This window comes from Culex quinquefasciatus, chromosome 3 (genome assembly GCF_015732765.1).
Source record: "Culex quinquefasciatus strain JHB chromosome 3, VPISU_Cqui_1.0_pri_paternal, whole genome shotgun sequence".
Lineage (NCBI taxonomy): Eukaryota > Metazoa > Arthropoda > Insecta > Diptera > Culicidae > Culex > Culex quinquefasciatus.
This window is the reverse complement of record NC_051863.1, coordinates 30,937,881-30,995,712: the sequence shown is the minus strand read 5'-3', so window position 1 is coordinate 30,995,712 and position 57,832 is coordinate 30,937,881. Positions and strand designations below refer to the sequence as shown.

Sequence of the window (57,832 nt, the reverse complement as noted above, 5' to 3'; positions counted from 1 at the left end):
GTAACCAGTTCCGGAGTGACGAAGTTGGGTCAGAGGTTATCGGTATGACCTCAGATGGTCATAATTTTCAATTTCATGAAGTTTGATATGTCGCATGATATGCTTCCCTGCATTCTCCGGAAGTGTCCCCCAGTGGTCACCGGTAACCGGTTCCGGCGTGACCAGGTTGAGACAGAGGATATCGGCATGACCTCAGATGGTCATAATTTTCAATTTCATGAAGTTTGATATGCAACATGACGGGTTTCTATCGATACCATTATTGGAACCGTTTTGGTGGTACCCTGGAACCGGTTCCGGATTGGCCACAGTTGGCCGGAACGATCCCAAACAGTCAGGGGTAGTATGTAGTGTACGTATGTAATGATTTACAAAAATCCGGTTGAAAAATTGACTAATGTGTTGATTTTATAACAAAAGCTGAAAAAATCATGTTTTTCGGATGTTCCGGGTTAACGGAACCGGTGTCCACTTTTGACAAATAATCTGTACAAGAGCTTAAAGTTGAGGTTATTACCCGTCAAATGCAACTGGAAGCAACCCGCTATGTGTTATCGTTCCGGAGATACAGGTCCTCAAAGTCGGGGCCTCAAAAAGGACTTTTTTCGGTTGTAGCAGGTTCCCGGTGGCCATAGTGCCCAAAACCGGTTCTGCTAGTCGGAATCGCAAACTAGACATTCTAACCTTTCATTTGCGGTCAAGACATCCAAAATCGGTCAAGGTTCCGAATTTTGGCAACCCAAAACATTTCTGGGTCATATAGACCCGAGTACCATAAGTGTGACTTTTTTTCTGGGGGGTACTTCCGGTGGCCACCGGAAGTCCATTTTTGGCTCAAATGTGTGTCTTGGTAAGATACACAAAGTCATAAAATTTCAGCTCGTAAGTGCCAAAGGTCAAAAGTTACGATAACTTTTATCATGCTCTTGGGTCATATAGACCCGAAGACCATGCCCGGGTTAACCGCGGTGGATTTTCTTGAAATAATTCGAACTGTCGAAAATCCACCAAAGCATCTACCGGTGGATATTTTTCTACCACAGATTTTTGTGCGATCAATGTGGTAGATGCTTTGGTGGATTTTTGACAGTTCGAATTGTTTCAAGAAAATCCACCGCGGTTAACCGAATCAAATTAACAAAAGCCCTCGGTATTTGAATAATGTTTAGACCTAATTCCAAGGATACCGTAAACCGAAGGGACATTAATAGGGTTTAGATTATTTTAATAAGGCCATTTCAAATTTAATTTCAGGCCAATGTGGCCCGAGGTTGACTTTTTGTAACCCGCGGACCCATTTGATAAGTGTTAAGCGGTTTTATAATTATTAAAATGAAGGTGTAATCTAATCGTTTTATTTTTTGCTTAGTTAATAAAAAACTACTGATTTTTGGAGCGGCCGTATCTGACTGGTTAAGGTGTTCGCTTTGTAAGCGAATGGTTCTGGGTTCGATGCCCATCTGCTCCCAACGAGAAAGATTAGAACACATAAATTAGAAATGATAAATATGAACGAAAAATCAAAGTCGCTCGAGGTGGGGTTCGAACCCCCGTCCTTTGTATTGGTAAGCAAAAATGCTAACCACTAGGCCATGACGACTTTGGTGAGCTTGGACTGGAATTAGGAATACTGTTACAGAGAGCGAGTTGTGGCGCTATACCACGGCAAATGGTGTCCAGAGCATTCGTGGAAATACAATGTCCCATCCCAGAGGGTCCCGTAGTACCAAACCTTCTTAGCATGGTGCTCCCAACGAATACAACCAAATCTCGGAGCGTATGGTGGTGTGTCCCAACGCTTCTTCCTCCCCTGTCGATTCAGAATTGTGTTGTTGTTCGAACACTCAGTGCTCAAACTCAACCCAATTACAACCCAAGTCATCTCTGCGATACGGGTTTAAGCAGTAGGCCTGGCCACTTTAACACTTGTGATGTTTCAATGCATTCTAATGATATGCAATGGCGCACTACAAATGTTAATAAATGACAAGAAGAGTGCTAGGCGTCATCTAACCTAAGGCACTCTCCAGGATCCCTTCGAAAGATTGGCTGCGCTAGGGTCTGATTAGATTAGATTAGATTTAGATTTTTTTTTCAAAAAAAAAAATCCAAAAATCAGTCTTGAAATATGAAATTTCGCAAGATAGTCCTTAAATTGATTTGTAACATTTTTATGTAATCAACATTATAAATTCCCATGTGGACAGTGTTTCTTGAAAATTTGGCTTAACGAAGCACACCGACAAGTGCTTTTGCACCAAGAATTATATTACAGACTTTTAAGTATCTTCCAAAGTACGGGAACTATTGATATATATTTTTTACTTTTAAGTAGTACAGAATTATTTACAACAAAGTTTGACTGTTTTTATAACCACACTTTTGCAGGATTGGATTTGTAAGTTTGACAATTTCGTATTAAGAAGACATCAGCTTCATTGGTTGCTGTGTACCCTTAAAACGGCAAAATAAAATTATTTAAATACGGTTTTCTATTGTTTCTTTAAAACAAAACAAAAACACAATTAAATGATTCTCAATTATATAGAATCATTTCAAAAATATTACTCTTAAAACTCCGACAAAAGATTAGTGAGATTGGGTCATAAAAAATGCTGGAATTTGTATGACCCAAGTCACCCCTGATGACGGTATTCAAATATCAGCAATGTTTACGTTGACATCGATTGTTGTCAAAGCATCGGGGTCCATTTTCAGTTTGACACCCTCTTTACACTGCGCTCACACACACTACCGAACGTTTATAGAGTTATCTAAGCCCGATCTCACGCACACTAGCACGCCATTTGTTTTGCTGGAGGGTACAAAATTTAACCTCAATCTTTTTCGTGTACGTACACGCAATACATGCGCACGTAGATAACTCTATAGAGTTATCTACGTGCGCATGTATTGCGTGTACGTACACGAAAAAGATTGAGGTTAAATTTTGTACCAGCCAGCAAAACAAATGGCGTGCTAGTGTGCGTGAGAGCGTGCTTAGATAACTCTATTGGGATAGTGAGAGTGAACTCCGTGTAAAAAGTGACATTTCGTTACTTTTTAGTTTGACTTTGTCAAACCAACGGGGTATAAACTAAACAGTGTCAAAAGATAGGTGACGAACCAACGGAGGGTCAGTTTATATTTCGGAATGCGCTCTTCTGAACAACCTTTTCTTGATAGAGTGAAATATTACGATACTGTCTAAAATTTATTCGGACTAGATGAAAAAAAAAAACATAATTTTCATTATTTTTTATTTAATACAATAATGTTATGAAACATGCTCAAATTCAATACTTATCCCTCTCATCGCACTCCTCACTGCTCAACTCGCGCTCGTACGCCTTCTGCAGTGAGCTGACCGGGTACAGATCACCCGTACCATTCTCGTAATACGGCGGAGGCGGAGCGGACGGGTTCTCCCGCTCCAACCCAGCGGCCAACTTGTCGATTCCGGTGGATCGGGCAAATTCGATTGCCTCTTCCGTCTTCAATCCGCCCGATCCGATCACCACGGGAATCACCAGTTCGATTTTTTTCGTTGAAAGTTTCGGTCTCACCAAAATGTCCAGTTCGTAGCTTATTTTGATGATTTTGCTGTTTCTATCCTCCGTTGGAGTGATGGGACCCAGGGAAAAGTGCTTCTCGAATGTTTCGTTGGCTAGTCTGGCGACCGGCAGGGTCTTCTGGATCTCCAGCGTTTCGTACTTGATCATCTTGCTTTCGGCGTACAGCTGCGTCTCTTCAACGACCTGAACCTGACTCATGAACGTGATTACCTTTTGAAACTTGACAACGATTTCCGAAACATCTTCCTTGCTCAGATTGTTAACTGCAAGGACAACCTTGATTGTATCTCCTGGTACGTAACCCGATCTTGGAATTGTTGCCGTAACCATCAGTGGAGCCGATCGACAAATCCAGCAGTAGAATCTTAGCTGGTCCTCGACTTTGATCGGTCTTGCTAGCGCGGCATTGCCTTCATCAAACTCAACCTTCGCCAGCACGGTGAACGGCATTTGGAAGTTCTGATCGTGCTTCCAGGGTCGCTCCAGGGTAACCTTCACAACGTACCGTACGTGGCCGTACTTTCCTTCCATAGATGTTGGAACATTTTGTGGGATGTTCAGTTGGAACGTGTAATTGCTTGTTCCGATTGGTAAGTCAATTGGATTTCCCGTTTCAGATCCCACAAGGTATGACTTTTGCGCAATGAAATCTTCACGTCCTTTAAACTGAGCTTTGGTTTTCTTGTTGTTTGGACCGTGCGGTACCTTGCTGGTCCAGAACGTTTCAGCAAATCCCGTGATGAGTAGACATACCCCTGTGAAAAAACCAAAGGGAAGTAAAAATACAAACGACGATGCCATTCAGCAAAGAATACCTCGCACTTTCTTCAGCTGAGTCAACGTCAAGGTAACTGAACCAGACACTGCGTCACCAGCTTTGAAGATACCGTTCGGATTGTTGTCGAACAGGATATCGCAGTTCACTCGTTTGGAGGACTTTTCTTTAGGCATGATTGTTGCGCCCACTTGTTCGACCTATTCCGACGTTGAAAAATGACTAAACTCTAAATATTTCTATCGAAATTTATCAAAACACTGGGCAGAAGTGCTTATCGGGAAAGTGGTCCTAGGATTAGACAAAGCTACCAGATATCAATCCGATATGAAATGAACACTGATACTGTTCAACGTGCTAATTGTATGATTCACCGAGGGGGAAGAACCAAAAGCCTCCAAATGAACTGCAATACATTTAAATCATTCATTTGTGCTGGGTTTGAACAAAATCACTGATAGTTCATTACACCTTTATCAACGAAAAAAAAAACGCGCAGCAAGATTTGATAATGCAGCTTTATCGAATGATAACAGTGAACAAAATTAGCGCCGAAGGAATCCACTCGAATGGAACGTGCAGTATTTGGTTAGATTTGGTTTGGAAGAGAGGTAGACGCACAACAGCAGGATGCCCGGAAAGGACAAAAAGAACGATTCCAAGCATATCAAGTGTGACATTCAGTTCGATGGAAATCCAACTGGAGTGTACAAACCGGGCGAGACAGTTTCCGGGACGGTGGAGCTCTCACTGGAGAAAAATAAGAAATTTAGGGGTGAGTTATCGCTTCTTCAATATTAAGTTCTGGAAGTTTATCAAAAAAATCAACCAGCTTGGAATATGGGATTAGTAGCCAAATGTAACATTTCGAAATAGATGTCGAAGTAGTACAGCATCCCGTAAGTTCTTATCAGATCGAACTAAAGAGAATAAAATCCCTCATCAATCAAATTATGTGACTCAAGGGGTATCAAACTCAGTCAATAATGTTTAATAAAGGTATGACTCAATGCTTAGATATGCATAAATAATTGGCTAAACTCTTACAACTTCTCTCCCAAAGGTATCTGTCTCTGCATAAATGGGTTCGCCGCAACCTACTGGAGCGTCAAGCTGAAAAACGAGCTGGAAAAGAAGCGCAAGACCCACTTCAAGGGCCGCGAAGACTACTTCAGCACAATAAACTACCTAGTGGGTTCGGACGTGGGAAATCCGCTGGAAGTGGTCGCCGGCACATACCGCTACCCATTTTCGTGCGTTATCCCAGCGAACGCACCGGCTTCTATGGAGGGCCGATACGGGCACATCCGGTACTTGGTGAAGCTTTCCCTGGAGCGTCCCTGGAAGCACGACATCGTGTACGAACGTGAAATGACCGTCAGGGGTATCTACGACCTGATCCCCCTCTTTGACACTTTGTCAATGCCTAGCCAAGCGGAAGCGATGACTTCGTTCTACTTTGGCTTCACTGAACCACTGGTAGTGTCCGCAAGTATCTCCAAAACGGGTTTCGCTCCGGGAGATATAATCGAGCTGACAGTGCACGTCAACAACCAGAGCAGCGTTGACGTGAGGACGATCGTCATGAAGCTACAACGGGTAGATACCTTTATGAGTCAGATACCACGTGTTGATCAGTACATCGAACGCACCGTTCTGGAGGAAAGAACAACGAGCAAAATATCCAAACGGAGTGACATTAGTTTCGAGGAAAACATCCTAGTAGGTGCCGGTATTCCAAGTGATGTCGAGCGCTGCCGGATCATCCTAACTAGGTACGAGGTAGAAATTGTTGTCCATCCGATACGTTCCCGGAAGCGACTAGTGCTGAATCTTCCGATTGTGCTCGGAACGACCAGCATAGCGAATATGGAGGCCCACGTGGAAAGGGTGGTGGACAAGCAACGGGAAGCCCTGGAAGGGTTTTCATCTCCCCAAGGACCGTCGGCTCCGCAGTCCGAGGATGGACCCAGGTCGGTAGAGGAGCGTAGAATGATTTTTGCCGCACGCACTTTAAATTCCATGTCATGCGAGGAATCACTCGACCTAGAAAATGAGAAGAACTGTGGGGCGGCACCGTACTAGTTGTGTCTTCCACCTTAATGGTACTAATCGAATACTGAAATTTTATTAAAGCTCCAAAAATTAATAATATAGTACAATAAAAGTGTTAATCTTAGAAAATAATAAAGTTTTTTATAAGTAAATGTACCCTCTAGAGCCCAAAACATTATTTTTGATTTTTTTTTATTTTCCCGTGTTTAGCAGGTTATTTTGAGCAGCTTTTGTTCCACGAGAAACATTACTTCTCATTTTTATGGGTATCTTGTTTTATCTGCATTTATCATGTTTAGTTTTTGTTTGTTTTTTTATGATATTTGGCTTATTCTACCACCTCCTATCATTAAAGTCATACGGGGCAAAAGTACGCACGGGGCAAAGTACGCACCGGTCTTTTTAATACTTAATTTTTCCTTCAAAAGCTCATACTCGTGTTTTCAACTAGTAAAAATAAAGTAAAAAATGAAGTTCATGTAAGTTATTGAGAAAAGTTAATTATTGGCTATTTTGATCTAATAATGCAAGTATTTACATATTTAAATATTAATTACAAAATAAGGTTTGAATATCAGGTTCACTAAATCATTGAAACCATTTAACTATAGTGTTTAGCCTATTACCTAATGACCTTGCAAACCATCTTATTTTTAAATTCCTCTTCCTCTATAGTACCAAAGCTATTTTCGCAAGTTTTTTTGGGCTTTTTGAAGGAACTATTGAAACAATCGGATCAGTTTAGGTCTTGTTAACTTTGCAAAACATTTCTACAGGACCTAGTACAAAAAGTGAGACTCTAACTGTTTTCTATTCAGAGTTATGACAATTTCCGTAAAAAAGTCGAAGTTAAAAATGTTCGCGTGTAGTGGATCCTTAACCTTTAAAATTAAACTTTAGTTACATAAGTACTACTTTGCTCAAGAAACTCAATGGTCACCATCAAATTATTTTTATTTGGGGTACAAAGCGAACTTGACAACAGAAAAAATGCTTTTTCAAAAACATTGGCATTGACACATTAGACAAGTAAAAATTCCGCCTAAACGAAGAAACGTTATACATAAAAAAAGAAATAAGATGCTTGTACAACAAATATTGTTCAGAGTACTGCCCACCATTGAAAAAACGGCTAATATCCACTTTTGGCAAAAACGAAATATTAGCACCAGGTGGTAGAGGATGTTCCAACGCATCTTCTGGAACTCGAATTTCACTGAAATAGTGTTTAGACTTGGCTGCCGATGCGAAAAACCAAACGGCTAATATGCCACTCTTATGGGAAATTGCCTTGACAGAGATTTTGTGACAAACACTAAAACGCGTTTTTCTCGGAATACTTGATTTGGCATAATAGCCGAATTTTCAATTATGGGCAGAGTAGCCTCCAAAACAAATATTCATTTTTATTTATATTGGATAGTGGGGAGGTTTGATGCCTAACCTGAACTTCGACAGCGTGTTAGTAAAAGAAAAGTTTTGGAAAGTTGTACGGAATCGACTAAAACTCACTGTGTAATACAAAAAATTCGGATTGCGCCTCTTTTAAACATTTAAAGAAAACAGTTAAAATTTGTTAGAAATATTTTTTTACGTGAAAAAGATCTTTTTGTTGGTTGGTGTTTTTTCTACGCAATAGACTAGTTCTCTCAGCTTTCGGTCATTCGATTTTTTTTTTGTATTTTTTTGATCCGGCTGAAACTTTTTTGGTGCCTTCGGTATGCCCAAAGAAGCCATTTTGCATCATTAGCTTGTCCATATAATTTTCCATACAAATTTGGCAGCTGTCCATACAAAAATGATGTATGAAATTTCAAAAATCTGTATCTTTTGAAGGAATTTTTTGATCAATTTGGTGTCTTTGGTAAAGTTGTAGGTATGGATATGGACTACACTGAAAAAAAAAATGATACACGGTAATTTTTTTTTTTGGTGATTTTTTATTTAACTTTTTGTCACAAAAACTTTAATTGCAAAAAAACACTTTTTTTATTTTTTTTATTTTTTGATATTTTTTAGAAGACATCAAATGCCAACTTTTCAGAAATTTCCAGGTTGTGCAAAAAATCTTTGACCGAGTTATGATTTTTTTTAATCAATACTGATTTTTTTCAAAAAATCGAAATATTGGTCGCAAAAATTTTTCAACTTCATTTATTGATGTAAAATCAAATTTGCAATCAAAAAGTACTTTAGTGAAATTTTGATAAAGTGCACCATTTTCAACTTATAGCCATTTTAAGGTGACTTTTTTGGAAAAAGTCGCAGTTTTTCATTTTTTTAAATTAGTGCACATGTTTGCCTACTTTTGAAAAAAATATTTTTGAAAGCCTGAGAAAATTCTCTATATTTTTCTTTTTTGAACATTGTTGGCAAAGGTTTAAAAACAGGAAAATTGACGTTTTCTAAGTCTCACTCAAACAACCCACCATTTTCTAATGTCGATATCTCAACAACTAATGGTTCGATTTACAATGTTAAAACATGAAACATTCGTGAAATTTTCCGATATTTTCGAGAAAAAAATTTAGTGACAACAAGTTAAACAAAAAATCACCAAATTTTTTTACCGTGTATCATTTTTTTCCAGTGTAGTCCATATCCATACCTACAACTTTGCCGAAGACACCAAATCGATCAAAAAATTCTTTCAAAGGATACAGATTTTTGAATTTTCACATATCATTTTTGTATGGACAGCTGCCAAATTTGTATGGAAAATTATATGGACAAACTAATGATGCAAAATGGTTTCTTTGGGCATACCGAAGGCACCAAAAAATGTTTAGGTCGGATTAAAAAATACAAAAATTGAAATTAAAAAAAAAAGACAAATTTCGTAGAGAATTGCTCAATAACGTTAATCACTTCGATGCATTTGTATGATCAATATGAAATTGTTTAGAATCCGCATCCGAAAATTATCATTAGAATAAATCTTTGTACTTAATTTATAATTTTCTGAAAAAAAATAATAATAAAAAATAAACACAGTAAACTCATCTATCTGGAAAAGTCACCCGTTTCGCAACCCTATTAAACCCAAGTCATTGTCCTCAATGGTGTTGAAACCAAACATTCACCCTACTAGTGTGCCGACTAAACGCAACCTTTAAAATTTGATTTCTTATCAAAAGCTTTTGTTGTGTTTGTCTAAAATATTGGCGCATATCACAGACATTTGGACATTTTAACTTTTGCCAATGTTATGTTTATTGGCTCTCAGATCGATTCAGATCGATTTCATCAATGACATCAAGAAAAAATTGAGACATGTCATGAGACGGCCAAAAATATTAAAAAGTGCCAAAAATATTGGGCAGGCCTGTTTTAGAGGGTATACATGTTCCACAAAGTTGTAATAATAGTAATTGTAAGTTCCACAAAGCAGACTTTAACGATTAAAAGAAATGTTTTGAAACAATTTGAAGGTCACCCGGTCACCAAGTACACGGAGAAAAAAGAGTTCTCAAAATTGTGAACAAGCGTTCACGAAATTCGGAACCACGAACAAAGTGTTCAAATTTCATGGTACGTTTTTCAATATCGTACCATGCAATTTGCACACTTTGTTCGTGGTTCCGAATTTCATGAACGCTTGTTCACAATTTTGAGAACTCTTTTTTCTCCGTGTATGTACAACGAAACAAAAAAGAAACGCAAAAAAACTTTTTCAAAACTTGTTTTGTAAAATCGCGATACCTCTTGAATGTTACAAGCAAACCTATTATGTTTATGCATCTTTTTTGTAATTGTCTGCTCTATTTCCTTGTAGAACATTGTTTAGCAGAACACAGAACAACATATCACGGACATTTGGCGCTGTTTCAACTTAAAAATTTAAAGAAGCAAAAGAACATTAGAAAATGATTAACTAAATTTTCAGTTTACAATTTCTAGCAACATTTTAAATTTTTAAAGATTGCATATAAATCTAAATTTTATTTTAATTCGCCAAGTCACAACTCAATGTTCCTCTTGGTGTTAGAGGTAATATGGTTATGAGTGCTTAGACAAAAATTGATTTTTCAATTCGCGTCCCTTTGTCTGGGGAGATATCGCCAACTGAAGTACCAAAAGCTTCCTCAAACCAAGGCAATCAGTTGAGTATCTCAATTCATCAGAAGCGGTACAGTGTTCAGCGATGGCTGCAAACTGTTTCAGCTACATCCCCTCAGTGGAGGAGTATTTCGCCGGTAAGCTCTTCAACTCTGCAATAACTTGAACAACCTTATTAATGCAAATCTTTCACATGATTCAGCCTACTCGACTGCGCTCATAGTGCTACTCGCAGTTTTGGCGGTATTTCTAGTCTTGGTGACGGTACTCTACGTGCAAATAGTGAAACACCTTGTTCGGCAGTACGAGCCGCGCTGCCAAAAGGCGCTTATCATCTCCAATGGAATCTACCTGGTATGTGTCATGGAACTGACGAAGGAGGTCGTAAAATGATATTACAATTAATTAATATCGGCCCAAACCTTTGCCCAGGTGATAGTGGCGCTTTGCATTGTGGCGCTTGCGGTGCCAGTGGCGTCGGAAAAAATGGAACTCGTATCGGTGATACTGTTCTCCTGGAGCGTGCTGGCGTTGTACATGTGAGCAACTATGGAATACTTTCTATACCTAAAACGAAGGTTGTGAAGGACTTGATTTACAGGTATATCGTTTTGGTAGCAGGTGGACATGATAATGTGGGCAACTATTACGAATCAAACAACTCTAGTCTTGGTCAAGGGGGACGAATCAAACGAATTCTCTTCAAATTATTGTGAGTGCGTCGGACCGACATTGTTGGTGTTATTCTAGCCAATTGATTTCATTCACACGATCTGTTTTTAGCGGAAAGTACAAAAGGGTGCGAATCTACATAATACAGTTTCCCATTGTAACAACGATATTGAACATCATTCAAATTGTGTATTATTTTACAGATGTTGTGAGTACTCACTAGCTATGTTACTTAGATAGTATTGTTGACTCTATTTTTATTACCAGGACCGCTACTACCGAACCGTTTATGCCTTCCTGCCGTTTTCCCTCACATCCATCCTTTTGTATTTAATATCATTCTCTTTACTCGTAAGTTTCCTTGGACCATCTTTTCCGGATCAACAGATTAAGGTATCTCGTTCAAAACGCTCACAAACGCATCTAAAAATACTCACATCACTTTTCCATTAAATGCCACACAGAAAAAGTTTCAATTTCTGCGACTAGCTGTCCTGGTGATAAAAATCCAAACAACAATCCTGGAAGCCATCTTCCGCCAGCTGTACTTTGAGTGTGACACCTTCGCCGGAGAAGCCTGGTCTCTGTACAATCGTAAGTCGCACGCACCCACCCACATTGGAGGATTATGTTGCCGTGTAATGCGTCATCCGCTACTTTATTTGCAGTCATCAAACAACCCCTGATAGTGGTGCAAATCTCACTGCTTGCGTTGGCCACTTGGAATATCTACCGGAAGGAGACGAAGGATGACGGTGGCGTCTAAGGTTTCATGAGCTTCACTGCAAGGACTCCCTGATGACTTACACTGGTGTACAAGTTTTAAATAGGATAAAATAATGCCCCAAACTTCTCAAATTCTTTGAAAACCAGCTTAATATCAGTAGAAAAAAAGTATCGGGGACGCATTCACAAAACCTTCATAAGCCTGTAAATATGTTCCGCGAAATAAATTGCCCCAAAATCAGTAATTTCAAAATGTTGAAAAAAGAATCATCAATACTGGCGCTGGCTACGATCAGTGGTAGAGTCTGGGAAGTGGATGTGAAGACTAATGTTTTATAAATTTTATCACAAAATTCATTACCAAAACAAACAAAAATCAAATATTTTAGCATCAATTGTGTATGGAAACTTGCAAAATTTGTATGAAGAATTTTACAAAGGCACCTTGAAAAAAATAAGACGCCTAGCTAAGAGCGAAGTTTGATTTTGAAATGATATTTAAGTGAATAAAATTTAAAAAAAAATGCTTCAAATAAATCTCTAACGGCTGTTTTATTTGCCAAAATATAGAATACACGGATAACAAATCCGGTAATTCTATGTTGTCGATTTGGAAAACATATACAGCGAAATTCAATGTTTAAAAATGTTGGCGATTGTCCACGCTCCATACTAAAAAGTTGTTTTGTTTGGACAACTGTCCACGAGTTTGTGGGCGGTTCTGAGATTGCTAAAAAAAATTACAAACGTGGGTTTATTAATGATTCCAGCAAAACTTAAAATCCCAGTCACGGTTTTGTGGTTCAGTGACTGGAGATGAAAAATTGTGTAAGCCACTGTCTGTTCAGAGATTTTACGTCAAACCAGCAGGATCCACAGAGTAATTCTCTACGAAATCGTCCGATATCGATCTATTTTTATTTTTTTATATTTTGATTTAGCTCAAACTTTTTGGGAGTTTTACCTATCACCAAAAAACCATTTGGTGTCATTGGGTCAGCCATAAAAATCTCCATACAATTTTGGCAGCTATTTATACAGAAATGGTACTTAAATATTCGAAAATCTGTAACATTTCAAGATTTTTTTTATTACCAGGTCTTTGAACAAATTCCAGACTTTTAATGAAAAGAAATACACGGATTACACGTCTAGATCAAATGAAAACTTGATTTGAAAATATGTTTCGATGTTTTTTCACAGGGATGTGGAGTCGGAGTCGGAGTCGGAGCCGGAGTCGGTGAAGTCGTGTCTTTTTGGGGACCTGGAGTCGGAGTCGGAGTCGTCAAAACTCGCACAACTGGAGTCGGAGTCGGAGCCAGAGTCGGCTAAATTTTATTAGCTGGAGTCGGAGTTCGGAAAATTTCTAATAACCCGGAGTTGGAGTCGGACTCGGAGTTATCTTAAATTTAACAAAAAAAATGTTTATTTTTTTCAGTATTTGCTTTAAAACAGCTTAATTTACAAAACTTCTTATATTTTTAATTGTTTTTGTAGTCGCATGCGCTACGTTGCCATTTTTCATTTGGGTAATTCTCTACCAACTCACACGAAATCGGGAAAAGTTGCCCCGACCCCTCTTCGATTTGCGTGAAACTTTGTCCTAAGGGGTAACTTTTGTCCCTGATCACGAATCCGAGGTACGTTTTTTGATATCTCGTGACGGAGGGGCGGTACGACCCCTTCCATTTTTGAACATGCGAAAAAAGAGGTGTTTTCAATAACTTGCAGCCTGAAACGGTGATGAGATAGAAATTTGGTATCAAAGGGACTTTTATGTAAATTAGTATGTAAATTAAACGCCCGATTTGATGGCGTACTCAGAATTCCAAAACGTATTTTTCATCGAAAAAAACACTAAAAAAGTTTTAAAAATTCCCCGGTTTTCCGTTACTCGACTGTAAAAAATTTTGGAACATGTCATTTTATGGGAAATTTAATGTACTTTTCGAATCTACATTGACCCAGAAGGGTCATTTTTTCATTTGAAAATTTCATTTTTATTGTAAAATCGCGATAATTCGTGATGTTTGTAAGCAAACCCCTTATGTCTATATATATTTTTTTTGTAATTGTCTGCTTCACAATTTTGTAGAACATTGTTACACTAACCCTGCAAAGTTAGAAAAAACACGAAATTTTAAAATGGAAAATTTTGTCCTAAATGAAAAAATGACCCTTCTGGGTCAATGTAGATTCGAAAAGTACATTAAATTTCCCATAAAATGACATATTCCAAATATTTTTACAGTCGAGTAACGGAAAACGGGAACTACTATTTTTTTTAAACTATTTTAGTGTTTTTTTCGATGAAAAATACGTTTTTTTGGAATTCTGAGTACGTCATCAAATCGAGCGTCTAATTTTACATAAAAGTCCCTTTGACATCAAATTTCTATCTCATCACCGTTTCAGGCTGCAAATTATTAAAAACACCCCTTTTTTCGCATGTTCAAAAATGGAAGGGGTCGTACCACCCCTCCGTCACGAGATATCAAAAAACAGACCTCGAATTCGTGATCAGGGACAAAAGTTACCCCTTAAAACAAAGTTTCACGCAAATCGAAGAGGGGTCGGGGCAACTGCTGTGTGAGTTGGCGGAGAATTACCCATTTTTTAGAGATCTATGATCACTAAATGACAACCTGTTAATCCACTCTTACCCAAGTATGTAGTGCCATAAGAACTCAGAAAATTAAAAACAGTATTGGTTCTGTAGTCAGAAATATTTAATTGATTTTTGACAGCTTCCTTTTACCTAAAGTTATGTACCCTTTCAAATAAAATTTGACCAAATTTAGTTCTTTCTGTAAAAATGTACACACACAGTCATGTTTACACCGATAGTGAAAGTCTTGGAGTTTTTAAGTAAATCAATTTTCAGGAAAAAAGTTACGAGGCACATAAAAAGATAAAAAAAAAATCACTATTTAGGTCGTTGCAAATATTTTTCAAAGTTTATCTTTATGTCGATTATAACAATCTATGACTAGGAACTCAACATGCCCATTTTGTTTATAACTAAGGCCGTTGTTCTTCGAATTTAAGCGGACTGTATTTTTTCGGTTCGGCGGAAGAGAGAAACGCGTGCTTTCGCCTCCGTTTCGGTTTGACAACTTGACAGCTCTATTTCAAGAAAGTTTATACATGTAGGTTAAAACAAATCAGAAAATCAAGGCAATTTACATTATAGGTGAAAACAATCAATAACGCCAAACAGCCGTTGCAAATATTTTTTTAGGTTTATGTCCCTCGGCTCTGATCAAAGTCGAGGGGAGGGCGCAAAAAATATAAAAATTGAAATTACAAACCTACACCCAACTGGCAGTCGCATGATTGTGATGCATGGCGGCATGAAAGTATATCAGAATCTGCATGAAATCTGTCCTCATGCATTTTTTGCGATATAGGAGTACCGTAAAACGGGGTGACTTTGATAGCCGGGGTGACTTTGATAGGTTTGCGATTTTTCCACAAAATGAAGAGTACAATTAAAATACGTAAGGAATGGTTTAGAAACATACTGACCGTGGTAGAGAAGTGTTCAAACTACCTTAAGCAGAACTTTTCATAAAATTTTGACAAGTTTAAAAAGTTAGTTAACTATAGTTAAGAAAATGTTGATGAAAGTCATTATTTTAAACTTCTCAAAGTGTCATGATTTTCTCAATGAACATGATTATTAATCGGAAAACGGAATGCATTTCGGATTCTTTTGACAATTTTCCACTAGGACAAGGTTAAAAAAGTTTGTAAATAATAAATAATATGTGTTTTTAAAACACAATATAAAAAAATCTCCAAATTTATAGGCAATTTCAGTTGAACAAATTTCATGTAAAATGTGAAAACTTGTGATTCGTGCTTTGAATTCAGTATAGAAAGCAATATAAATCGATAATTTTATAAACAAAACTAGTTTTGACAAATTTAAGGCAAAATTCCGACTTTTTAACAATTTTACCTTAAATTTATATGTATTTTGCTAAAAAGATTATACACTTAGTTCACTTAATATAAACATTGATTTTTTCTTAAAAACTATATCAGCTACTTTAGTGATGGTACATTTACCGTACAAATAAGGTTTGAACATCTTAAATATGATTTTATCGAGAAAAAACTATGACTATCAAAGTCACCCCGGAATTAAAACTAAGAATTTTTAAAGTAACTATTTTTCTAAACATTATTGAAAAAACTATTTTCCGAAAAAGTGCATGGACTTTGTGTAGTCTACCCCAGTACATGTTTTAAAAATAATAATCTTGAGAAAACCCGTACCTGTTGGAAAATATTCTAAAAAAAAATTGAAATCCTATCAAAGTCACCCCGGTTTACGGTATGACATTTTTGTCCGTTACCGACAATTATCGACATTACCGACGGCTTTTTGGTTGTATTTCACAACAAAAGGAAACACTAAGCAGATGAGGATTGAACCACCAACTTCTTGGTTGTTGATCCGACACACTACCACCGCGCCATGGACGCTTGATGAAAAGAGAGTGAAAGAGCACCAACATATGCTTCTCTTTGGAGTGTTGCTCGAGTACGGGCCAGCATTATATGTGTTGGTGAGAACTGCAGATCGCTGAAATTTTTACAAGCGGGCAAAAATGATCTACGGGCTTGTTGCAAAAAATGTTATAAAATGTGACATTTTCTGCAGCAAATCCAATTTTGCAGATTTTGAGATATATTTTTCCTTTGGGTGTAGGTTTCAACATTTGGATGAAAAAGTGTTTCAAAATACATTTTGTATTGACGGATTTTTTTCTCGCAAGACTGTACATTGGTATTTTATGGAAATTTAAAATGTTTTCAAAGGAGTTCAAACATGCTTTAGCACCCAATCGAGAACGCCAAGGCAATGCTGTAGAGCGAATAATTTGATTTTGAAATACGACCCGACTCCACAGCCCTGATTTTTTAGAAAGTTTTACGTGACATATCCAAAATTTCAATATTTTTTTAAAAATAGATTCTGAGATATGATTTTAAAAACATATCGGGATTCGGGCCATTAATTAAACATAAAACACCATGCGTCTCCAGCAAACTGTACTGGGAACTCATTTCGGTGGATAAGCATGGTACTTTTCAATTCAATTCAATTCAGTTTATTTTTCAGGTTTAGCTTTGAACATCAAGTTAGTTTAAGATCTAAATAGAGTTTTGGAGGATCCTTGCAGCTATGTCTAATAGTCATGTATCTTTAGATGCCATTAATTTTATGTTACAAAGTAGGCTTTCAACAGGAAAACACATCAAACAAAAACCTGTTTCTCTTGCTGATAGAAGGGGATAGTTAGAGGAAAATTGGGGTTTCTTACAAACTAGATCACAGAGATTACGGCACAAGGTTGACGATCAAGTCATTTTCTGACATTGAGCATCTTGTCCAGAAATTGCGAAGTAGGCGGGAAGTCCACGAGTCCAGCTCTTCGACTCCCGAAGCGTCCTCCAGCTCGGCAGTTGGGAAGTTGAATGGGAGATCCAGCATCATTTTGAGCAGCTTGTTTTGTCGAACTTGGAGTTTCTTTCGCCGAGATTGAGCACAGCCGTGCCATGCTGGGAAGCCGTACGCAAGGGTTGGGCGGAATAACAATTTGTACAGCAGGATCTTGTTTCTGCTGCTGAGTCGCGATCGTCGGCTGACGAGAGGGTACAGCATTCTGGTGAGCTTGCTACATTTCTCCAGAGATGCTGCGACGTGCTTGTCAAACTTAAGTTTGGGGTCAAACTCTAGCCCAAGATATTTGACTTGTTCCGACCAGGGGATGGCGTGGCCCATCGACACGACCTGCGACTGTGGAAGAAACCGTTCACTTCGCCTCCGGGTAAAAAAGATGGCTTGCGTTTTTGCAGGATTGATCTTGATCTTCCAGCGCCGCTGGTAGTCTTCTAGCTTGTTCTGGGCCGATTGCAGCTTCTCGATGATGATTTCTGGATGCTTGTCGGCGGAGGCGAATCCCGTGTCATCCGCGAACATGTAGTACTCGACGCCGTTCACCATCACCACGTCCGACGTGAAGATGTTGTACAGGATCGGGCTGAGTACAGCACCTTGGGGGACCCCGAACGGAATCAGCTGGGGACGTGATAGTTCACCGTCGACGATCACTTGGAAGCTTCGGTTTTTCAAGAAGGAGTGCAAAAGTTTGAGGATATATTGCGGAAATCCAGCTAGCTTCATTTTGTGCAGAATGGCGTCCTGCCAGACGGAATCGTACGCCTTCTCAACGTCCAAGAGTATCATGCCCACTGATTGGCCACGAGCGAAGGACTGCTGGATGCTCTGCGTAAGACGCACGAGTTGGTGATTTGTCGAGTGCCCTCGTTTGAAGCCAAACTGTTGTCGGGGAATGACAGTACGACTTTCAAGGTGGCTCTCGATACGGGACAGAATAACACGCTCGAGGATTTTACTCATCGTTGGCAGAAGGCTGATTGGGCGATAGTTCGAAGGAGCGTTACGTCCTTGCCCGCCTTTGGAATTCCTCTGACAATCGCATGCTTCCAGCTACTCGGGAAATAGGAGAGCGCAAGACAAGCGTTGACGATTTTTGTAAGCACCACAATCCCTTTCCGTGGCAGGCGCTTTAATACGATGTTCCCCACCTTGTCCAGACCAGGCGCTTTCTTTGGTTTGAGCGACTGGATTATCCGTTGTAGTTCTTTCGGGCGGACGACAGGCGCAGCCGTCGTGATGTCCGTAGCGGTGATGTGAGCTACTGATTCTTCAACTTGGGCTATGACTGACGGTTCGCTGGGTAAGGTGTTACGGTGAGCGTTGGCGAAGCTATCCGCCAGCAAGTTTGCCTTTTCCGACGGAGCAGCAACAAGGGAGTCGCCATTCTTCAACGGGGGAGTGTATTTCACACTGTTGCGAAGAGCCTTGCTGATTCTCCACATGTCCTTTGCGCCGTTTTCCAGGTGCCGGATGCTGTTGCTGAAGTGCTGGTTCCTGGCTATAGTACATTCGTTGCGGATCCGCACGTTAAGTGCCTCGACGATGTCCGCGAGAAGCGGATCACGAGTGCGGAACCATTGCCGTCGTCGGGTATTTCTCAGCTGCACCAATCGTCGAGTGGACTCGGCAAACTCGACCTCCTTGTACGATCGCACAGGAGCGGTCGGAACAGCAGTTGATTCAGCTTCGATAATAAACGAGGTGAACATCGCAATGCACCTGTCTATCGCTTCAGGGCTCTCCAGATTCGTGACCAGCGGGGAAGTCAAGTCTATTTTCTCATTCAGCACTCTTTGGAACACCTGCCAGTTTGCGCGAGAGTAGCAACGCGTAGCGTTGGGCGTTTGGTTGAAAGGTACACTGATGTTTACATCAAAGCGCACCGGTAGGTGATCCGACGACAAATCGTTGACAACGGTCAGCGAAGACATGTCCACGAAGTTGTTGGACAGGACAAGATCCAGCGTGGAAGGCCGACGACCTCCTTTGGGATGGTAGGAGTGGGTCAGAGGGCGTGGATGAAGAAGTCGGATGAGCTCGCCCGGGAGGCGAGGATGTTTCCGGCTTTGTTTGCTCTGAGGCAATTCCACTGGCGATGGCGAGCGTTCAGGTCCCCCGCTACAAAGAATGGAACAGTTCTCCTCACCAGTGTGTTGATGTCCCGCTTAAAAGTCGTCCACGTTGAGCCACGGTGAACTCCCGGAAAGTAGACCGCGATGATGTGGACCGGTTGGGCTGCGTTTAGTATCTCGATCCCGACTGTCTCGATAGCTGAAGTGTTGATGTCAAGAATCTTGAAGTGGATGTCTTTCCTGATGGCAATCAAAACACCACCGCCACGCTCGTCGTCCTGATTTTCTCGGTCAGCTCGGACGCATCGATAGTCAGGATGGAAGAAAGATTGTTTTGGTTTAAGCCACGTCTCCGACACGGTTGCTATGTCGATGTGGTGTCGGGAGAGAAAGTCAAAGAATTCGAGTTTCTTCGGCAGGACCGACCTGCCGTTCCAGTTAACAATTTTAAGTTGGTTGAGATTAGCCATGGTAAATATACTTGACCATCAGCTCTGCAAGAGCGTTGAACTGTTGCAGCTTTGAGCGACATCCACTCAAGCGGGCGAACATGTCCCGGGCGAGAGCCAGGAACTCGGAGATGGAGAAAAGACCTTCACCTTCAGCGTCGACATCTGGTGCAGGAGGCAAGCTTGTGGCAGACACTTGGGCATAGGTCCGATGGCCTGCTGGGAAATTGCTGGTTCTTGGACCGGACCTTTGTTGACCCAGGCTCGGAAAAGCTTCCCGAGACGTATGATTTGGTGCAGGTTGACGAACCGGTTTCTTCTTCCTCTTCTCCAACTCATCCAGAAACTTTTTCCTGGAAGGGCAGCCTTGGAAGTTGGCAGTATGACTGCCTCCACAGTTGGCACACTTCAGCTTGGACTTCGTGTTGTTCTGGTCGTTCAACTCCATCTTCCTTGGCAGGCTACACACGTCGGTGAGATGCTGGCCGCCGCATTTGACACATTTAGGCGAGAGGTAGCAGTGGGTTGACCCATGGCCGAAGCGCTGACATCGGTGGCACTGGGCCACCTCATTCGGCCTCCGGGAGTAGTACCTCCACGAAACAACCACGTTGAACAACGCCTTCGTTTTTCGCAGATCCTGCAGCTTCGTCGACCCGCGATCAAAATACAGCAAGTAGAGTGCATGTTGGTCAACAGCAGACTTAGACGATGACAGCACTTTTATGTCTCGTGGGAGTATGTTGACTCTGGCCAGTTCTTCCTTGACATCATCAACCTCTGCGAGTGGTAGCCCAGAGAGTACAAATTTGGACGGAGCTTTTCCAGAAGAGTCGTGGGTGAAAAACTTCACGTTCTTACTCTTCAGTACCGACACTGCTTTGTCGAACACCTCTTTCGACTTAGTCAAAAACTGCACAGACGTCCGGGTATGCTTGAGTAGAAAAGCCTCGCTCCTTGGCAAACCGTTATCGTTCAGCAGCTTGAAGACATCGCCCACCGAGACGTCCATCACATGGATTGGGGGGAGTCTGACCTTGGGAGCTTTCTTTGCTTGTTCCACTCCGTTTTGCCCGTCACCGTTGTCGTCGTCGTCGAGTATATCGAAATCATTCCGCAGGGGAATGAATGGTAGAATGCTGTTGTTGCTGGTGTTCATCGTGTCGTCGATCGGAACTCCTCCGCCACCGCCCGGTACGGCGGGCAGTCTTGTTGAGATCGGGTTCAGCGGTATGTCTTTGAGCAGACCTTCGTCGTACAGGCTCAGTTTTTGTGAGGTTAAGTTCACTCCTCCTCGGGTGGAATTCTTCTGGATGGATCCTACCGTGGTCCGGGTGGACGCATCCTGTGTGCCCTGGTTTAGTGTAACTTTAGGTTTCCCCAGGATGACGAATCGCGGAATTTAGCAGCGATCGCGTCGAGAATTCGCAAAAAAACAGCGCAGCGCGAGAATGCTTGTTTGTTGTCATCCAAGTAGGGATGCTCACTCAGCATGGTACTTTTAGTTCGTTTAAAATCGTTTGTTAAAACATAAAACAACCATAAATGTGCGTTATACATTGTTGATGTTTGTCAAATAGTTTATAATCGAGTTTTCAAAATGAAAATCCAGCCATATATAAGAAAAAATAAAACAAATCCGAATAATTTCCGTTTGTTTGTGTTCAAGGCTGATTCGATTAACCGAAGTGATTTTTTTCCGAGTCCTTCGGATAATCGAATATGGACTCTATCTTCATTTCATTTCTGACAAGTTAAAAGAGTTGGTTCAAATCAGCCATACTATTTGAAAAAAACCTTATTCGATTACCATTTACTTCAGAATATCACGGCCACCTTAAACGCCAGGTGAATCAACTCGTCATGACGAATTATGTGTCTCCAAATGTTTTCACGTTAATCATTACGGCCATCATCGTCGTTCGTTTGGCAACAAGCCGTTTCACACATCGATCCCCTCCCCCCTACATGCCACCCTTTGAAAACATGCAGCCCTCACACTAAATTGACCATCACAAGAAGCTTTTGCTCTCGAGCTGTATCTATCTACTATATAGTATACTGGGTAAAACCGCTTGATTTGCCACAAACTCGTCTACTCGAGGTAATCATGCTCCCTCAAACGCAAACATATGATTCGTGAAGGCATAGTACAGACACTATCTCTCTCTCTCTCTCTCGTTCTCCTTCGAGTAATGCTCTGAGAAATGGTTACTTAAGTTGTTAGGGGAATTTAAGTAAAAGAGCTGTTAAAACTAACTTTTTCTCAAGGATTTAGGAAGAGGTTTATAGATTTCTTTGCAATTCAAATATAAATCTAATACAAGCTTTTATAATATCAGGCTCGTGGTACCCCATACCACCCTACACAACTTGGCATTTTCCGAGCAGCCAGGGAAATTCAGAGGGCTAGTTCGCCCCACTAACTCTCTCGCGGTTTTCACGCGTCGAGCAGTAAGTCAATGTTTTGCTTCTATTCAGACCCGCCGCCGCTCACTCGTCGTTCTCGGCGGTTTGGTAACGAGTCAGTCGAGAGGTAGCTGCCGAGTCGATCGGGTCAGGTGTTCGCGCGCGCGTTATACAGTGTCCTACGAAGCGTTCCGGTTGAATCAGCTGGACTTGAAAAGTGTGTGCTTCGTTGAACATCGTGCACGTGCAATACTACCTTCGCGGTTGTTGAGTTGAATGCAGACATAGTTGCTGTTTATGCTGCTGGTAATACCTGCCCATGGGATTGTGTTGTTGTGTGCAGTGATTCTTCAAGAAGTTCAGTGGCTTTGCTTTGTGGTTGAACGGTTAGGCTCGTCAGCGTTTGTTCTTCAATGAATCGTTAATCCAGTTGGGGGAGGCCTAACCAGCGACCCAGCAGAACCGGTTCTTCATTACACGTGAGAATACTTTCGACCGTAGTGTTTCCTCATTCACTTCGCGGGCAGACGAGTCGTAAATATAGACTGTACGAGACGAGTGAGAGTGAAAAAAAAACCAACAGCTAATGAGGCGGGAGTATGACATAAGAATCGCCAACGTACGAGTTGCGGCAGGTCCACACAAAACAGTTACTAAAGACACCGACTAGCCGCCAAGTGATCTTTTGCTCTCACTTGATATTTTTCGCATGTTTTTTTTTCATCTTTCGATACGTTAGTTTTTCTAGACTGTGCTGCGGTTAGGGTGAAAGACAAACGCGAGTGTGGTTAAACAAGTTGTGAATGTTGAAGAATTAAAACCGGGTCCGTTTGCTTGAAAGCCCCAGAGACGTTTAATTGCAGTACACACCTACTTTTGCATGTCTGAAAATGTCACCGTTCTGTGGCGTTGGGAGATTGTGGAAAATTTCTGTGATATGTTGGCGCTTTCTGATTAATATTTGCTTACATAAAATAAATGTTGACCCTTAATTGGAACAATCATTTCAATATATCGAGAAGTTATGGAAGAACTCAAAATCACATAAATTTATTAAACACAATAGGCTTATTTATTACAGAATATGATAAACCATTCACCACAGTATACCGGGGTAGCATGTTGCGTAAAGTCGTCGTAATTAAAAACCAGACTGCGCTGTTATAAAAATTAGTGTCATTTGTGACCGTTTAGAAGCTATGATTGATGTAGCTTGTAGGTTTATTTATCAAAAGCAAAAGTTTTCTTATCGTGAGAAATGTAACACGTTTTCTGGTGCGATGATAAATTTTGCGTCGTACTATCTGCCGGAAAAGTGAAGATGAAAACTTTAAGTAAAATTAAAAGACTTTTTTAACGAAATCGGTATTTTTTTGAGAATTTTAATTTTTGTATTTTTCAATCCGACTGAACATTTTTTGGTGCCTTCGGTATGCCCAAAGAAGCCATCTTGCATCATTTGTTTGTCCATATAACTTTCCATACAAATTTGGCAGCTGTCCATACAAAAATGATACATGAAAATTAAAAAATCTGTATCTTTTGAAGGAATTTTTTGATCGATTTGGTGTCTGCGGCAAAGTTGTAGGTATGGATAAGGACTACACTGAAAAAAATGATTTACGGTCACTAAAACTTAATTTGCAAAAAAAAACTATTTTTTTTAGGGGACATCAAGTGCAAACTTTTGAGAAATTTCTAGAACGGGCAAAAAAAATTTGACCGAGTTATGAATTTTGCCTTCCTCACTAAGGTAAGGCTATAATCCTGCTCTAAAAATGAACTTTGTATAAAAACGTCGTAGACCCACCTTCATGTATACATATCGACTCAGAATCAAAAACTGAACAAATGTCTGTGTGTATGTGTGTGTGTGTATGTGTGTGTGTATGTGTGTGTGTATGTGTGTGTGTATGTATGTATGTGACCAACAAACTAGCTCATGTTTCTCAGCACTGGCTGAACCGATTTGACCCGAACCTGTTGCATTCGACTTGGTTTAGGGTCCCATAGATCGAGTTTTATACAGATTGATGTTTCGATAAGTAGTTCAAAAGTTATGTATAAAAATGTGTTTTCATATATATCCGGATCTCACTTAAATGTATGTAAACTATGTCCGAATCCACCATCCGACCCATCTTTGGATAGGTTATCAAAAGACCTTTCCAACGAGTCCAAAACATTGAAGATCTGGCAACCCTGTCTTGAGATATGGCCTTTTAAGTGATATTTATGTACTTTTTGGAAGCCGGATCTCACTTAAATGTATGTAAACTAAGTCCGGATCCACCATCCGACCCATCGTTGGATAGGTTATCAAAAGACCTTTCCAACGAGTCCAAAACATTGAAGATCTGGCAACCCTGTATTGAGATATGGCCTTTTAAGTTATATTTATGTACTTTTTGGAAGCCGGATCTCACTTAAATGTATGTAAACTATGTCCGGATCCACCATCCGACCCATCGTTGGATAGGTTATCAAAAGACCTTTCCAACGAGTCCAAAACATTGAAGGTCTGGCAACCCTGTCTCGAGATATGGTCACTTAAGTGATATTTATGTATTTTTTTGTAGCCGGATCTCACTTAAATGTATGTAAACTATGTCCGGCTCCACCATCCGGTTAGGTTATCAAAAGACCTTTCCAACGAGTGCAAAACATTGAAGATCTGGCAACCCTGTCTCGAGATATGGTCACTTAAGTGATATTTATGTACTTTTTTATTCCGGATCTAAAAAATAGATGAAATTTGTGTACAACCCCATCAAATCAGCCATTGTTGGTAATGAGTGAGGAAGGCTCCAACCACATAGGTGGATTAAGTTAGTTTTTGAATAAAAAATCGTAATATCGGTGGTAAAAACTTTTCAACATAATTTTTCGATGTAAAATCGAATTTGCAAGCAAAATGTACTTAAGGGGTTACATACATGTAGAAAATCACTAAATTTCATACTACAGAAAATTAACTAAATTCACTAAAAAGATGATTTTCAATTACTCCTGAAAGTTTCATGAAGATATTTCGTGACTGAACTGAGTAAGAGACGATTTAAGTTCACAATTTTGCCATGCGCAAAGCGAACTGTCAAACTTTGTGTACGTTTTCCCTAAACACCGAGTTGATTTACGGGTGCCACGATATCTCGAGATGAGATGGACCCAATTGGCTGAAATTTGGGGTGAAGACTCCCAAGACATATCCCGTGTGTATGACGAAGCTCAATTGAGCAAATTTGTTTTTTTTAATACAAAAATCAAAAACTGACAATTTTTTATATGAAGAACTCTTTTTTTAGAATTGAGTTTTTGAAATGCATGCACACAGGACCGGTTTAACGAGTCTTCACCAAAATTTTGAGACGTTTTGGCCAAAGCAGTACTGAGATATCGTGGCATCCATTTTTAGAAACTGTCAATTTAAAAACGTTACTTAATCCACCCTTAGGTGGTTGTTGCCTTCCTCACATTTAGAGGGCAATGGTATCCAAAATAGATACACAAGGGCGGACCTTTCAGTGTTCTATCAACTTTATTCATTATTCATACCTTCAGATTGGGTAGTCAGATATCCATAATTCAGGGCACATATGTGCTTATAACTGTTGATAGGGTTATCAGATTTGCAATCTACTGAACTCGTTGGAAAGGTCTTTTGATCACCTATCCAACGACAAGTCGCATGATAGAACCGGACAACGTTTTCATCGAAATATATGAAATCCGGTCTCTAAAAAGTTCATAAATAACACTTAAGTGCGCATAACTTTTGATAGGGTTGTCAGATCTTAAAACTTTTGAACTCGTTGGAAAGGTCTTTCAAATACCTTTCTAAAACGGGGTTTCTTACAAAAACCACCCTTTTTACAATCTTCCGGACTTTTGTTAGAATCGTTTTTTTAGGATAACTTTTGAAGTACTTTACTAAACGTTATGATATCAACTAAGGTCTAATGGGACCCCAAGACAAATCGAATGAGATCAAAACGGTCCAAATCGGTTCAGCCAGTGCCGAGTTAATCCAGTGCAATTTTTTTTGATCAACATCCCACCACACACACAGACATTTGCTCAGAATGTGATTCTGAGTCGATAAGTATACATGAAGGTGGGTCTAGGAGGTCAAATTAAGAATTTCGTTTTTCGAGTGATTTTATAGCCTTTCCTCAGTAAGGTGAGGAAGGCAAAAAGTTTTATCTCGGCAATGATGCATCCAAATGTCTTCATATTTCTTTTGTTAATAGATAAAAATGTATATTTTAATGCCCTGCAAAAAGATTTAAAAAAAAGTTTTAATTTGGGCTCATTCCAACCTCTGACATTTTTGACGATTTACATGTATGTAACCCCTTGGGTGAAATTTTGATAAAGTGCACAGTTTTCCAGTAATAGCCATTTTTAGGTAACATTTTTAAAATAATCGCAGTTATTCATTTTTTTAAATTTTAAAGGATGGGCATCACCCTTAAAAAACATATTTTTGAAAAGTTGAGAAAATTTTCTGTACTATAAAACAGCATGATTCGAAAAAAAAAAGTTCTCCGATCGGGCTCAACATTTTTCTGGGGGTTTCTATGGCCGAAATAATTAGACCCGCATTTTTTTTTTGTGTTGCCATTAGGGTGACCTATCCGTATTAGGGTGGTCCAAAAAATTGGCATTTTCGTCGATTTTCGCAAAAACCACCTTTTAAAAAAACATAATTCCGTATCATTGCAACCGATTTTAGCTGTCTTGAGCGCAAACGAAAGGATAGATGGGCTTTTAAGGAAAAATAGTTAAAAAGTTTCGAATATCTAGCCTAACATTTGAAAAGGTCAAATGAAAACTTCAAATGCTATTTTGAAGGTCTCGGGACCAAAGATCCTATGTCTTGAAATATTTTTATCAGATTCCTCGAAAAATTTAACATAACATATAAAAAAAAGTGAAGTTATGTTTTCAATATTCGGAGATACAATTTTTTGAAAATAAAAACTGGGTTTTCCGATGCGCCTCCCGCAAAAACGAAAATATGACGAAAACGGCATAAAATTCAGTTTCTCACTAAAACTGCGACAAATTTAAAAAAAATGAGTACCAAAATTTTCGTAATTAAAAGACGCAACTTTTGGTACCCAAACATGTATAGGTCATCGCTAAAATTTTGAGGAAACTTTCACGATCGTTTCGAATTGAATTTGAGATAGAATGATTCCCAAGATCGATTGACAAATGATGGCTTAATGGTGTTTATGCTTTGTAAGGATATTTCTCAGCAACCAAATTCGAATCAACAATGTCCAAAAAATAAATCGCAAGAACTTGAAAACGGTACGCTTTATCAACATGTTGAATATCGCAGTTTTTTTAATGATTTTTTTCAATCGAAATTTTTAGACTGACCTCAATCTAACCCAATATAGACAAAATACAAAGTTACTTTTTTAAACGCTAGAAAAATAATTTACGAAAACGTAGAGAATTACTCAACTCGAGTTTAGCGATAAGCATCAAGCTTGACTGGATCCGGCAAAAAAAAAAACTTTCAGCAGAAACTAATAGGTGAAATCTTTGTAGATTAAATCAAGGTTATTGTGAATTTGGAACAACGTATATTGATAAATAATTGCGACACAGTTTGACATGACACTTAACTTGCTATTTTTAAAAAGCTATGTAATCGAAAAAGCTTTCGAAGATGATCATGTAATAAATAGTTATTTAAGACAAAAAAAAATGTGACCCAAACCTTTCACATGACCTATTGGCTCAGCAAGTGTTACTTTTTGTTTACAAACATCGTATAGCTAGTAGACCCAAAAGAGTTGCAGAGAGCTTGCTGCACAACGAGCATGCCGGTAATGGGCCACTTGTGAATCGTCGTCTGAACCCAAAAATAAAGCCAATGAAAATAAAACCCCCGCAGCGGAACTGCTCGAACGTGTTTGGGCGCGAATGTCACTGAACTTGGACGATTCGAACGCACAGCAGAGAGCACGTTTTGCGTTTCAAAGCACGAGAGCGCTGGAATCGTGCAGTTGGTGAAGGTTCTTTGCGGTGTTTGGCTCGCCGCGGCAAAGATGTTTCAAGGAAGTCTTTGGGTGGCGAACGTGGTTCGAGTTTATGTTGGGTGATAAGGTGCCGCATTTAAATTCAAGGTTCGTTCTAAACAGTGACGAGCTGCGATTATATCATACGCGTCTGATTATGAATAATTCCAGCGATTTCAACGAGTACTTGGTGGGGTTCTGGGTTCGTCGCCTGTTCGGACGTTCAAGTCTTCCAGAGTTATTTCTGCCAGCATTCTGAACTGGTAATTAACAAATCAACTGCGAAAGTTCGAACGGAAGCCAGCTCTCTTCTCGGCAGATTCGAAGTTCAAGTGCACGGCATAATATAAACATCAACAAACAGAATGTGAGAATGAGCCGAAAACGACCAAAGCCGAAGAAACAGAAGTTTCCAATTTTCAAGGTTGAAGCTCTCGTCTCGAAGAGCTAAGCTTGGTATGTGCAGCCAAGCCGAGCCAAACTCGTTGGTTGTTCGTGCCAACTTTGGACCGGTGCCAGTCCATATGATGCTCGCTAAGTCATCTCTGCGAAGCTGTGTTTAGATGAAAAACAAAAGTCGCAAAAAAAAACGTAAGTCACTTGATGTGTGCCAGTTAGTCGCTTCACTAGTCATAGCTGGACGTTGTGACTAGTATCTCATAGCACCACAGTTTTGTACTTTAGCCACGACACAGTTAGGGTTCAAGCGTTAGGTGAACTTAGAAACAACTTTCGGCTCAATGTGGTAACTTGACGAGATGCTAAACCATGAGCTATAAAGCAAAACTTGTTTTATTCAACCGTACGGTGCATTTCATACTGGTCAGACATTCGTAATGAGTTGTTCTATCACAGCTTTTTTTCTAAAAAATGGTTTGGCTTAGTTTTAATTGCTATGATTTTTTTAATAAAATCAAAAAAATATATATTCAACAGTTCAACAGTTTGGAACAATTCAAATTGCATACAAGAATAATAATCCATATGATTACTTTTCACTCCTCCTATCGCGTGTACCCCATTAACAACATAGATCACGTTTACCCTTCCGAATGTGTTTACCGATGAACGCATCAATTTAAACCTGAAGCTGCCACCCCACGGGCAATGTCTGTGTATAAACGTAAATAAACACGGCTCATTTGGTGTGGTGGCCACTAAGCACACCTCCAATACCGCGGCGGGAGGTGCCGCCCCGAGTCGTGTGCCCAGAGCCAGTTCACTTAATGGTTGGGGGATTTATTGGTTCTATAAAGCTTACTTAGTGCCACAAACTATAGCTACTTTAAAGTGAGTTGTTTGCGTTGCAAGTGATGATGCATTTAACCAGCACTTTGCATAATTTCATGGAAACTGAAAGAGTGAGAGTACTTACTCAAATTTATTTATGTTTTTTATAAAGTATTCACATTCGGAAAGAGTACACATTACTTATGTCATTTATATAATTTGTATTAAATTTGAGGTTTTGTTTATTTTGTTCAAATTTAAGCATTTTTAAAAGCAGTTTACCTTGATGTTACCCAGAGACACTACCGGTCAACATGCCGCTTTTAATTACAGCTTTGGAGAACTAATTATAGAATGCCATATTCTACCTTTCAACAGGTTTTTTATGTGTTTTTTTTTTTGTGATCCTCACTCGATGATAGTGCGAAAAATGTGTGCCGGTAAACATTCCATTCGTGAAGTAAACCAAACCATTCATTATCTATACAGTACAGTACATGTTACAACTTTTCAAGTACTGGACAATTTTCTGCGACCTCGAACAATATTTACGAATATTTAATGCATTTTTTCATTTGGCTCAAAACCTTACGTGTACTTTCTCTATGACCAAAGAAGCCATTTTGCAGCATTAAATCGTCCATACAAATCTCATAACAGTTTTGGCAGCCGTTCATAAAAAATGCTATTAAAATTTCCTAGGCACGGGTGGCAGTGCGTGGCCGAATGGTTACGCTGTCCGCTTTGTAAGCGGATGATTCTGGGTTCGATTCCCATCTGCTGCAACCTTCCATCAGATGAGGAAGTAAAATGTCGGTCCCGGCCTTGGTTGTTAGGCTGTTAAGTCATTCCAGGTGTAGGAGTTGTCTCCATGCCATAAATACAAACAACACACCAAACCAAGCCTACTCCGGTGGAATCGCTGGCGGCGGTTGGACTCGCAATCCAAAGGTCGTCAGTTCAAACACTGGAAGGTTCCATGGAGTAGAAAGAGGTTTGGGTGCTCTCCCCATTCAAGCCTTCGGACTCCTAGGTTCGAGCAGAAACTTGCAATAGAGACCACAAAAGACCCGGAGGTCGTTAATGTGGATGGTCAGACTTTTTTTTTTTGATACTTATCGATTTGGTGTCTTCAGCCAATTACAATCCAGAGTCGATTTTCGGAAATCCTCGAAAAAACGATACATTTATCAAAACGTTACTTAATCCACCGCACAGTGGGCGAAATGGAACCCAAAATCGGACTTAATTGAACGCGGCAGGTTCCCGGGTATGAAAAATAATGTTTCTTATGTAAAAAAAACCGGCGAATCAATTGGTGATGGTTTCATCCACCGCACGAAACGGCAAAGGGTTCATTTTGCCCCAATTCCCCATTTTTTTACATTTTTTCTTAAAAATCAGTCTGTATTTAGAGCGGAGGCTTCATGCGGCCATCCAAAATGCACTTAAGTTGTGTGAAAATGTCCCAGAAATCCAGTAAAAATAACCATTTGATCCGCAAAAATCATCTAGGGTCCATTTAACCCCAACTCCGATATAAAAGCATTTTTGGCCGTATTCAAATGTTAGGTCTGATTTTTTAAATCTAAAAATATTTTTATCGTAAAGATCAGACAATTTTACATAAGAATGACGATTTGCACTTGATAGTTTGATACATTTGATACACCGTAGGGTGGTTGATGCCTTCCTCACAATAACATAGTTTTGGTTTTGGTAAAATAAAAATGTTCAACCTACAAATAATAGTGTTAGCAGATTTTCAAACTTAAAGTATCATTTGAAAGGCCTTTTAACTATCCAACAAACAATGGATCGCATTATCGATCCGAATATTGCTTTTATCGAAATATCTGTAATCCGATCCCCAGAAAGTGTATAAATTACACATAAGTGCTCATAACTTTAGAAAGGATTATCAGATCTTCGATGTTTTAGGCTTTTTCAATTATTTAATCAATGACGCGTCGCATGACGGACCCGGACACAATTTTTACCGAAATATTTGAGATCCGGCCTTCAAAAAGTGTTTAAATACCACTTAAGTGCTCATAACTTTTGATAGGGTTATCAGATCTTCGATGTTTTGGATTCGATGGAAAGGTCTTTTGAATACTTTTCTAAAAATGTATAACATAACGGGTTTTCTTACAAAAACCACCTTTTTTACGATCTTCCGGACCTTCTTCAAAATGCTTTTTTTTTTTTGGCATAACTTTTGAAGTACTTTACTAAGTTTGCTGATTTTATTTAGAAAGTAGTTCTCTACGAAATCGGTCTTTTTTATTAATTATAATTTTTGTATTTTTTTATCCGACTGAAACTTTTTTGGTGCCTTCGGTATGCCCAAAGAAGCCATTTTGCATCATTAGTTTGTCCATATAATTTTCCATACAAATTTGGCAGCTGCCCATACAAAAATTATATATGAATATTCAAAAATCTGTATCTTCTAAAGGAGTTTTTTGATCGATTTGGTGTATTCAGCAAAGTTGTAGGTATGGATACGGACTACACTGGAAAAAATGATACATGGTAAAAACATTTTTGGTGATTTTTAATTTCACTTTTTGCCACTAAAACTTGATTTGCAAAAAAACACTATTTTTTCATTTTATAATATGCTTTAGGGGACATCAAATGCCAACTTTTCAGAAATGAGCAAAAAATCTCCGACCGAGTTATGAACTTTTGAATCAATACTGATTTTTAAAAAAATCGAAATCTTCGACCGAGATATGAATTTTTGAATCAATACTGTTTTTTTTTTTCAAAAAATCGAAATACTGAAAAATTTAATTTGCAATCAAAAAGTACTTTATTGAACGATTGATAAAGTGCACCGTTTTCTAGTTATAGCCATTTTTAGGTGACTTTTTTGAATATAGTCGCAGTTTTTCATTTTTCAAAATTAGTGCACATGTTTGCCCACTTTTGAATTATTTTTTTTTGAAAAGCTTGGAAAATACTATATATTTTGCTTAATTGTACTTTGTTAATACGACCCTTAGTTGCTGAGATATTGTCATGCAAATGTTTAAAAACAGGAAAATTGATGTTTTCTAAGTCTCAACTAAACAACCCACCATTTTCTATTGTCGATATATCAGCAACTAATGGTCCGATTTTCAATGTTAAAAATGAAACATTCGAGAAATTTTCCGATCTTTTCGAAAACTCCGTTATTTTGTGAGTTTTTCCAACACTTATTTTTTTTTCAAACATTTAAAGAGTTTTTTGAGAAAAAATCCTAATTCGACTACATTTCAACAAAAACTGTAATATTTCTCTTAGTTTTTCCACTCTCTAAAATCAAACCAATATTTTCTTAGTTTTTTTGTGTGTTTTTCTATTTCTTCAAACAAGATTTTTTTTAATGAAAAAAAATATGAACTCAAAAATATATTTAAAGATTTTATATTTTAGCAAAACAATTTAACCCTGTTTCTGTAACAGTTTTTCTACTTCTTCTTGATTATTTTTTTTTGTTTTGCCTTCCTCACTGAGGTAAGGCTATTTTTTTTTTGAATTAAATATACTTTATTGAATCTTTCTTATAATAGTTACATTTGGTTTACATAATAAGTGGTCAGCTGTGGCTCTTCAGCTTTAGTTTGCTTTTCGTGATTTAAACACTATTCATTTTCTTAACTTTAAAAGTATATGATTTATCATTTTTGTAACACTAGGTACAATGAGGAAAAAAAAATTAAGAACACATAACCTAACCTAAAACTAACTTAATCTTACCATAAACTAAACCAATTCTTGAATCAAGGGGTATTCAGAAATAGCACATTTTTCCCTGAATTTCAAACATTTTTCTTGAATCTTCTGATCCAACATTTTTACTTCTGCTAATTCATGAACCTCACTTGATCTTGTCCAGCCAGGAACATTCAAAACCATTTTGAGTACCTTGTTTTGGACACGCTGGAGCTTCAATTTATGAGTTCTAGCGCAACACTCCCAAACAGGTACTGCATACTCAATAACGGGGTAAATTATTTGTTTGTAAACTGCTAACTTATTTTTCAAAGATAGCTTTGATTTTCTGTTAATTAAAGGATACAAACACCTGATGAGAATGCTGCACTTGTTCAATATTTTGTCTACATGCTGCCGAAACAATAGTTTCGAGTCAAGTATGAGACCTAAATAGACAACTTCCTTTGACCAGGGTATTGAAACATCATTCATTTTAATCAAAACATCATCCTTTGGGACAAATCGGGCCGATTTGGAAAGTGGAAAAATGATGGTTTGAGTTTTGGCTGCATTTATGCGAATTTTCCAGTCGCCAAAGTATTCGGAAAGAACGTCAAGACCCTTCTGAAGACGGCCAACTAAATATCTGGTTATTTTACCCTTATAAATAACGGCAGTGTCATCAGCAAAAAGTGACAACACACCATTACCAGGAAGAGTAGGCAAATCAGATGTAAAAATATTGTACAGAAGTGGGCCAAGAATACTTCCTTGGGGAACCCCAGCATCAATGTTGAATAATCCAGAAGCAATCCCATTCAGAAAAACCTTGAACGATCTCTCCGAAAGATAGTGCTGGATAATTTTGATAAGATACATTGGAAAACCGTATAAATACAGTTTATGTATCAAACCATCATGCCAAACATTGTCAAAAGCCTTCTCAACATCCAACAAAGCCATAGCAGTTGATTTAGACTCAAGCTTGTTCTGCTTGATGATTTTAGTTACTCTCGTAAGCTGATGAGCAGTATTATGTCCCTTTCGGAAGCCAAACTGCTCGTTCAAAATTATATTATTATCGTTGGTAAAATCCAAAAGCCTTGAATAGATGACCTTCTCAAAGAGTTTGGACAGACTACTCAAAAGACTAATGGGACGATAACTTGTTGGCGATGTTGGATCTTTTGAGGCTTCAAAATTGGTATGACTTTGCCCAGCTTCCAATTGGTAGGGAAGTAACCAAGTTGCAAACATTTATTGAAAATATTGGCTAGATGTTGAAAGAACTGATCACTCTGTTTTTTCAACACCAGATTAAAATGTTATCAAAGCCTGGAGCTTTCATATTTTTCATTTGTTTAACTGCAACTTTGACTTCCTCACCAGAAACATGGGAATCTGCAGGAAATTCAAAGGTAGAGTCATTGATTGTTGAAATACTATTGGCAACTGATGTTTCTTTACGGCTGGTCATGGAAGCGCCAAGATTATGTGAACTAACAAAATGAAGCCCAAGTGCATTTGCCTTTTCCTCGGATGTAATCAAAGGAGAATCCTCAACAATAAGAGGAGGAATAGGCTTTGGTTTGTTTTTAAGAACTTTTGAAAGTTTCCAAAATGGTTTTGAATAATTCCCAAGCTGGCTTACATGTTTTGAAAATTCTTGATTTCTGATATTGTCAAGTCGGTCTTGTATGATTTTGTTCAAATTGTTCACTGAAATCTTTTGTCATAGTCCCCAGTCCGTTGATATTGTCTCCTATAAACATTCCTAAGTCTAATCAAGTGTTTAGTATCTACGTCAATATCAGTTACCTTAAAATTAACAGGAACCTCCCGAACGTTGGCAGCCTCTGCTTGGTTGATAGCCTGCTGGATCACCTCCAGCGAACGATCAATATCAGCAGAAGTTTCCGGGTGTTGATCATAGTCGATGTTGCTGTCTACCACTTGCTGAAACTGCTGCCAGTCAACGTTGTGGTAATCTTTCCGGGTTGGTTGCCGCTGCGGAGTAACGGAAGCTCCAACCTCCACAACCACCGGATAGTGATCAGAACTCAACTCTTCAAACACCTCAGGATGAGCCACGTTCTCAGCCATATTGGTAATGAAGAAGTCGATGATTGAGTGATTCCCAGACCGAGCCACCCTCGTTGGACGATCCGGACTCACAACGTTGTAGTATCCGTTTTGCAGATCGTTGTGCAGAATCACTCCGTTCCGATTCCTCCTGCTGTTGCCCCAAACTTCATGCTTCGCGTTGAGGTCACCAGCGATGATGTACTTTGCGCTCCGCCGTGTCAGCTTCTGGATATCGCTCTTCAGTTTTGCTGCTGAACCATCTCTGGCATTCACCTGACGTGGGCAGTATGCAGCAATGAAGAGTACTGGGCCAACAGAAGTGGGAATTTCCACCCCAACGGCCTCGATGATGTCCAGCTTGAAGTGTGGCAGCCGGCGTGGCTTGAGATCACGATGAACAGCGACAAGCACACCTCCTCCTCCAGAGGTGGTCCTATCGAGCTGCGTCGCGATCTTGTAGTTTTGCAGATAAACTTTTTCACCGGGCTTCAGATGAGTTTCCGTGATGGCAGCTACGTCGATCTCCTTCTCGCGAAGAAAATCCACCAGCTCTAAGTTCTTCCTCCTAATGGAGCAAGCGTTCCAATTCAGCAGCTTGAGGGACCTACGATCCATACTGGATGACGAACGAGGTCAGCACTTCAATCTGCTGGGTCTTGGTTTTGCATCCACGCAGTGCAGCGGACATCTGTTTGAAAATATTGAGGAGTTCGGTTGAGGTGTAAAGATCATTACCATTTTCCTCAACTGCTGGTTCTTGGGTTGGTCTTGGCTCCTGGCTGAAGCCCGGTGGTGGCGGTCTCGGCTCCTGGCTGGAACCCGGCCGTGGATGATTCATCTCAGCTCTCTTCCTGGGATCCAACGGCAACGGTGCCAAGTTCGGGACCTGGCGTCGCGGTTGAAGAGGTGGAAAATTTTGCTCCACCAGGGCTGGAGGAGTTCTACGACGCTGAGGCTGATTCTTCGTCGATGCTTGCTGCCGAATTTTCACGAACTCAGCTCTCTTGGGGCACTTTCGGTCGGTTGACGAGTGCTCACCGTTGCAGTTGAGGCACTTCACCAGCGAATCTTGGATGCACTGGGATGTGATGTGCGCATCGGTACCACATTTGGCGCAACGACGCTTTAGGTGGCAGTTCTTACCTCCGTGCCCGAAGCCCAGGCAGTTGAAGCATTGTGTGACGTCACGATGCACTGGTCGGTATCGCTCCCACGACACGATAATGTTGAAAACCGCTCGGATTGCCTTCAGCTCAGGAAGCGTCGTCGATCCCTTAGCCAAATGCAGCAGGTAGAGCTGGTCACGGTACTTGATGTCTTTGTTGCGTCGGCTCATTTTGTGCACGGCCAACACATCCAGTTTCAAAACTTTTAGCTCGGCAGCTAATTCCTCCACTGGCATGTCGTACAGACCTCTGACGACGATTTTGTACGGCTTATCCATGACGACATCATGGGTAAAGTACTCCGCCTCGTTTTCGGTCAAGTAATCCTTGACCAGTTGATAGTGCTGCCTGGATTGCACCAGCACCTTAAATCCGTCCTGACACAGACGAATGTTGCCTAGGACTTTCCCAGACTTGATGAGTTCAACCAGCCCCGCTCGAAAGTCGATCGTTGCTGCTGATTGCCGCACATAAAAAGGAGGCAGTTTCTCCTTTCGCTGTTTCACTTCATTCTCCTTTGCTTCCGCTACCTGGTCCTCGTCAGGCAGTCCAGCAAACTTGTTGTTCTTCAAAAGCTGCTCCTCGTGCGATGAAGAGTTCTCCTCCTCCTCATCCATCGGTACAGTACCGTCGCTCTTTTTCGTCTTTTTGCTGTTCGATGTCACTTCCAAAAGCACCTTCCTTTTGGAAATTCCCGGTTTTTGGCCATCAGTTGAGGCCTCAACCTTCCTTTTGGAAATTCCCACTTTTTTGCCTGCTTGAGCCGCAGGTAGGGCAATATTGCCGGCGTTTTGCGCCGGGACGCGACGAGTCATGTTGATTCAGACAACCTTCACCAACGAATGCTCGGATAACAATGAGGTAAGGCTATAATCCTGCTCTGAAAATGAACTTTCTATTAAAAGCTCCTAGACCCACCTTCATGTATACATATCGACTCAGAATCGAAAACTGAACAAATGTCTGTGTGTGTGTATGTGTGTGTATGTGTGTGTGTATGTGTGTGTGTATGTGTGTGTATGTGTGTGTATGTATGTATGTGACCAAAATTCTCACTGAGTTTTCTCAGCACTGGCTGAACCGATTTTGATCGAACCAGTTGCATTCGACTTGGTTTAGGGTCCCATACATCGCTATTGAATTGTTTGAAGTTTCGATAAGTAGTTCAAAAGTTATGTATAAAAATGTGTTTTCACAAATACCCGGATCTCAATTATATGCATGTAAACGATGTCCGGATCCATCATCCGACCCATCGTTGGTTAGGTAATTGAAAGGCCTTTCCAATGAGTCCAAAAGATTGAAGATCTGGCAACCCTGTCTCGAGTTATGACCACTTAAGTGATATTTATGTACTTTTTTGAAGCCGGATCTCACTTAAATGTATGTAAACTATGTCCGGATCCATCATCCGACCCGTCGTTGGTAAGGTAATTGAAAGGCTTTTCCAAAGAGTCCAAAACATCGAAGATCTGGCAACCCTGTCTCGAGTTATGACAACTTAAGTGATATTTATGTACTTTTTTGAAGCCGGATCTCACTTAAATGTTTGTAAACTATGTCCGGATCCATCATCCGACCCATCGTTGGTTAGTTAATTGAAAGGCCTTTCCAATGAGTCCACAACATTGAAGATCTGGCAACCCTGTCTCGAGTTATGACCACTTAAGTGATATTTATGTACTTTTTTGAAGCCGGATCTCACTTAAATGTTTGTAAACTATGTCCGGATCCATCATCCGACCCATCGTTGGTTAGGTAATTGAAAGGCTTTTCCAAAGAGTCCAAAACATCGAAGATCTGGCAACCCTGTCTCGAGTTATGACAACTTAAGTGATATTTATGTTCTTTTTTGAAGCCGAATCTCACTTAAATGTATGTAAACTATGTCCGGATCCATCATCCGACCCATCGTTGGTTAGGCAATTGAAAGGCCTTTCCAAAGAGTCCAAAACAATGAAGATCTGGCAACCCTGTCCCGAGTTATCACCACATCAGTTATATATTGTTTTCTTTTTTTTCTGGATCTAAAATAAAAGCTGAAACCACTCATATTACCCATTTTTGGTAAAAAGTGAGGAAGGCATCAACCACATAGGTGGATTAAGTTAGTTTTTTTTTAATTTAGATTTTTTATTCATTGTTCAAAGAGAAAAATAATAAAAGAAAAAACTTCTTTTTGTATTTTTGCTGATTTGTAGTGTTGTTGTTTCTTTTTGACGCTTGTGGAACAGAAACATTATCAACCTTTTGTATTCTGACCATTTGACCATTTGTTATTCATTCATAATTCATACAATAACTAGAAGAAAATGGTTTTGCAATAGGCTTTAGTTGATAACTCTCTACTGAGCAAACCTTTTTTAAATTTTTACAGTGCTCAGGAAATCTTTTTCAGCCATTTTTGTTCTACAAACTTTGCTAGCACTGTTTTATATTTTTCAGTATTTACATCTTTTATGTCAGAAAAAAAGGTGTTACCTCTGAAAATCTATAATTTTTCCACTTTTCTGGAGTAATGTCACTTTTCCAGTCTAAATTGAGGTAAAATTACATTATAACAGAGGTAATATTAAACCTTCCAAATTGATACAATTTTTTACTGTGCATCTTCGGCCAACTAGGAAATAGAAAGCCCAGCAAGCTTAATACAAAAGAGCACAGTGGCATCGATGTATCGCTATAACATTTTATCATGAGCTTTAAAATTGCAATTAACTAACATTTTTAGGTATAATTTTTCTAATGCCATTGTAAATTTAAACAATATATGAGGTAAAATTAATCATTTATACCTAGATAAATAATTAATTTTATGGGGCAAAATTAAAAAAAAATCTGACATAAAAGATGTACTTCCCAGATATTATATTTATTACAACGAGTTTTTTTACTGTGTACGTTTTAACGGTGTTATCACATAACAGGATACAAACTGCAAACTTATTTTGACTTAAAATACATGGGATGTTACTTTAAAAACAAGGCCAAAGTAAATTCGGAGTAAATCGGACATTTAAAATAAAAAAAAAGTCAGTTAAAAAAGGTCGTTTGGTTGTATGAGGTGTTAGTAGCACGATGATAAAGTTATTTAAAAAAATAGTAAAATTGTAATCCGTTGAACTTTTTCTTAAACTGGTAACATCTTGATTGCATACCAACATCCGATGGACGATTTTTCTCCATAACTCAAATCGCACCAAATTTACAAACATCTCAATTGACTCAACACGTGTTAAGCCAATTGATTCCTATTTCCAGGCTCGGGTCTCCCCCAGGCTGGCATCCATTAGCTGTCCCATATCAATTAAAACTTAACAAGCTCACAGCTTGATGCAAATCGTTCCGAATGAGTGGCGCAAATAGTTATTTATACTCTTTCCATCTTTTTCCAGGAAACCCGGACAGAGGTTGGCGATATCTTAGATTCTGAGCATTTTTCCATCAAAAATCGCCATAAATATGGTTTGATTGGGAGAGCAACTCGTAACTCATCGTGAGGAGTGCACGATCTGATTGGACGAAATATTTCATCTGGAGTGATGGCGATCGAAGATATACTTAGCTCGACCGAGTTCGCGGCGAACACAACTGTGGGGGAGGAATGTCCCAGCCAGTTGCCGACGGTGGTTCAGTACTTAAATGGTAAGAATTTTGTTTTGTTTGCATCAAGTTTTCAAGTGTATCTGATATTTAATCAAACATTCCAGGACTCGACACGATACTAACTGTGATTATAGGAATAACGATCGTGCTAAGCTTGGTAACCTTTGTGATATGTGGCAAAAACATCAGCCAAGTGCTGCGGCACACCCCCAAGAGATTCAAAACGAAAACCATCATCCTGCTGTCTATATATCCGGTAAATGATACCCGTGATGGGTTGTAAAGGGGCATGTCCCTTCAAATAAACCCATTTTCCCTCCCTCCATCGTTGCAGACCGTAACAGCGCTGGCCATGGTATCGGTGCTCGTCCCCAAGTCGTACTTTGTGTGCGACACGGTTTCGCATATCTACTTCATGATCTGCGCCTACATTTTCTACAGGTAACCTTCCGTCTATCTGCAGACGTGACACGTTAAATGGATTAAAACTACAATTTCACAAATTGCAGCCTCGTCATGGCGTACGTCGGCGGCGAGGACGGTTTCATCAAGTCCAGTGACACGGAAACGTTCAACGTCCGGACGCCACCCTGTTGCTGTTGTGTGCCCTTCCTGAAGCGGTCACCGGTGACCAAGTAAGTTGCGCGAAGGTCGAATAAGAGGGAAAGTTTTAAATGCAACTTTTCAGTTTGATAATTTTATTATTTGATGTTTGACAATGACTAAAAATGCCATCTCTTGTAGAAGAGCAATTCTCTACGATATCGGCCGATTTCAACCATTTTCATTAATTGTATTTTTTTATTTGACTCAAACTTTGAGGAGGCCTTCCCTATAACCAAAGAAGCCATTTTGAGTCATTAATTCACCCATAAAAGTCTTTGTATAATTTAAGCAGCTGTTCATACAAAAATGGGAAGTAAATATTCGAAAATCTTTAACTTTTGAAACAATTTGGCCAATTTTTACATTAACTTTTTTCACAATGCAGAAATTCCAAAAATCTTTTTTTTATAATTTTTGTTTTTTTTTTTTTAATATTTTTTAGAGGATAAAACACCCCAACTTTTGTGCCATATCCGAGCATGGGTAAATAACAAGAAAAATGCGTAATAATACCATTCTCTGGTGTCTGGTATCAATACCAAATTTTGGTATTCCTGGACCCTTTAAAATTTGTCTTAAGGATTATGCAAGAGCAAAATGTGGTTTCATACCATTTTGCCTTCCTCACTGAGGTAAGGCTAAAATCCTGCTCTAAAAATGAACTTTTTTTTAAAAGCTCGAAGACCCACCTTCATATATACATATCGACTCAGAATCGAAAACTGGACAAATGTCTGTGTGTGTGTGTGTGTGTGTGTGTGTGTGTGTGTGTGTGTGTGTGTGTGTGTGTGTGTGTGTGTGTGTGTGTGTGTGTGTGTGTGTGTGTGTGTGTGTGTGTATGTATGTATGTATGTGTTCAAAAATCTTGCCAAGTTTTCTCAGCACTGGCTGAACCGATTTTGATCGAACCAGTTGCATTCGACTTGGTTTAGGGTCCCATACATCGCTATTGAATTGTTTGAAGTTTCGATAAGTAGTTCAAAAGTTATGTATAAAAATGTGTTTTCACATATATCCGGATCTCAATTATATGCATGTAAACGATGTCCGGATCCATCATCCAACCCATCGTTGATTAGGTAATCAAGAGACCTTTCCAACGAGTCCACAACATTGAAGATCTGGCAACCCTGTCTCGAGTTATGACCACTTAAGTGATATTTATGTACTTTTTTGAAGCTGGATCTCACTTAAATGTATGTAAACGATGTCCGGAACCATCATCCGACCCATAGTTGGTTAGGTAATCAAGAGACCTTTCCAACGAGTCCACATAATTGAAAATCTGGCAACCCTGTCTCGAGTTATGACCACTCAAGTGATATTTATGTACTTTTTTGAAGCCGGATCTCACTTAAATGTATGTAAACGATGTCCGGATCCATCATCCGACCCATCGTTGGTTAGCTTATCAAGAGATCTTTCCAACGAGTCCACAACATCGAAGATCTGGCAACCCTGTCTCGAGTTATGACCACTTAAGTGATATTTATGTATTTTTTTGAAGCCGGATCTCACTTAAATGTATGTAAACGATGTCCAGATCAATCATCCGACCCATCGTTGGTTAGGTTATCAAGAGACCTTTCCAACGAGTCCACATAATAGAAAATCTGGCTACCCTGTCTCGAGTTATGACAACTTAAGTTATATCTGTGTACTTATTTTTCTGGACCTAAAAAAAATCGCTGAAATATGTGTCCAAACCACTCATATTACCCATTGTTGGTAAAAAGTGAGGAAGGCATCAACCACACAGGTGGATTAAGTTAGTTTTTTGGTATTGTTTTGATATGAGCAGTTCTCTACGGAATCGGTCTTTTTTCTTTAATTTTATTTTTGTATTTTTTAATCTGGCTGAAACTTTTTTGGTGCCTTAGGTATGCCCAAAGATGCCATTTTGCATCATTAGTTTGTCCATATAATTTTCCATACAAATTTGGCAGCTGTCCATACAAAAATGATATGTGAAAATTCAAAAATCTGTATCTTTTGAAGGAATTTTTTGATCGATTTGGTGTCTTCGGCAAAGTTGTAGGTATGGATATGGACTACACTGAAATAAAAAATGATTCACGGTAAAAAAATTGGTGATTTTTAAATTAACTTTTTGTCACTAAAACTTGATTTTGCAAACACTATTTCTATTTTTTTATATATGTTTTAGAGGACATAAAATGCCAACTTTTCAGAAATTTCCAGAATGGGCAAAAAATCTTTGACCTAGTTATGATTTTTTAAATCAAAACAGATTTTTTCAATAAATCGAATATTGGTCACAAAAATTTTTCAACTTCATTTTTCGATGTAAAATCGAATTTGCAATCAAAAAGTACTTTAGTGAATTTTTGATAAATTGCACCGTTTTCAAGTTATAACCATTTTTAGGTAACTTTTTTGAGAATAGTCGCAGTTTTTCATTTTTTTAAATAAGTGCCCATGTTTGCCCACCCTTGAAAAAAATATTTTTGAAAAGCTGAGAAAATTCTATATAATTTGCATTTTTAAACTTTGTTGATACGACCCATAGTTGCTGAGATATTGCCATGCAAAGGTTAAGAAACAGGAAAATTGATGTTTTCCAAGTCTCACCCAAACAACCCACCATTTTCGAATGTCGATTTCTCAGCAAATATAGGTCCGATTTACAATGTTAAAACATGAAACATTCGTGAAATTTTGTGATATTTTCGAAAAAAATATTTTCAAAAGTTTAAAATCAAGACTAACATTTAAAACGAACCAAACATTCAACATTACGCCCATTTTAAATGTTAGTCTTGATTTAAAATTTTTGAAAATATTGTATTCGAAAAGATCGGAAAATTTCACGAATGTTTCATATTTTAACATTGTAAATCGGATTTATAGTTGCTGAGATATCGACATTAGAAAATGGTAGGTTGTTTGGGTGAGACTTGGAAAACATAACCTTTCCTGTTTTTAACCTGCATGGCAATATCTATGGGTCTTATCAACAGTTCAATAAAGTGGGCAAACATCAAAGGTGGGAACCAATGAAAAACTTGATTTTTCATAAAATACCTAAAAAGGGTGAAAACGGTGCACTTTATCAAAAATTCACTGAAGTACTTTTAAAACAAATTCGTTTTTACATCGAAAATTGTTGAAAATTTTTTGACCAATATTCATTTTTTCAAAAATTTCATAAGTCATTTTTGCCCATTCTGGAAATTTCTGAAAAGTTGGCATTTTATGTCCTCTAAAACATATCAAAAAATAAAAAAAACAGCCTTTTCAAATGTTAAGCTAGATTTTTGAAACTTCTTACTATTTTTTCCCAAATACCCAAACTAATCACCTTTCTTTTGCATCTAAGACAGCTAAAATCGGATTGAATGGCGCGCAGATATGATTTTTTTGAAAAAAAGTGGTTTTTGCAAAAAAAAAATACGAAAATGGCAATTTTTCGGACCACCCTAGTACGGCGTAGATCACCCTAATGGCCAAACAAAAAAATACGGGTCTAATTATTTTGGCCAAGGAACCCCCAGAAAACTTTTGAGCCCAATCGGAGAACTTTTTTTTCGAATCATGCTGTTTTCGTCGGGAATTGCTGCATAAAAATATGTTTTCAAAAAGTACACAAAATTTTCCATAAAATTGGCTAAAAGAAATTGAAGATTGAATCTCTGGTTGCTAAAATTCAGCGGATAAAAGAAAAAGAAACAATTCCCTAAAAAATTGTAAAATTTTATGATCGTTTCGAAAAATATATTTTAAATATTTTGGAATCAAGACTAACATTTCAAATAGGCGTAATATTGAATGTTTGGCTCTTTTTTCAGGAACGGACAATCATGGACACAATTTGAAAAAAAAGAAAAAATGGATTTTTCAGTTTAAATTAAACCTAAAGTGGCTTTATCTTGAGAACGTGGTACTTTATCAAATAATTTAAAAGTAAAAACAAAATTCACTAAAATTTATTTTGTTTCCAAAAAACACACATTTTTCAAGAAATTATAACTAGGCGACAAATTGTTCGTCCATACTTCTCTATGGCTCGAAAAATGCGGTTTTTCCCCCCTAAAATAAATACAAAAATCAAAAAAAATGGATTTCTGAAAAATTGATAAAAAAAGAAAAAGGTTATTCAGAAATTGGCAAAAAAGAAAATTCCTTCAAAAGTTACGGAATTTTGGATATTTATGTACCATTTTATACTGGACAGCTGTCAAAATTGTATGGAGCCTTGTATGGCTGAACCAATAACACAAAATGGCTTCTTTGGTCATAGGGAAGGAACCTTTTTTGAACCTTTTTGTTCAAAAAGCAAGTACTCACAATGGTGCAGCAATAGAGCTGATTCGTTCATTCAAATTTCGCTACTTCGAATGTGTGCTTATTCGATGGTTGCTAATTCGAACGTATTCAAATTAAAAACCACTCAACCATCAAAACCAGCTGTTAAACTAAAAATGACGTTTCAACCCCATTGTTCAACGATTTCCGAGCATGTGGTTTCACGCATTTGACAGCTGTCAGTCGTTCCTTTTAGTGAATTTGGATTCGCTAAATCGAATGCTGTTCCATTCGAATTAGCGCATCCGCTCTGTGGTTAAAAAGTACAAAAACATCAACAAGTTTGTTTATTCCAGGAAGCATTTCTATTCTTGACTTTTGCATACTTTTTTTCAACAAGCATTAAAGTAAAGTGTACCTTTTTTTTTATAAAATTTATTCTTAACAAATTTAAAATTTAGAATTTTAAATGACCGTTAACATATTTATAATACATTCGATAAACAAACCTTCGATGAAAATTTTTAAAACGGTAGTCCAGAAAATGAAAAAAAAGTTTTTTTGATAAAAAAAACCCGTTTGATCGCAAATATTTTAAGACAGACAAGCTATGAGCAGAGTTGAGGAACCAATCCACACTGTCGTTCAAAGATTGGATTGTTTGATTGGATGGATGATTTGATTATTTTTTTAATTTTTATACTTGCGGTAAAAACTTTTGATTTTTAGATTAGAGCAACACATGTCTCATTTTGATTTTTGATGAATTGAAAAAGATTACATCAATGTTAAAAATAATCTTTTTGCCTTTCTTACTAAAGAAAGGTATAGTGTTTGCTTTTGGCTCCGAAGCCAAATCAAGCTTCGTTCCCAAATCATTTCTCGAGAAATATTCATTCGAAAAATCTGCAAAAAATCATGGACGATCGATTTTCGACGCCCGATCGATTGACAATGACAGAATTCGTCTACCTCCAATATCCGAATTTTGGCGCTTAATTTACTGTAGAGCACGCGTGACGTCCGTGTGTGGTAAAAAGTGCTCAATTTTGTGGTAGGGGTTTCTCAGAGCCCACATTATGGATTTAAGCTCTCTTGGGCGCATTTGAAAGGGGATGTGCTGAACCTGAACCAGTTCCATACCAAATTTGAATTTATCCATTTTTATGGGGACTCGGAGTGTGTTTTCACCAAATCAGGCGGTTTTCAAATGAAAATTCGGTCGAAAATTAAAGTATTGAAATCGTTTATTTGTCCAAAAAATTGCATTTTTCCAGCCCTACATCCTCCCAAATTTTCATCCATGTCGGTAATGTGGTTTTGATTTACAGCTTGTGGACTAATTCACTGTGAGGGGAAAACCCTAAAAAGGTAAAAGCCAATTTTCACCAAATGCCAAAACTATTCCTTTGGCATTCTATCTAATTTTTTTTCTCCACATCATAATCTAGACCATACTCGATGTTCTGAAACAAATTTGACCTCATTTGGATTTACCGTTCAGATTTTAGAAAATTTCCATTTTTGTCTTTCTTACTAAAGAAAGGTATAGTGTTTGCTTTTGGCTCCGAAGCCAAATCAAGCTTCGTTCCCAAATCATTTCTCGAGAAATATTCATTCGAAAAATCTGCAAAAAATCATGGACGATCGATTTTCGTCGCTTCGTCGACAAGTTGCCAAGTTGAGCTTCACATGCAGACGCGAGCAATGCAGACGCGAGCAATGCAGACGCGAGCAATGCAGACGCGAGCAATGCAGACGCGAGCAATGCAGACGCGAGCAATGCAGACGCGAGCAATGCAGACGCGAGCAATGCAGACGCGAGCAATGCAGACGCGAGCAATGCAGACGCGAGCAATGCAGACGCGAGCAATGCAGACGCGAGCAATGCAGACGCGAGCAATGCAGACGCGAGCAATGCAGACGCGAGCAATGCAGACGCGAGCAATGCAGACGCGAGCAATGCAGACGCGAGCAATGCTGGCGCGTGATGCTGGCGCGTATAGAGTTTTGATACTAGATTACCCCCTTTTAGTGCAAGTTGCTTTATCGATTGCTCGTTCATCACACATCGCCTATCATTATTTTCTATGCTAAGCTTCAGTTAACGCAAACTAGACGCAAGCAGCTATCTGTTCTGAAGCCTCATGCTCATTCTTTTGCCTTTCTTTTTGTTTTGCTCATTCTCTGATCGAACTCTGAGCGAACGAATTTCTGGGAAGCGTTCAAGCTTCCCATGTGCCAGTGACAACGCACATCGCGGGTTTGGTTTTCTAGCTTCGGTACTAGCCTTTTTGTGTATTAGTATTTTTGTTCATCGTACCAGCGCACCACGGTGGTTTATTCGGTACGTTTGCGTTTGTCGTAGTGAAGTCCCACCGAGCGCTCAGTCGTTGTATGCTTCCCAATCCCAAAACGCCTAAATGCTTGCTTATTGAAAGCTCTCAATTTTGCCTAACGCCTAAATGACAGTTTAGTGAATTACAGTAGGCGTTTCAAAGCTTTCAAGAACATTTATGCGGCTTTACCGTTACATCGTTGTTTACAACACGGCAAATTCTCGGGTGTTGAAACACTTTCTGCCAGTTATTTTGTAACCACTTTAACGCATTGGAGCAAGACGGAATTATTTTGTTTTCTCGTTAATTTTTAATATTTTGAAAAGTGCAAAAAAAACACTCAGAGAATACGAACAATTTAGCGATATGCAGAAAACATTACGAACATCGCAAATTGTGAGCTAATTCGCTGTCTCAAAAACAATGTGTTCTGAATTAAAAAATCGAAAATGTTTGTGTGCGAGCACAGTTTACAACCGGCCATGGCAAATGGGGCAAAAACCAGCGCTTTTCAGTTATATGAAAAAATATGGTTGAGTTTCGAATTGTATTATGAATGGACCATTCTTTATATTGCTATTTCTTTGAAAAAAAATAAAAAAAAAATCAACTGCCGTTAACTTCCTTTTGTAAGAAAGGCTCTATCTCACCCCAGGTGGGATTAAATCGGGTTTTTTTTTCTATTACAGAAACAGTTTGCTGTTCACACGTCTCCTGATTCTTCAACTCCCAATTATTCAAAGTATTCTGTTCTTTGGCCTAAACATCGTTTTCCTGGAGGACCTTGTAAGTCGAACCAGTTTATAGACATCTCTTCAGCTTAATTTTCACCTTTTTCCCAGGACAACTTCAACCGCATCATTCTCTACTTCGTCCCGTTCATCGCCGGCTCCATTCTGCTGGGCGTTTGGGGCCTCAACATTCTGGTGCGCATGATCGCTCCGCTGTACGAGGAGTTCAAAATTATGGGCAAATACGTGGTCCTGCAGGCGGTGCTAATCCTGTGCAAGATACAACCGGTCGTCATCATGGTGATCGTGACGTACGTTACGCCGCGATGTGACTTCCCGCTCGTTTTGCAAGTACAAAAGAATGGTGAGATAGCGATTCAATCGGAGATGACTTGAAACTGATGTTTTCGTTTCGATTTCAGCCGTATTTCAACTGTGTCTGTGCGGAGAAATGGTTTTCCTTTCGCTGTGGGCCTTCCAGCTGTACAAAACGCCCAGCAACACCCGGCAGCTGCTGGCCAAATCGGAAAGTACCTAAACTATCCCAGTATTTTTGACGGAGATCTTAAAAAAAACGCAACGAATGAATAGCAGCACCAGAGCTGAAAATGTCAGGGGTCCTGACTCGAAAATCGGTGACGCTGACTCGAATTTTTGAGATCCATTCACAAAACCGCAAAACCGTGACATAAACAAACCCGGCGCAGTCGTGAGTGCCCTAGCTCACTGAGCAGCTGCAATGCGAGGCAGTAGTCGACCAACGCTCATTCGACGTTGCACGCACACACATAAAGAAACAAGTTTTTACACAAAAAGTTGGTATTTATGCGTGGAAATGTAATTTTGAATATAAGTTATGGTTGTTTTAAGTGTTTTGCACAGTCTAGACCCATTCAATTGTTTAAAAATGGTCAAAATAGTGTTTAGAGAGGATTTTACGAGTCAGTCATACGACACGAATTGAGTGAGTGTAGCTCATTTTTTCACGTCTCTCATTCTCCAGCAGCCGACCGGCACGAGTCAGGCGACAGTGGTTGAACGGACACAGTAGGCTTACAGTCAGATGCTAGCAGTGAACTGACATTTTGGTTTGCTTCATGTGTACGCTGGGTTGGAAACATTTTGCAGGCCTGAGCAGCACTAAGCCAAATCAGTGTCGTACTTATTGTAAATGTGATTAAATGTGATACGAATCTTATCCAGCGCTAAATGTGGTGTGAAGAAATAAAGCAGGCTTCAAATTGAAAGATTGTTTCGCTTCCTTTTTTCCGAATTTATATTTTACCATAAGAAATTACTGATTTAACGTCCCCCGCGAGGGGAAACACAAAATTAGAAGTAAAGAAACGCCTTAAATCTCATTATCACTGTCGTCATCGTCGACCGCTTCCTGGCCGGCCCGGGTCGCTGCAGTGTACATCTCCTCCGGCACGATCTGGTGCTTGCCGCCCGAGGCCTGACACACCCAACTCAGCTCCAGCTTGAAGTCCTTGTCCTTGAGCTCGTCGTGCACCTGGTAGATGCTGCAAGGGATTGAATACAAATGTTAATTTGGCAACATTGGAGGCCACGGATTGCGTCTTACATCTTTCCAGACGTGGTAATCAGCTCGTTCACCGTCATCTCCGACAGCTTCAGCTTTTCAATTTCCGTTTTCGCCGTCTGCTTGGCCTTGCCAATGGCGCAACCATAATAGCCCTGTTTGAGATTGAGATTGGTTTATTTATATTTTAATTAACTCGAGATTTAAGTAGTAACTTACGCAAGCAACGCCGGACGGATCGATCATGTACATCTCCGGGCCGGTTTCCTCCGTCCAGGAGGCCAGAATGACGCTCACGCCGAAGGGACGCACCGCACTGTACAGAGTGTACGCGTGGAAGTAGCTCGAGAGGCGATCGTTCAGCTGGCGCAGCGGAATCGGCCGGTCGTACTGCTGCCGGTAGTTGGCCGCCTCCTGGCGGGCCAGGTCAACAATGGCGCGCCCATCGGCGATCATTCCGCTGATGGCCATTCCGATCGAGGTATCGATGGTGAAGATGCGCGTTCCCGACTCCGGCTCGTACAGCTTGCTGGTGATGAGCTTCTCCACCGCGAGCACGACGCCATCCTTGCCGCGCAGCCCAATAACCGTGCCGCTGTTCTCCACCGACTTGCCCGCGTACTCGATCTGGAACACCCGGCCGTCCGGCGAGAACTGTGACGCGGACAGATCGTACTAAAAAAAAACACAAACAAATTAACGCTCTAACCTCAAATGCAAAGTGGGCGCAGCTAACAAACCACTTTCGCTGGTAAAATCAACAATTTTAACAAATCCAATACTTACCCCAGTTCCGATGGAGCTCATTCTGTAGTTTTACTGCAAAATCCTACAATTTCACAAGGACTTCCCTCAAATATCTCCAAATTCTACGCGAGCCGCAAGATGAAACAGCACAAAACTCAGCGACGATGAGAGAACACAAATTTTCGGGAACGTCAATTTGACAGCTGCGACGCTCGTGAGCCAACTTCACCCCCCAAAAAAAAACGCCCAAGTAAACAAACCGAGTGACAGTTCTAGACGTCAAAGGCACGCGTGTCCTCCCGTCGTCGTGTTTTTTTTATTTCAGCCAGCCTCCCCCAAAACAAGGGGGGTCCTGCGCCAGGATCCTCTGTCTTTATCCCAGAGTCTTGAGAGTGAAAAATCAATTTTGTGTGCCCCCCAAAAAACTGCGGACCGAGACGAGAATGGCCAAAAATAAGTGCACCGTCCTGCTCGGGTACTCGGAGTACGAACCGATTGCGGACCGCGACAAGCCGTACCTGAACCATGCCGTGAACAAGATCGGAGGAACTCCGGTGAGTTTACTGGATTAGGAGAGTCGGGGTTTTACGCAAAACGCACCCTGATGGAAGTGACACCATAGTTTGCACAATGTGATTTGAAGTGACTTTTATGTAATTTATGTTTGGACAATTAAACATACCATCAAAAATCATCATATTTTTTTGAATATTAGAAAAGTTTTACTGCAAGGATATCGTAACCAAATAAAATTACTATAACTAATTATAAGGTTTCAAGTTAGCACACGTAAGAAGAAAAAATAGAGATCTTTCCAATGAGATATCTTTTTCATTAAATTTATCTTGATTGAAGTTAGGCCGTTGAAAATATTTTTCAAAGTTTATGTCGCCCCTTCCTTTAAAATCGGTTCGAAAAATCAAGGGGCAAAACATATTTTTTCAAAAAACCTCAAAATTTTAAAGGAAATAGAAGACTAACCAACTGAAAACAATTTGAATTTAACATGTCTGGAATCGATAAAAAATATTTTCATTTTTTTGTGGAATTCCAATGTACAGGACCGCAAAAAGTTTTTTTTCGGCGAAAAAAATCTTTAATACTTGGATATTTTGAAAACTTATGATTGCAAAACAACTGGGCAGAAGTAAAATGTACTTTCAAACACTTTGTTCATTAAAATGTTGAGACCATGGCTTGTTATTTCAATTTTTTTAATCACGTCAACAACTAATCCTAACTTAAAACTAAAAGACAAAACTGAATTCGCAATTCGCAATTCGCAATTTTCAGTGTAAGAACGGGCCTTGACCGATCTTATGCACTAGGTTCCCGACGAACACGCACTGCCCTTACACCTACATCTCACCCTTGCTCTGAGTCAGTACGAGCAGCACGCTAGAACACGCTTTGAGTGTTCGTGCCAGGCATGCACACCTTCTTTTCCGGTTACGCATTTTAACTCGGCCGGGGGTGGTACATTACGTAGGGTTTGATGTAAGTATAAGCGCCTAACCATTTATAGTGTGCCTAACAACTTTCATTAAAGCAAAAACTGTTTTATTTTTAGTTTGAATTCAAAACTAGTTGTTATTTTACTGTGTTTTGTTTTCTCCTGAAATCTTTCCTAGTGTTGAGTCGTGTTTTTATGTTGCTATTTCTTTTGTCGCGGTGCTTTGTTACAATTTTGGTCCTAAGCATTTTATAAAAGTTTTTCAAAAGTACAATAGTAATATTTGTGTTAATTCTTTGATCACTCCAAAAAATGAGTAAGGGCTCAAACCTCATTTGTTTGAAGAAAAGGGTAAAGATTGAAAACAATGGACAGTGAAAGAAATATACTATTTGAAGAATCAATAGTAAAAGAAAGATAGTAATTTATGAAGTAGATAAAGAAATTAACAATAATTAATAAATAGAGGTAAATAAAAACGCTTAGATTGTATTGAGGGCAATTTATAGGCCCAAATTTAAATATTGGCCCAAAATGAATATTGAATTATTCAAATAGACAAATAAAGAAAAGGCACATGATAAACCAAATTGACTGCCAAATTAATGATTGATTGATTGATTGATTGATTGATTGATTGATTGATTGATTGGGAAGGGGGAAAGCAGGGAAAGCAGAAAGTATGTTACAGCAGCATCAATTGGTAAAATAGAGTGAAAAAGCGTTGAGAAATAAGAGAATCAAATGAGTAAAATCGAAATCAAATGGAGGATAGTAAACAGAGCCGCGTTAGAAAATCAGTGAAACAAAATAAACAGAAGATAGGTGGTAGATGAAATGGAAAGAAGAGAAACCCCGTTGTGCGATGTTTCTGGTACATCCACAGCAGTTGACTCAACATACTGCGAATCAAAACAATACCGTCTACAATCACAAATTACTTCCCTTTCCCACATTGTCGCGCCCCTTTCTTTTAGCCGTCTCGACTTTGACCCACGGTGGTCAAAGGTTTACGATCCGTTTCCACAGGCCACCAGCTAGGTCATCATGAAAACCAAGCCAACGTGGAGGTAAGAAAATAGGACACTTGCAAGGAACCAGAGCTATACCACCGACACCGACGTAACACTCCATGTAAAAAATCTGCTGAAATGTGTCCCAGCACGACTCACCCCAATTACTTCCTTGGAATCACCCCTTGCCGATAAAAATATATTTCGCAACACTGCTTGACCCATTGTTTGCAAACAAAGGTAGTTTATGAATGAATCAGCTGATTTGTGTTTACAAACGAAATAGAATCAGTGTTGCCTTGCTAATACATTTTTCGAAAAACCGTTTGACAGCTCACCGGACTTACCGGAGGGGTGATGCAAAGAAGGGTCATCTTTTTTACTTGAGTGTTACGTCGGTGTCGGTGGCTATACTGTCTTGATCAAGTATGATCTAACAGGACTACGGACGTAGTCAGTGACGCTCCTTCCAGGATGTTCCTCGCCTGAGCGTCAACTGAAGAGGTATCATCAGCATCATTCGCACTTGGCCTGCAACTAAAAGACAAAACTGAAATATTCAAAATCATTAGAACGATTCAGGGGTTCTTGGCGCGTTTTGCAACCACGAAGAGTTCAGTAACAACATTTCAAAAGGGCAAAACTACAATCCTGCCGTTTCGGGAAAATCAACATTCAAAATTTTGCAATTTCGATCAATTCCTATTTCCACAAAAAAAACATGCATTTTGTCAAAACGTAATAGAAAATAGCAATAATTTCATCATAGATCATTTGAAACTAATTAAGGTGTTTTTGATATTAAAAATTGAGAAAAAGAAATTACGCCTTTTTGAAGAACGTGCCTACATTTCCGCCCCACCGTATTCGCCACCCACCCAACCAAAACAACGGTTTCGCCCGTCAGGTTACGCCAAAAAGCAGAAGTAAACAACCGATTCGCCCTTTTGTGTTTTTTTTTCTCATTTTTCGGGTTTTTAAGGAAAAAAAGTGTATAAACAACTATTGTAGCATTGTGAAACGTCACAGTCAGTGATAATACACTCAAACCCCGTTGGTTTGACACCAACTGTTGTCAAACGAACGGGGTCACTTTTTAGTTTGACACCCTTCTTACACGGAGTTCACACACACTACTAAACGTTTGTTTTGATAGTGTGCATGAGCGCCGTGTAAAAAGTGACAGTTCGTCACTTTTTAGTTTGACTTTGACCAACCAACGGGGTACAAACTAAAAAAGTGTCAAACGAAAAAGTGACCAACCACCGGGGGTTGAGTGTACAGTGATATTTGCGACCTCAGTGATAAAAAATGGGTCTAGGAGGAGCCCGATTCTGGCCAAGAATCGTTGAGCAAGGATCACGGCTATGATACACAGTAAGTAGAAAGTTGGTTTGACGATGTTGTCTATATTGAAGTGACGTTCCTTGGGGTGTCCCCGCCGGAAGTGGGAGACATGGCAGCTGACGACTAGGCCACCCCGCGACACCATCCTGCCTTCTCAATCTTTGCATAGCTTCAATGGTTACGGAGGCGATGATTTTGTACGGTATTCCTCCTAAACCTCCCTACACTAACTTTTTGTCCTGCAACAGCTCGACCCAGAATCCCTGGACGTCCCATTAACCGGTAAATTATGGACCTTCATGTCTAGATTGTGAAACCAGACCAGATTTTAAAAAGTTATGTATTTAGGATCATACAAATCTGTGTTTGTTTCGGAATTGTGGTCAGAGACATCAGAAACATACATTTTGATCCATTTTGAGGATTGTAAGATAAAAATTAACTAAATTATAACGAAAATTTAGTGTTTCTAAACATACGTCGGAACTTGCAGAAAACACTACATTCGCCCTTCGTGGTTGTGTGAAAACATAATCAACTATCTATCTTTCCGCAGCCGGCTGCCTAAGATTTAAAATTTTCAACCGATAAACAAAATGCTCATGGTCACATCACTGCCACTCGTGAATCCTGACCTCAAACATATCTACTAACTCCCTCAAAACTCATGTGATACTTTGTCGGAGATGACGTCGATTGGGCGGTCTCTATCACTCAAGTATCGGACTAACATTCCCATCCACTTCCCCGTGACTCTACCACTGGTCGTGGCCGGCGCCGGTATTGATCAGGGGCCTTTGAGAAGTTGCGAAGCGAGGAAAGATAGCACCCACTCATCTTCCACGGCTCGTGGATGTAACTTCTGGAGGTCCTGGTCAATAACGGAGTAGCAACTGCGGGTGGGCACCTATGCTATGCTAAAGGAGATACGCAAGACGAAAGCCGGAAATTGGGGTAAAAAGTCAGTGTTTTTTTTTTGCAAAAAAAGCTTTTTGTTTCATTTTCAAATAACTGGGCCATTTTTAATATTTTATATTAGGATTTGAATATATCGTTGATTTCTAGCACAGTTGCATGCCTAATAGTTCCTTGTCGCTCCATACCCTTACACTGCCCTTAGTGAAATGATGGAAGCAAGGGCGTCTATGCGAAATGTCCCTACACCCGCTACAAATTTCCGGCGCTTGGGGAGGGAGAAGGAATACCATTTTGTTCTATGCGCCAGTATTTGTAGCATTAACATTCGTGCAAAAACAAATATTCACGTGGGTAAACGGATTACGGAGTAAAAAATGATCGATCAGTTCCCCTAGCACTCACAAAAATTCCAAAAATGTTTTGAAGTTTGATGTAGTCTAAAATTCACATTATTTCCTCTCTCACACAACAGAACTGGCCCGGCTCGGAGGTCGCCATCTCCCCGTGTCCGCTGTGCGGCCAGGCCCGCCCGCTGATCCTCCAAATCTACGCCCCGCTGGAAAACTCCCAGTTCCACCGGACGCTGTACATCTTTGCCTGTCTGAACGCACCCTGCTCGACCCAGTCGTCGAGTTGGTTCTGCGTGCGGGCACAATCGCTGGAGAAGAGCCCCGGCTGTGGAGGAGAAAACTATGAGACTGCATCGAATCAGCAGGTTGTGAAAACGGTCGGCATTTCGTGGTGCAGCGGTGCCGACGAGTGGGACGACGAGGACGAGGATGCTGCCGGTGGGGGTGGTCCGGGAGATACGGTGATGCGCGTGGACACCGGACCGGATGTGAACGACAACGAGGAGAATGGGAACGTCATTCGGTGGGATAACAAGATTTCCGACGAGGAAGAGGAGAGCAACTCGCTGGAGAACGACCCGGTGCCGGGGTTCGGTGATTTGCGGGTTGACGAGAGGAACGCCAATGATGGTGGGGCGCGGGGTGGGTTGATAGACAACTTGTATACTAGCAAAGTATCGGCGGAGATTGAGGGAGCTGAGGAGGATGTGGTTGCGGTGGAGACTCCGGTGACGCCGAAGCGAGACTTGATAGCGCTGCTGAAGCAGCCGCAGATTATTTCGCGGGACGTGCGCGATCTGACGCTCAAGAGCTTCTACATCAACGTGGACGAGGAGCGCTCGTTTGCGGCGGACATTTCCGACCACGTGAGGGAACTGCTGCACGAGTACCAGAAGCATGAAGATGGTGAGTGCAGAATAAGTAGTAAGTTGATCTTATAGCTGATGACTACTTTTGTTACTTTCAGTCAAAACCAGTCCGGACAGCCCCGTGGGACACGGTGCCGTTGGCGGTCAGCCGGTAGATCAAGAAATGTACGAGAAAGGCGTCCCAGCCCACGGCGACCTCATGTTCCACAACTTTATGACCAAACTGCAGGAGAATCCGGGTCAAATTTTGCGCTATTCTCGCACCGCTGCGCCCATTTTGATTGCCCCGTTGAAGGAACTCGTTGTGGCACCGATCTGCCAGCACTGCAAGCACGAGATGATCTGCGAGGTTCAAATCCTTCCAACGATCATCGAGAAGCTCTGCCTGGAGGCGACCGGCCAGCAGGTACCGATCGATTTCGGTAACGTCCTAGTGTGGACCTGCATCAAGAGCTGCTGGGACACGCCGGACCGGATGAGGGCCGAGATGGTGCTGGTGCAGCAAGAGTCTTAATCCTGGCGTTCATCAACCAACATATTTATACTAAGTAGCGGCTATCAAATTGATATTACTGTGAATTTTAAACAAAAGTTTACTCCAAGAAACGATAATCCCTCGAAACGAGAAAAAAAACGTTAGAGATCGTCTTGTTAGCATTTATCCGTCACGTCAATTCAGAAAGTTACCTTTCCAGCCGATCGCGTCCACAACATGGTCGGCAAAAAAACCGAAATGCAAAACACACGTATCGAACATGAGACAGAGCCAGGCAAAGCATTGTGCGTTTTTTGATAGAAACCATTTTAAAACTGCATTTTAAACCAAACACACACACACACACCAACTGGAAGGGGATATCTCCATTTTTTAGAAACTGTATTAGCCAAAGGTCTTCCCAATCAAAGGTGAGAATGGGCGGGCGGGAGGACTGTAGCGACATCATTCGGTAGATTTTGATGTTGGTTTTACGAGGGGAGGGTGTGAAGTAGCAGTGATTGATTAGAATCCGTCGATGTTTGAGGAAATATGGTAGAAGATATACAAACAAACAAATTAAAGCAGTGTACTGTTCAGCATTCACTTTAAAAAAGTAATATTTCAGAAGAACCGTTTTGCCCAGAAAATTACATTCAGCAGTAGCAGCAGCCGATATGAAATTTCGTTAAATGTTACTCAATTTCTTTATTCAAACTAGTTCTGTAGCGGGTAGCAAACAAAGCATTATTAAATCAGCGTTAAAAGTGTTGTGTTTCTTTTATTTAATGAAAGAAATTTGTCCAATCAAAAACAAATCCGCACTACCGATCAAACGCATCAACGGAAAGGTAAAGCACCAAAGTCGCCCAATCTTGAACAGGTAACAGTCATTGGGCACTAACGGCGCCCGCCATGTCAATTTGTAGGTCTCTGGGGGAAGAAAAAGGAGCAAGCATAGGTTGCTACCAAGGGTGGGTTCTTCACGAAATGTCATTGCCATGCTTAAAACTGCCTGGAAGACTTATAAAATCTATCCAATAACAGATGAGGTACCGTGGAGACTTTCCC

At 39.8% G+C, this 57,832-nt stretch overlaps 6 protein-coding genes across 8 annotated transcripts; 4 read left to right on the top strand and 2 right to left on the bottom strand.

Moving 5' to 3' along the window:
• Positions 1-3,275: 3,275 nt before the first annotated feature.
• On the bottom strand, positions 3,276-4,724 carry LOC6035006 (arrestin domain-containing protein 3). Its single transcript, XM_038263488.1, has 2 exons — positions 4,391-4,724; positions 3,276-4,330 (listed from the first exon to the last, which is right to left on the bottom strand). The coding sequence occupies exons 1-2, from the start codon at positions 4,524-4,526 to the stop codon at positions 3,297-3,299; spliced, it is 1,170 nt and encodes a 389-aa protein (XP_038119416.1). The 5' UTR covers positions 4,527-4,724; the 3' UTR covers positions 3,276-3,296.
• Positions 4,725-4,931: 207 nt separating this feature from the next.
• On the top strand, positions 4,932-6,499 carry LOC6035007 (arrestin domain-containing protein 17). Of its 2 annotated transcripts, none has more exons than XM_038263489.1 (2): positions 4,932-5,125; positions 5,414-6,499. In XM_038263489.1, exons 1-2 carry the CDS (start codon positions 4,981-4,983, stop codon positions 6,433-6,435), a joined length of 1,167 nt encoding a protein of 388 aa, XP_038119417.1. In that variant the 5' UTR covers positions 4,932-4,980; the 3' UTR covers positions 6,436-6,499. The 2 variants fall into 2 exon arrangements, with proteins under 2 accessions (XP_038119417.1, XP_038119418.1); XM_038263490.1 differs by lacking the exon at positions 4,932-5,125 and adding an exon at positions 5,272-5,349.
• A 3,961-nt stretch (positions 6,500-10,460) lies between these two features.
• Positions 10,461-12,139, top strand: LOC119769813. Its single transcript, XM_038263494.1, has 8 exons — positions 10,461-10,601; positions 10,667-10,818; positions 10,897-11,003; positions 11,066-11,176; positions 11,248-11,344; positions 11,404-11,529; positions 11,601-11,730; positions 11,805-12,139. Exons 1-8 carry the CDS (start codon positions 10,550-10,552, stop codon positions 11,900-11,902), a joined length of 873 nt encoding a protein of 290 aa, XP_038119422.1. The 5' UTR covers positions 10,461-10,549; the 3' UTR covers positions 11,903-12,139.
• Positions 12,140-22,370: 10,231 nt separating this feature from the next.
• LOC6035008 (organic solute transporter alpha-like protein) lies at positions 22,371-49,293 on the top strand. Of its 2 annotated transcripts, none has more exons than XM_038263492.1 (9): positions 22,371-22,574; positions 39,894-40,143; positions 40,209-40,360; positions 40,439-40,545; positions 40,614-40,739; positions 48,005-48,101; positions 48,158-48,410; positions 48,469-48,635; positions 49,180-49,293. In XM_038263492.1, exons 2-8 carry the CDS (start codon positions 40,041-40,043, stop codon positions 48,582-48,584), a joined length of 954 nt encoding a protein of 317 aa, XP_038119420.1. In that variant the 5' UTR covers positions 22,371-22,574; positions 39,894-40,040; the 3' UTR covers positions 48,585-48,635; positions 49,180-49,293. The 2 variants fall into 2 exon arrangements, with proteins under 2 accessions (XP_038119420.1, XP_038119421.1); XM_038263493.1 differs by having other exon boundaries at positions 22,371-22,747.
• An 11-nt stretch (positions 49,294-49,304) lies between these two features.
• Positions 49,305-50,533, bottom strand: LOC6035009 (proteasome subunit alpha type-3). The gene is made up of 4 exons (XM_038263495.1): positions 50,376-50,533; positions 49,809-50,264; positions 49,632-49,744; positions 49,305-49,569 (listed from the first exon to the last, which is right to left on the bottom strand). The coding sequence occupies exons 1-4, from the start codon at positions 50,394-50,396 to the stop codon at positions 49,398-49,400; spliced, it is 762 nt and encodes a 253-aa protein (XP_038119423.1). The 5' UTR covers positions 50,397-50,533; the 3' UTR covers positions 49,305-49,397.
• A 100-nt stretch (positions 50,534-50,633) lies between these two features.
• Positions 50,634-57,532, top strand: LOC6035010 (programmed cell death protein 2-like). Its single transcript, XM_038263487.1, has 3 exons — positions 50,634-50,890; positions 55,540-56,323; positions 56,385-57,532. Exons 1-3 carry the CDS (start codon positions 50,780-50,782, stop codon positions 56,798-56,800), a joined length of 1,311 nt encoding a protein of 436 aa, XP_038119415.1. The 5' UTR covers positions 50,634-50,779; the 3' UTR covers positions 56,801-57,532.
• The last annotated feature ends 300 nt before the right edge of the window (positions 57,533-57,832 follow it).

Coding starts and splice junctions, on each gene's coding strand:
- LOC6035006 (XM_038263488.1), bottom strand. CDS start 4,526: ATGCCTAAAGAAAAGTCCTCCAAACGAGTGAACTGCGATATCCTGTTC. Junction 4,331..4,390: donor TCAGCTGAAGAAAGTGCGAG/GTATTCTTTGCT, acceptor GTTTTTTCACAG/GGGTATGTCTACTCATCACG.
- LOC6035007 (XM_038263489.1), top strand. CDS start 4,981: ATGCCCGGAAAGGACAAAAAGAACGATTCCAAGCATATCAAGTGTGAC. Junction 5,126..5,413: donor GAAAAATAAGAAATTTAGGG/GTGAGTTATCGC, acceptor TCTCTCCCAAAG/GTATCTGTCTCTGCATAAAT.
- LOC119769813 (XM_038263494.1), top strand. CDS start 10,550: ATGGCTGCAAACTGTTTCAGCTACATCCCCTCAGTGGAGGAGTATTTC. Junction 10,819..10,896: donor TCTCCAATGGAATCTACCTG/GTATGTGTCATG, acceptor ACCTTTGCCCAG/GTGATAGTGGCGCTTTGCAT. Junction 11,004..11,065: donor AGCGTGCTGGCGTTGTACAT/GTGAGCAACTAT, acceptor CTTGATTTACAG/GTATATCGTTTTGGTAGCAG.
- LOC6035008 (XM_038263492.1), top strand. CDS start 40,041: ATGGCGATCGAAGATATACTTAGCTCGACCGAGTTCGCGGCGAACACA. Junction 40,361..40,438: donor TCCTGCTGTCTATATATCCG/GTAAATGATACC, acceptor CCATCGTTGCAG/ACCGTAACAGCGCTGGCCAT. Junction 48,411..48,468: donor TTTGCAAGTACAAAAGAATG/GTGAGATAGCGA, acceptor TTTCGATTTCAG/CCGTATTTCAACTGTGTCTG.
- LOC6035009 (XM_038263495.1), bottom strand. CDS start 50,396: ATGAGCTCCATCGGAACTGGG. Junction 50,265..50,375: donor TGAGCTCCATCGGAACTGGG/GTAAGTATTGGA, acceptor GTTTTTTTTTAG/TACGATCTGTCCGCGTCACA. Junction 49,570..49,631: donor ATTACCACGTCTGGAAAGAT/GTAAGACGCAAT, acceptor AATCCCTTGCAG/CATCTACCAGGTGCACGACG.
- LOC6035010 (XM_038263487.1), top strand. CDS start 50,780: ATGGCCAAAAATAAGTGCACCGTCCTGCTCGGGTACTCGGAGTACGAA. Junction 50,891..55,539: donor ACAAGATCGGAGGAACTCCG/GTGAGTTTACTG, acceptor CTCACACAACAG/AACTGGCCCGGCTCGGAGGT. Junction 56,324..56,384: donor GTACCAGAAGCATGAAGATG/GTGAGTGCAGAA, acceptor TGTTACTTTCAG/TCAAAACCAGTCCGGACAGC.